The sequence below is a fragment of the Ascidiella aspersa genome, chromosome 6 (genome assembly GCF_963924565.1).
Source record: "Ascidiella aspersa chromosome 6, kaAscAspe10.2, whole genome shotgun sequence".
NCBI classification, from domain to species: Eukaryota; Metazoa; Chordata; class Ascidiacea; order Phlebobranchia; family Ascidiidae; genus Ascidiella; species Ascidiella aspersa.
Genome location: NC_139452.1, coordinates 27,656,889 through 27,717,836, shown reverse-complemented (window position 1 = coordinate 27,717,836; position 60,948 = coordinate 27,656,889). Strand labels below are relative to the sequence as shown.

At 36.2% G+C, this 60,948-nt stretch overlaps 6 protein-coding genes and 1 long non-coding RNA gene across 9 annotated transcripts; 3 read left to right on the top strand and 4 right to left on the bottom strand.

Moving 5' to 3' along the window:
• Positions 1-1,493: 1,493 nt before the first annotated feature.
• On the bottom strand, positions 1,494-5,782 carry LOC146141089 (uncharacterized). Of its 3 annotated transcripts, none has more exons than XR_014501289.1 (3): positions 5,231-5,782; positions 2,916-3,585; positions 1,494-1,903 (listed from the first exon to the last, which is right to left on the bottom strand). XR_014501289.1 is itself a non-coding variant. In XM_083391388.1 (3 exons), the coding sequence occupies exons 1-3, from the start codon at positions 5,450-5,452 to the stop codon at positions 1,815-1,817; spliced, it is 588 nt and encodes a 195-aa protein (XP_083247514.1). In that variant the 5' UTR covers positions 5,453-5,782; the 3' UTR covers positions 1,494-1,814. The 3 variants fall into 3 exon arrangements, 2 of the variants coding, with proteins under 2 accessions (XP_083247514.1, XP_083247513.1); XM_083391388.1 differs by having other exon boundaries at positions 3,309-3,585; XM_083391387.1 differs by having other exon boundaries at positions 1,494-3,585.
• A 3,946-nt stretch (positions 5,783-9,728) lies between these two features.
• LOC146141087 (uncharacterized) lies at positions 9,729-14,902 on the top strand (the record flags this gene model as incomplete). The annotated part of the gene is made up of 2 exons (XM_083392808.1): positions 9,729-10,280; positions 14,482-14,902. Coding segments are annotated over exons 1-2 (933 nt in total), but the record flags the coding sequence as incomplete, so codon positions are not given.
• LOC146141088 (uncharacterized) lies at positions 10,283-11,452 on the top strand. Its single transcript, XR_014501273.1, has 2 exons — positions 10,283-10,860; positions 11,137-11,452. It is a non-coding gene; the product is annotated as an uncharacterized LOC146141088 (long non-coding RNA).
• Positions 14,903-28,659: 13,757 nt separating the features above from the next.
• On the top strand, positions 28,660-37,784 carry LOC146141086 (uncharacterized). The gene is made up of 5 exons (XM_083392337.1): positions 28,660-28,788; positions 30,589-30,856; positions 32,360-32,484; positions 33,024-33,216; positions 36,844-37,784. Exons 1-5 carry the CDS (start codon positions 28,668-28,670, stop codon positions 37,091-37,093), a joined length of 957 nt encoding a protein of 318 aa, XP_083248463.1. The 5' UTR covers positions 28,660-28,667; the 3' UTR covers positions 37,094-37,784.
• Positions 37,785-39,166: 1,382 nt separating this feature from the next.
• LOC146141085 (protein Abitram-like) lies at positions 39,167-41,970 on the bottom strand (the record flags this gene model as incomplete). Its single annotated transcript, XM_083392807.1, has 3 exons — positions 39,167-39,707; positions 40,827-41,041; positions 41,746-41,970. Coding segments are annotated over 3 exons (981 nt in total), but the record flags the coding sequence as incomplete, so codon positions are not given.
• A 14-nt stretch (positions 41,971-41,984) lies between these two features.
• Positions 41,985-44,153, bottom strand: LOC146141084 (cytochrome c oxidase assembly protein COX19-like). Its single transcript, XM_083392043.1, has 3 exons — positions 44,055-44,153; positions 42,615-42,726; positions 41,985-42,104 (listed from the first exon to the last, which is right to left on the bottom strand). The coding sequence occupies exons 1-3, from the start codon at positions 44,128-44,130 to the stop codon at positions 42,014-42,016; spliced, it is 279 nt and encodes a 92-aa protein (XP_083248169.1). The 5' UTR covers positions 44,131-44,153; the 3' UTR covers positions 41,985-42,013.
• Positions 44,154-49,907: 5,754 nt separating this feature from the next.
• LOC146141083 (uncharacterized) lies at positions 49,908-50,603 on the bottom strand. Its single transcript, XM_083392806.1, has one exon. The coding sequence runs from the start codon at positions 50,601-50,603 to the stop codon at positions 49,908-49,910; it is 696 nt and encodes a 231-aa protein (XP_083248932.1).
• Between the last annotated feature and the right edge of the window lie 10,345 nt (positions 50,604-60,948).

Genomic DNA, 60,948 nt, shown 5'->3' with positions numbered 1-60,948 from the left:
GGTTTTCAAACACGTAAGCTCTGGCCAAAATGTAATAAAATGGCCATGTACATTATCTACGCAAATTCTATTTATCAATATGTTTCGATCATTCCCCAAATACTACGCCATATTTGAACCCCTTTCGCATCAAAGTGGGGAAGTTTTCGGCCCATATCTGTTTTTGCTTGCAGAAACAAGTTAAGGAAAATGAAAAACAAAATATGAAATATATAATATAAAATACACAATACAAAATACAAAATATTAAAAAATAAAAAGTGTAAAATAAAAAAAATATTAAATAAAAAAAAAAATAAAAAAATAAAAATAAAAAACACACAAAAAAAATAAAAAATAAAAATTAAAAAATGAATATGAAAAATAAAATTGAAAAAAAATAAATAAATAAATAAAATCAATTTCAAAAAAAAATTAAAACTAAATAAAAATAAACACTAAGCCATGACAATATACCCCCTGACAAAATATACAACAACCGCACCCCCGTCCAGTTCTTATTGTGATTACTAAAATAAATAACTATACAAAATATCCTGTTACCCCTATCTAGGGTTTCCACACAATTTTGCAAACAAAATTGAAGGATATTTAAAGACTTTTCATAGACGATCTATAGTTTTTCAAAAACCTAAAATGGGATCGCTTGGCGTTTTTTTGAATAGAATTTTGGTAAAAACAGTATAAATACTAGTTCAGCACAATAACAAATGATTAAAAATCAGTTTAGGCTGCACATAAAATATTTTGGGACTAGTATGAAATTTCAACATGAGAAAACACATAAAAAATAAACCAGATAGTCCATGGCCAGTTATAACGTAGGGTTTTTCAATGACTATTTAATACGCAATTCATAAACTTCAATGTTAAATAACTTAGTGGCGAACTTGTTATTAAATCACGCCTGTTTTCAGTTAGAAAAGCAGGCTGTCCTCCTGTTTAACATATTTTATTTTTTGTTTAGACTCGAGTAGAAGATAATGTATAAGAGCAGTTTACAAACTAGAGTTTTTTCTATGTGATACGGTGATTGAAGCACTCAAAATGGGTTTACCGTGAACATTTTTGTCTGGTTGCATGCTTCAAATGACAAAATAGTTTAACATTAATTATCATATTGCGAAACCAATTACTACTTTACTACGTCAGTGACTACTTAAATAACTATTTTGTATCGATTCATTTTTTAAAAATAAATTTCGAGAGTCTATCTTTGATAAGCACTTAAAAAGTTAGTTTAGATAACCATATAGAATATTGCAATGCTAGTAAATTATTACTGCAGGAAAAGGAAATATATGTTTTTCTTATATATATTCTGGTTTGCTAAAAAGCAAAGAATCACATGCCACATCTGTATTTAAGATGTGTGCTTTTTATACTATATGTAAGAAAAAACAATTTCCATGCTTGATTAAATTGCATGTTGTTTTAATTAGCAAATACAGCACCTAAAACTAAAAATGCTGAACAAACAGAAAACAAGAACATTAAAACAAAACACACAGGTTTATTTGATACATAAGCATGAAAAGTATTCACAACGGTAAAATCAAGCTGTTGGTTGGTTGTTAAATAAAAAGATGTTCAAAATTCCATTAGTAAAAAAAATATGTTGCGGTGCTTATATCTTGAAATCTGCAGAATTATCTTTGGTAAATTGGTGAACTATTTATAAGCGTCAAAACACACACGAACGCAAAACTTTTTTACAAACTGTTGCATGACAAAGCGTTCCCAAGTCCCAACAGCCAAGTATTACAGTATTGTTTGATGCATCTGATCGCAATGCATTCCCCTTGCATATGGAACTAATAGTAGCCACCGCCACCACCTCCGTAACCTCCGCCGCCGCCTCTTCCATAATCACTTGCACCTCCTCCACCATAGTTGTCATTCCCTGAAGAATAATACACTATACACTTGGTTTTACAGTCAACAACATTATAAGCATGCTCAGTGCTAAACGCATTGCACTTAAAACAGGAATGTCCAACCTTTTAGCATAATGGGCCGCATTGCCACTTTCAAAAAATTTATTGGTTCAAAAACCTATTCAACTAAAGCAGGGTTTCTTAAGCAGGGGTGCGAAAACTGTTCTAAAGGGGTGCAGGGATGTTGAATCAGACACAGAAAATGTATTAACTGTAAATTATTTATTTGCTCAATTAAATGGAAAACTAACACACATTTTGGTGTAGTGTTACTGTGTTATCAGTTATTTGTATAAAAATAAAATTACAATGGCTTTGTTATTTAAGCAATTCTCAAAGGGGGTGCGAGAATTGATTGGTGCTTTAAAAGGGATGTAGCAAGGAAAAATGGTTAAGAACCACTGAAAGGATGGTAAGTGGCTACTTCATAAGTTATGTCATTTTGTGACGTTTTAAAACAACCAAACTTATAAACACCCGCTCTTCGTTAATCAAAATCGTGCATGTGGACCACAGACTTGCGTTTACATGCTAAATCATGCCATGGCTTCTTTGGGTTGATATAGTTTCTTAAAACGGTCCGCAAAAAACACAGGTTTAAAACTCCCGCTGAACAATGGTAGGTGCGCAAGTGCTCGATGGCTATTGAGAGGTAGCCTTCTTAGGGTTTCAGAGAAACTATGAGATTACATTTGAATACTTCAACTTGTTATAAATGTAGTCAAAACAATTGAAGTTGTGGACCGCTCGTAAACATCATTCCGGCAACAATGCGGTGCAAGGGCTGGACATCCCTGATTTACAGTGTTGTTTGTTGTTATTCTTAGAAAAAAATATATAGCAGGTGGAGACTTACCGTGCTTCCAAGCTACTTAAACCGATTTACGTTAAAGTTTTTCAAAAAAATGATCAAGTTAAAGTGAGACTCTTAAATGAGATATTCAAGAGTTAACGCTAAGCTAGGCTCGGAGATCTTACCTGAAAATTCAAATACACAATAAACTCCGGGGATTGGTGTTTCTAGGTACTAACGGATGGATGTTCAAAGGAACAGAAATAAAGGCCAGCCCAAAAAGGCTTCATATACTAACTGGGGATGCAGAAGTCCTCTGCTAAAATAAACATGGGGGTTGATTGGCGCAACAACAATTAAAAAAACAAAATATATTTAGAGATTTACAATTGTTTTAGAAGTAGGCCAAAGATGCTTTTAAAAACTGTAAATTCACGGTGGTTTAAATTTAAAAATTTTTTAACTGAATTTGTTTCTGTAAATTTTACGATTTAAACAAGTTAGCCATTTAAAAAAAGTTGGCATCATGTAACATTTTTTAAAAAGAAAAATTTTATCAATGCATTTAAAGCACTTACTATATCCACCACCACCTCCGTACCCGCCGCCGCCGCCTCCATAGCTGCCGCCTCCATAGCCGCCGCCACCTCCTCTGTGATGATCATAATTGTCTCCACCCCTGTCATCGCGGTAGTCCCTTTGATGACCGTAGCCGCCACCACCACCTCTGTAGCCGCCACCACCACCTCTGTAGCCGCTGCCACCACCTCCGTAGCCGCCACCACCTCCGTAGCCGCCACCGCCACCTCTATAGCCACCACCTCCGCCAGGCTTCTTCTCATTTGCTGTATTTACCTGCCACAGTGCGAAAAAACAAAAATAAAAGTTAAAAAAGGTACTGGGTATTGAGTCCAGTGATTTAAAAAATGATGCTGTACGAGCGCGGGCTCTCAACCGTGGCTTTCAGAACCACCGGAGAAAATAAAGCATTGTTACGAAGGCAATTTTAGTTATTAGCCAGTGAAACCTAATTACATTCTTCAGAAAATAGATAAATTGTTGTTCAAATTAAAACAAAATAAGCTATAGTGCATTTAAAGCAAAAAACAAAATTGCAATTGTCTCCATAAATAAATTACTCGTAATAGTGTTGTATAACAACTTTTTATTATTACATTTAGCCAATGCAGTCTGCAACTACTAAATGCTAATATAAAATTAGTCTGTGTGCTTAAAAATGGATTTTAACTAACCTAAAATTCAATTAGATGTCAGCATATATCTTGTAGAAATGCCACCATTTTTTTGCAGCATTATTTGCCCAATTGTTTAGGCATATTCAATGAAACATGCACACATATGTTTGTTAACAACCGAGATCTAGCTCTTCTGAAGTTGCTTTTTGACTAATGATCCCGGTATGGCCGGAGGTCATAAGTTCGAACCTCACAACAGGCTAGTTGTTTTTCTAGTCTGCCCTGCTTGCATCATAGATCAACAGATTCAGGAGTCTACAATGGCTTTCGGTGTACTATTGTTTAGGCCAGCGCATCTCAACTGGTGCGCCATGGAAGGCTGCCAGGTGCGCCGCGAGCCAAATAAAAAATAATTAAATATATAAAACATGTATTTTTTAGCTTGATAATAAATTGCAAAGCAAAAAGGGTCGAGTAGATCGATATCATCTTGATTAAGACGTTTCGATACGAGCTTGTATCATCTTCAGTTAATGTGATTGAGAAGCAATTCAAGCATCACTTATAAGAGATGGAACGCAAAGAGTTAGTGATAGTTATAGGTGCGGTTTGGGTTAGATAAAAGGTTGTATAGGCCTTATTTTGGCCATTTCCGAAATCGGAATCAGACCTAAATATTATTGCGACTATTAGGTATTAGCCCTATTTGCGCCTTATTCCTAACTGTGTTTTGTTCCGAAGTTGATATTGTTTTTATTTTGGTCTAGAGGCTAAAGTCCCTTTAAAGAATGCAACTATAAAGCCTATATAACAAAAAATTGCAAGCTATTTAAGAGAAATAAGGGTAAACCTAAAAATTTCGCGCTCACTTCGCTCGCAAGTGTGGCGTAACTTTTTAAAATGTTTCTAGGTGCGCTGTCAAGTAAAAAAGGTTAAGAACACTGGTTTAGGCAAAATAATCAATAACAAGGGTTGGCAATTATTTTTGACAAGTGGCCACATGAGAACCAGAAAATGTCTTGGCGGGCCGGATCACATATCATACTAAGTGTGTTTCTTTTGTAAAGGTAGAAACTTAGTTTTGACAAGCAGGTAAGAGTAAAAATAGACAAGGATGCCAATTTAAACAATAAAATATTATAAAATTATTAAAAATAAGAAAAGGAAATTATTTACTTAAAAACATTTTAAAGAAAGTAAGCCGCAGGCTGGATTGAATCGGTTTGGGGGCCTGATTTGGCCGGCCGTAGTTTGCCCAGGTCTAATCAATAAGAACATTAATGTAATACAGAAATTTTAATCACCCTAATTGGGCGGCCTTTGACTTCTTTTCCATCCAATGTGTTCATTGCTTCATTAGCTTCTGCTTGATCTGCATATGTAACAAAACCAAATCCACGGGACTGTCCACTGTCCCTGTCACAGATAATCGTCAAGTCATCTATCGTACCGACTTCTGAGAACACGTCTCTCAGAGTGTTCTCATCTATGTCAAACGGTAAATTACCGATAAATAGCCTAGTCATGATCAACAATCACTTTAGGTCTGGAATAAAAACATAAATGTGCCAAACTTTCAGGCTTGGCGTTGGTGATTTAGGCCTGTAATTACACACCAGGGAATGACATGCATACTGCATATAGGCACCAAAGTTGGTGTACAGAACATTTTTAGACGCCATAAATTTATCGTAGAGCGTCAAGACGCCCTAATTTGACCAAGTTATCAATAAATATGCAAAATAATTGCTGTAGCATAGTCTTAGTTAACCAAAAGTGAATTTTCCTGAATTACCAGGTATAAGCCTGAGTTCATAAAATCCCAAACAATGTTTTTTAAGTTTTACGCACTTTTTTAAAATTCTTGTTAAGCTTATGTTTAGCCCATTTATTCGAAACTCTTTTAGCCTAAAGGAGCGAAAATCAAGTTTTGAAAGGTGAAATGGTTGACTCAATGATAACAGGCAACAGTTGTTATCTAAGAGCTCACATTTTTTTATCTAATTAATTAGCAATTTTGCACTGGCTAGAAAACACGCCCTGAACTTTTTAAAGTTGATGCCTATGTTAGCATTATAAACACTCGCTTGTTCGAAGTTAGCAAGCTCGGCATAGCGAGGGATTAACGAGCGCGAACTTCGCGAACTCATTTTGTATTACAAACAGTCATGCCAAAACCTTGATAAGACGGGATGTATATTTATCAAATAAAATAAAAAAAGATAACGGATTCAGTGAAATTTCGTGCTGAAAGTGACTCTCATTAAAAGATTATTGGAATCAGACTGGCAATCAACAGGCTGTGTTTTGCCGAATAAAATTGCTCTGCAATAATTTACTGCTTTTTTAAAAAATTCAACTTTATTTTTTTCACAGTAGAGAAAAAAATTGAAGGATATGATGAAGCTTTTACAATAGTGAAACAGCGCCAATCATTGCACTTTTATAGACTAATAGGTATATAATATAGATATCTTAAATACAGTTGTGGCCTATTTTTTTTACCAGCTGTTTTGGCGCTGGTCTAGAATCCCATTACATTTTCTTGGGGGTTTAACTTGCTAACATTAATTGGGTTTGATTGGGTCAAGTGCTATTATTAAATTTATTTTTTCCTTTGAAGTTCGTCTTTGCAACTAGTTTTGTTACTGTACAATAAAGTGGTAGGATTCTAGACCAGTGCCCGTTTTCTTTAAGCTTCAGTATTATGATTTAAAAATGAAATTGGATCAATGTTGCAAGGACTAATTCCGGGTTTAATTTTTTTGGGGCATTTTGAAAAGTTAGAAAAATTTGATTCCTATACTTACATAGTGGCATTTCAACAATCTCACAGTAACAACCTTTAAAACGCCCCTGTTTATCGAAATACGTAGAATAAAAGCATTTAACGTATGAATTAATAAAAAAGATTGATGGGCTTAAAATCCGTTGTACGGCTGTTTGCTCAGCAATATTTAAGGCCGAACGGCACCATTTCTATGTTTGTAACTCGGGCATACGAACATTTACACTCAGTTTTCGTAAAAATTTCAGGCAAACACAGATAAGCAACGTAACACGTTGTCAAAAATTAGGTAGTTCGATTGGATTCGGTGAGAAAAAATTCAATCTTGTTTGTTGAACGGAAAGTCGTGAGTAAAAGCACCTTCATGATTGGCTGGATTAAAAGAAACAAAGTTTTTTTTATGGGGAGTTGCTAACCGAAATTGTTGATTCCATTTCGATATTTCTGATAAAAGAACTGAATTAATCGAAGCGCTCTAAAACACGTTTTATTTTCAGAAATCGAACACGTTTTTTCAAAATGTCTCTAAATTAAAAGTTTTAAATGTATGGTAGTGTTGGCAAAAGTTTCGCGAAAAATAAATCACAAGGGGTATAAAGCCGCTCGAGCGTTGACTTAAAACCTAATAAAAAAAAACACGCACATCTACTGAAAGGGAAGTGTCCAAGCATTGGACTAGTCATCTAGAATATTGTTGATTGGGATTTTTAGAGATGCCGGAATAAATACTGTAAATCTTGGTGGTGATATGCGCAGAAAACATTTGCGCATCATCACGTGTTCTGATCGCACACTTCCTTGAAAGAAAAACGCGTTCAAGATGGCGCCCAAAGCGTTAAACAAAGAAACGTGGGTTTTGCCGCCAAATTTTGTTGGCACGTTTTGAGATTTCTTTTTTGTAATAGCATTGTGTTTTTGCCGCATTCGATGGAAGACGTGTGATAATTTTTTGCACGTTTATCAAGTCGAGGTAATTTTTTTATGTATAGCCAGTGTGTATATCAGCACGTGTCAGCCATTTGGTAAAGTTGGTTTTATTAGGATTTATGGCGCTGGTCTAGAATCCTACCACAACGAAACACCATTTGGGTTAAGGTGGGTCAAGTAATATTATTAAACAAAAAGAATATAATATTACTTGACCCACCCACACCCGAACGCTAACCCGCACCCTAACTCAAATTTTGTGCGTTGATTTTAGAACTGTGGTAGGATTCTAGACCAGCGCCGGATTTATTGCTGTCATTATCTTTAAATCTGATTTATTATAAAGTTTACTGTTATTTAACATGAAAATGTGAGTGGCATCTCACTGGATATTGACAATGCTTCTACTTTTTTATTTATTGTCGCATACTCTGCATCAAGAAGTTCCGTAAACAACTATACAATTCTAGTTTTATAATTAAATTAATAAGAGCAAAATATGGCGCTGGTCTAGAATCCTACATTTTTACTGTTTTTGCTATTAGCAATTTTTCTTGTTGGTCTAAAGATAATACGTTTTTGAATCATAATTGCTTACATTATTTTGGTTTAAAAAAGTCAAAGTATTTATTATTATTATATATTGGGCGCTCTTTCACTATTGTACGTGAGAAATTATGCAAAAAAAAAAAATAATAATACCGCATACCACAACGTATGTTGTTTGGGTTAGGGTGTGGGTTAGCGTTTGGGTGAGGGTGGGTCAAGTAATAGTATGTTTATTATTAATAATAACTTGACCCACCCTCAACCAAACGCTAACCCGCACCCTAAACCAAACAATATGTGTTGTGGTAAGCGGCATTTAAAGAAAATTTTTTTTTTATTAATTTTCACGTACAATAGTGAACGAGCACCATATATTTTTATCAATTTCATTTTTGACAACTAGTTTAGAAATTAAAAAAAAAGGAGATGGTCTATAATCCTACCACATTTTCCTTAGGTGTTTAAATTGCAAACAATATTTGGGTTACAGTAGGAGTTAGCATTTGGGTGGGTCAAGTAATGTATTTATATTTGTTTTTACATATTTATGCCTTCCTTGCAAAACTATGACAACTTGTTTCGTTAGAATAAATGGTTTTAGACCAGTGCCATTTTTTCGACTCAGTTGAAACAAAGTATAAGAGTTAACCACGATTTTTTGTCAACAGACTAGACATGCACCCTCAAACAATTAATGTATGGCTAGATTTTCCCATATGTAATAGTAGCAGGGTGTATTTGACCTAAGTTGCACCTGGTTGCCCCGATTTTTTCAAACATACTGCTTTCTTGCCGACTTGAGTGAAAAAGCACTTTGGCAACCAATCATTGTTAAATTTACAACTTTTCGTTTCTTGGCAAAATCCAAAGGAAAATATTGATCGAAAATTCTATATCTCATTTGGGGTCAAAATAACTCCTTAAACTTTAGGGATAGTGTATGTGACGAACGGGGGCGATGGGTATAATCAGCTGTTTTGGTGTTATAGCGCCGCTGTTTTGGCCCCTGGTTTTCTGGCCTGAGGTTATTGATGGGTAATAGGTGGGGTTAAAAAATATGTTGGGTGAAATTATTAGGGAAGTTAGTGATGTACTTAGGGGTGGGGTTAGGTAAAATGTTTTATAGGCCTGATTCTGGTCATATAGGTCTTATTCCGACGGGTTTATGACTTCGGTATTAGTCTGAAGTCCTTTAACTTTAACCCAAAACAAAGGACTGGAGAATAACTAACAATCACTATTATTTAACGTAGTAAGCAAGTAGTCATTATCATGTAAGGCCGGAAACTGTTTGCGGGCCGCTCAAAACCCGGGTTGTATGTTGCCCGCCACTGCTCTACACAGTGGCAGACGGGCCACTGTGCACAGTTTTTTTCAACAAACCCAACCGGCACCCCCCAAAAATTATTATGCACCCCGTGTTCCTATGTGTTACCCCAGATGGGAAACTTTGAATATATTGCGCTGGGGTTATTTTATGCAGCTTAAATATGAAGCTGAAGATGAAGTACTGTGTATACTGAAAAATAATAGCGCTTTTTGGGAGTTTTTTTGACAAGATATCGAGTTGCCAATTTTATGACCTTTTTTATTTTCAGGTTTAGAACAGAGTTTTCCAAAATGTCGAAACTCTATGTAGGTAATCTTTCCTATGATGCAGGTGAAGATGACGTTCGACAAGAGTTTGAAAAGTTTGGAAAGGTTGAAAATGTGGCCATTATCATGGACCGTGAAACTCATAGGCCCCGTGGATTCTGTTTTGTTACATTCGAAAATGAAGGCGACGCCAAGGATGCCATCCAGCAGTTAGACAAATCTGATTTTATGGGCCGGTGTATGGCTGTCAATGTGGCTGAAGAGCGTCGCGGTGGAGGTGGAGGCGGAGGCCGTTTCCGTGGAGAAGGCGGTGGCGGGTACGATCGAAGAGGTGGTGGCGGGTACGATCGAAGGAGTGGAGGCGGAGGCGGCGGCGGTGGCTATGGAGGAGGCTACGGCGGCGACGACCGTGGTAGTTATGGAAGCGGCGGTGGTGGTTACCGCGGGAACAGCGGCGGCGGTGGCGGCGGCTATGGAGGCTACAACAAAAGTCAGTTACCTTTTGTTAGAATGTTAATATTTTAGTCTAGGATTAACTTTTTTTTATTCATCTATAAATTTAAATTGAATGACGATAGAAGTTTTGTAGTTTTTGAACTCTTTTAAATGTTTTCTCAATTTAGTTATACCTATTTTGAGTAAACCAATCCGTTGTTTAACTATTTTTAAAATAAAAATTTTCTTAGTTTAAAATAAATTGTTGTTAAAAGAAAAGTTTTATAATTCAAACCATGCTTTGGTAATTAAATTGAATAAGTTTGTTCTAATGTATAATAAAAATGTGTAACAAAATGTATGTAAATAGATATATATCGTTTTAACTACTTTATTTTACAAGGCTAAAATAATTAGAAATAAAGCCCAACTTGACCCCAATATTTATTTTATCAGAGGTCCTTTCCATCTGGACAGTTAAAATATGAGGCCATTTTTTGGCTGCTGCCACCATAGGACTTTTTACCTTGTGCGTTCTTCCCAAGAGCTTAAAATGTGTAATGCTTGCTGATAAACCCGCACATAGAAAAGCCACGGGGTGAAAACGGCGGAGTTGTTTTGTTTGTGTTGAACCCTGAGGTAAGAGGCAAAGACCAGTTGAAAAGTGTTAAGTCTCTTACCGATGTTGTTCCGTAAGAAATTACACTTAAAAGGTTCGCTTAACACAATAAGCAAAATCACTGCCAATGGGAATTCACTTTTGAGAGCATAATTTACAATTTTTTGTAAATAATGTTTACGTTAAAACAAAAAATAGGTTATTAGTTACATTAAAAGTGGATAAAATCGTTGTGTTTTATGCCATAGGTTGAATATGTTTTTTTAGCAATTTGTTTTATTTTTGTAAACTTTTAGGAGATGGCGGCGAAGACAGAAGATATGGAAGCGGTGGCGGCGGTGGTGGCTATGACCGTTATTAGAGTTCGGCTCTTAATTTTTTGTGGAATTAAATTCCTTGTAAAGTAACAAGACAGTTTAGCGTCAAACCATTGGCCGATAATGGCTGATGTGTGATGCCCTTCGTGTTCTTTTGGATTCTTAGTTCTGGCAACTCGGACACTATTTGTGCTTTTCTTATCTCGCTCGCTAATCCCTGTATGTACATTTCGAGAAATGACTCTTTAAGTTGTGCTAAGCAAAATTGCTGCCAAATACAACAACTGGAAATATATGTGTTTGTAAATTTTTTTATTGATGATACTTGTAGGTCAAGCCTGGGCAAATTACAACCTGATCTGGCCCGACAAGCAATGTAATTCGGCCCGCGGCTCATTAACTTTTTAGACAAAAATAAGCATTAAACACCCTTTTTTTTCAGAATATTTTATTACGTAGCGACAACGTTACTCTTGTTACCATCTTGTCAAATCAAGGATATTTAGAGATGCTTTTAAAAGGAATCGATCCCCTTTTTTGTCACAGCCCGCAAAGTTATTTCTGTTTCTTCATGCGGCGCACTGTCTAAAATTGACCATCTCTGTTGTATGTAGTTTTCAGAACAGGGACACCACTTTAGTGTTCTCGCTAATCGCATTTTTCGCTAAATTTAGGGCACTTAACGCACTTTTTTCACTGAAGAAAAAAATATAATTAAGTTTTTTTTTTTGTCTAATTCGGTTTCCAGTCGTCTTCTGAAGTCCACATGATCACAATTTTGCAAGGATCATTAAATATAACCCTTACCCCATGGCCCATGTGCCCAAATTAGTTTAATGCGAGCTACAAAACCAAAAGTGCCTAAATTAGTTTAAAAAAGTGCCCAAATTAATTCTAATCGAGCTACGTAAAAACAGAAAAGTGCTCAAATTAGTTTTATTTTAGCTACGTACGGAACAAAAAAGTGCCCAAATTAGTTTTATTTGAGCTACGTACGGAACAAAAAAGTCCCAAATTAGTTTATCGAAAATACGTACGGTACGGAACAAAAAAGTGCCCAAATTAGTTTTATTTGAGCTACGTACGGAACAAAAAAGTGCCCAAATTAGTTGGCAAAATACGTACGGAACAAAAAGTGCCCAAATTAGTTTATCCGAGCCACGTACGGACAAAAAGTGCTCAAAAAATTATTTCGGGTAATACCATCGGACCTAAAAGTGCCAAAAGCTGTATATAAATAAACAAGAGAGTTTGTCCGCCGTACGGATGCCATTTTATGTTTGCCCGGTCACAATGAGGCAATATACCTATAAGTTATTTTATAGGGCGAAATAAAGTACATTGATAAATAGAAACTTTAAACATAGAAGTAAAAAATAGCTTTTACTTCAATTTGATTCGTAATTGGGATGTACGATTCATGTGTTTTAATTTGGTAACTCTATATTAAGAGGGGTCGCGACATGATACTAAATGAAGTCATCACCGTAGTCAAACAAGTAAAATTGTAATGCTTTTAGGATATTTGGTCGTGATTTGCCTTTGCATTAGTAAGCATACTAATCTTATTTTTTCGGATAATCAAGCCTGCTGAAGTTGTATTGGTAAAGTGACCAGCGATTACGGAAAACTTATAAAGTCATAATACCGGGTTCCTTTAGAAAGGCGATTACTAATCAGAATAGTAGTGCTATTCAAATAGGATTTTGCACAAATTTGTAGAACACCTCTAAAAAGCACAAATCCCTAGTATAGGCGAAATACAAAAAAAATTGGTAATTTTTATGCTACGTTTTCGAATTTGCGCAATTTTAAATTCGGGGTTTTCCTATTTAGCCATAAACAAAATTGTGACCAAATAAAAAAAAAACATTCCCGCTCACCACACAATACAATTGTGGCTGAAATGACATAACTTGTCTTCATGGCAAACACACCAGAGATCTTTGACGAAAACTGAACGGTAAGTCATCAGAAAAAAGAAAAAAAGAAGAGAAAAAATCGTGTGTGAGAAAACTGCCAACTTATCCGCATGGTGGCGGTCGTGAGCTTAGAACACTCGTATCTACAAAAACATCAAATATTCTGGAAACAACTGAATAACACCCTTAATTTCCCGTCTCTTTTAAGGCACCAGTATATTTCTTTTTTCTTCAAACAATTGCCTTTTATATTATGTGGGTGGTACAATTGCGACCACACCGAAAATGACAGGCGTTCCTGCGGGGATAATCCTTGATACTTTTTATTCCGATATTCGGGACAAAAAGTATCGGAATCCGATTCCAACTCACGTCATTCCTATACCTGAAAAGGCAAAATATATAACATTGAGACGTTCAAAAGTAGTTTATTTATTATGATCAAATTTGCTTTACCGCCAATTGTTTAAACCAGCAATTTGAGAATGGTCTAGTTATCAGTCAAGTCATTTAAAAAAGAAGGTTCAAAGGCAAGTTTTTACCAAGTTAAGCCCCAGTCTAAGTCATCAATTGCTCAAGTTAAGTCAAAGTCATAATTAGAGCAAGTCAAGTAGCCTAATTGAAATAAACTAAAAACGTAAAAATATTAAAATTGGTAACCTTGTCCGAATTTGAGCAATAACGCAGCTAAACTTAATAAAAGGCAACATATAACAAGCGAATTGTTTACCTACAAAAATTGAGACAAATAACCAACTTTTATTCGACAAAAGATTATTGAAAACACCTAATTAAATCAAAGTTATTTTGCACAACAGTTGAAAAAATAAATCAAGTCAAGTCATTTTACCCAAAAGACTTCAAGTTAAGTCATTTAAAAACAGTGACTTAAGTGCAATTAAGTCACGTCATTGAGTATAAAGCGATAACAACATGTAATGTAATATTCTATTCTAAAATCTAAATCAAGGGGATTTGATCTAACTGAACGAAACAGTCCTATGTTACCAGACCAATCCTTAATTACTCTCATCCAACCAATAAGAAGTGCGGTTGGATGTCGGTTGAAATATGCTGTTACTTAAAACTTTAAGGAAATTTGTGATAAAAATGATAAATGGAAATTCTTACTGCCCAATCACACAGTGGCAGACGGGCCACTGTGCACAGTTTTTTTCAACAAACCCAACCGGCATCCCCCAAAAATTAAAATATGCACCCCGTGTTCCTATATGTTACCCCAGATGGGAAACTTTGAATATATTGCGCTGGGGTTATTTTATGCAGCTTAAATATGAAGCTGAAGATGAACTACTGTGTATACTGAAAAATAATAGCGCTTTTTGGGAGTTTTTTTGACAAGATATCGAGTTGCCAATTTTATGACCTTTTTTATTTTCAGGTTTAGAACAGAGTTTTCCAAAATGTCGAAACTCTATGTAGGTAATCTTTCCTATGATGCAGGTAAAGATGACGTTCGACAAGAGTTTGAAAAGTTTGGAAAGGTTGACAAAGTGGACATTATCATGGACCGTGAAACTCATAGGCCCCGTGGATGCTGTTTTGTTACATTCGAAAATGAAGGCGACGCCAAGGATGCCATCCAGCAGTTAAAAAAATCTAAATCTGATTTTATGGGTCGGCGTATGGTTGTCAATATGGCTGAAGAGGGTCCCGGTGGAGGTGGAGGCGGAGGCGGCGGCGGTGGTTACGGAGGAGGCTACGGCGGTGGTTACGGAGGAGGCTACGGCGGCGACGACCGTGGTAGTTATGGAAGCGGCGGTGGTGGTTACCGCGGGAACAGCGGCGGCGGTGGAGGCGGCTATGGAGGCTACAACCAAAGTCAGTTACCTTTTGTTAGAATGTTAATATTTTAGTCTAGGATTAACTTTTTTTTATTCATCTATAAATTTAAATTGAATGACGATAGCAGTTTTGTAGTTTTTGAACTCTTTTAAACGTTTTCTCAATTTAGTTATACCTATTTTGAGTAAACCAATCCGTTGTTTAACTATTTCTAAGATAAAAATTTTCTTAGTTTAAAATAAATTGTTGTTAAAAGAAAAGTTTTATAATTCAAACCTTGCTTTGGTAATTAAATTGAATAAGTTTGTTCTAATGTATAATAAAAATGTGTAACAAAATGTATGTAAATAGATATATACTGTTTTAACTACTTTATTTTACAAGGCTAAAATAATTAGAAATAAAGCCCAACTTGACCCCAATATTTATTTTATCAGAGGTCCTTTCCATCTGGACAGTTAAAATATGAGGCCATTTTTTGGCTGCTGCCACCATAGGACTTTTTACCTTGTGCGTTTGCACTTCCCAAGAGCTTAAAATGTGTAATGCTTGCTGATAAACCCGCACATAGAAAAGCCACGGGGTGAAAACGGCGGAGTTGTTTTGTTTGTGTTGAACCCTGAGGTAAGAGGCAAAGACCAGTTGAAAAGTGTTAAGTCTCTTACCGATGTTGTTCCGTAAGAAATTACACTTAAAAGGTTCGCTTAACACAATAAGCAAAATCACTGCCAATGGGAATTCACTTTTGAGAGCATAATTTACAATTTTTTGTAAATAATGTTTACGTTAAAACAAAAAATAGGTTATTAGTTACATTAAAAGTGGATAAAATCGTTGTGTTTTATGCCATAGGTTGAAAATGTTTTTTTAGCAATTTGTTTTATTTTTGCAAACTTTTAGGAGATGGCGGCGAAGACAGAAGATATGGAAGCGGTGGCGGCGGTGGTGGCTATGACCGTTATTAGAGTTCGGCTCTTAATTTTTTGTGGAATTAAATTCCTTGTAAAGTAACAAGACAGTTTAGCGTCAAACCATTGGCCGATAATGGCTGATGTGTGATGCCCTTCGTGTTCTTTTGGATAAGTGTTCTTTTGGAGAGAAATGACTCTTTAAGTTGTGCTAAGCAAAATTGCTGCCAAATACAACAACTGGAAATATATGTGTTTGTAATTTTTTTTTATTGATGATACTTGTAGGTCAAGCCTGGGCAAATTACAACCTGATCTGGCCCGACAAGCAATGTAATTCGGCCCGCGGCTCATTAACTTTTTAGACAAAAATAAGCATTAAACACCCTTTTTTTTCAGAATATTTTATTACGTAGCGACAACGTTACTCTTGTTACCATCTTGTCAAATCAAGGATATTTAGAGATGCTTTTAAAAGGAATCGCACGGTGTATTATGTGTATTTCAGATCCCCTTTTTTGTCACAGCCCGCAAAGTTATTTCTGTTTCTTCATGCGGCGCACTGTCTAAAATTGACCATCTCTGTTGTATGTAGTTTTCAGAACAGGGACACCACTTTAGTGTTCTCGCTAATCGCATTTTTCGCTAAATTTAGGGCACTTAACGCAGTTTTTTCACTGAAGAAAAAAATATAATTTAAAATTTTTTTTTTGTCTAATTCGGTTTCCAGTCGTCTTCTGAAGTCCAGATGATCACAATTTTGCAAGGATCATTAAATATAACCCTTACCCCATGGCCCATGTGCCCAAATTAGTTTAATGCGAGCTACAAAACCAAAAGTGCCTAAATTAGTTTAATAAAGTGCCCAAATTAATTCTAATTGAGCTACGTAAAGACAGAAAAGTGCCCAAATTAGTTTTATTTTAGCTACGTACGGAACAAAAAAGTGCCCAAATTAGTTTTATTTGAGACCTAGAAGTGCCAAAAGCTGTATATAAATAAACAAGAGAGTTTGTCCGCCGTACGGATGCCATTTTATGTTTGCCCGGTCACAATGAAGCAATATACCTATAAGTTATTTTATAGGGCGAAATAAAGTACATTGATAAATAGAAACTTTAAACATAGAAGTAAAAAATAGCTTTTACTTCAATTTGATTCGTAATTGGGATGTACGATTCAGGTGTTTTAATTTGGTAACTCTATATTAAGAGGGGTCGCGACATGATACTAAATGAAGTCATCACCGTAGTCAAACAAGTAAAATTGTAATGCTTTTTAGGATATTTGGTCGTGATTTGCCTTTGCATTAGTAAGCATACTAATCTTATTTTTTCGGATAATCAAGCCTGCTGAAGTTGTATTGGTAACGATTACGGAAAACTTATAAAGTCATAATAATATACCGGGTTCCTTTAGAAAGGCGATTACTAATCAGAATAGTAGTGCTATTCAAATAGGATTTTGCACAAATTTGTAGAACACCTCTAAGAAGCACAAATCCCTAGTATAGGCGAAATACAAAAAAAATTGGTAATTTTTATGCTACGTTTTCGAATTTGCGCAATTTTAAATTCGGGCTTTTCCCATTTAGCCATAAACAAAATTGTGACCAAATAAAAAAAAAACATTCCCGCTCACCACACAATACAATTGTGGCCGAAATGACATAACTTGTCTTTATGGCAAACACACCAGAGATCTTTGACGAAAACTGAACGGTAAGTCATCAGAAAAAAGAAAAAAAGAAGAGAAAAAATCGTGTGTGAGAAAACTGCCAACTTATCCGCATGGTGGCGGTCGTGAGCTTAGAACACTCGTATCTACAAAAACATCAAATATTCTGGAAACAACTGAATAACACCCTTAATTTCCCGTCTCTTTTAAGGCACCAGTATATTTCTTTTTTCTTCAAACATTTGCCTTTTATATTATGTGGGTGGTACAATTGCGACCACACCGAAAATGACAGGCGTTCTTGCGGGGATAATCCTTGATACTTTTTATTCCGATATTCGGGACAAAAAGTATCGGAATCCGATTCCAACTCACGTCATTCCTATACCTGAAAAGGCAAAATATATAACATTGAGACGTTCAAAAGTAGTTTATTTATTATGATCAAATTTGCTTTACCGCCAATTGTTTAAACCAGCAATTTGAGAATGATCTAGTTATCAGTCAAGTCATTTAAAAAAGAAGGTTCAAAGGCAAGTTTTTACCAAGTTAAGCCCCAGTCTAAGTCATCAATTGCTCAAGTTAAGTCAAAGTCATAATTAGAGCAAGTCAAGTAGCCTAATTGAAATAAACTAAAAACGTAAAAATATTAAAATTGGTAACCTTGTCCGAATTTGAGCAATAACGCAGCTAAACTTAATAAAAGGCAACATATAACAAGCGAATTGTTTACCTACAAAAATTGAGACAAATAACCAACTTTTATTCGACAAAAGATTATTGAAAACACCTAATTAAACCAAAGTTATTTTGCACAACAACTGAAAAAATAAATCAAGTCAAGTCATTTTACCCAAAAGACTTCAAGTTAAGTCATTTAAAAACAGTGACTTAAGTGCAATTAAGTCACGTCATTGAGTATAAAGCGATAACAACATGTAATGTAATATTCTATTCTAAAATCTAAATCAAGGATCGGATTTGATCTAACTGAACGAAACAGTCCTATGTTACCAGACCAATCCTTAATTACCCTCATCCAACCAATAAGAAGTGCGGTTGGATGTCGGTTAAAATATGCTGTTACTTAAAACTTTAAGGAAATTTGTGATAAAAATGATAAATGTAAATTCTTACTGCCCAATCATGTTTAATTTTTTTAGGAGTTTAGCAAGGCTGTCTATTTGTTTTTAGCATTGCAACATTTTGTTTTCCATACACACATTACTGTTGGCTCTTTTTTAAACGGGGCAGCATTAGTTTGTGCACCGCAAAATATGCGACGGCTTCACTGTAGTGAAGTTGCAAATCATTCAGGAGGACAAACACCGTTAAAAACAAAATTTTGCACACCGCGTGTCCTACAGGCGTCGCGTCAAAGTCGCGAAAAACATGCGTCATAATTGCGTAAACAACGAGTCGCGAAAGTCCCCGCAATTAGGATTAGAAGCGGCCGACGTCGAACTGCCCTGACCCTTAAAACTTTGTGGCCCGAAAATAGTTTACCTGCAGTTTTCGCTACAATCGGAAGCTGAATCTTGTTGCCTATAAATGCCAGGCAAGAACCGCTTTTGGAGTTAATGGGATTTCACACCGTAGAAGCATTTTGAATCTGGCGGTAAAGCAAGACTGTTAAACGCAAGATGAATATACTGATTTTGGTGTTTGCTGCAATTGCGGCCTGTGCCTCTGGTAAGTGAGTCAAGGACTGGTTATTTCTAAAGTTTTTTTAGCTTTGATTTAATTAATTTTAAGTGTATGCTATTTCAATTTTGAACAGAATGTCATCCATATGTAATAAAGTAATTGAAATCAATGCCTAATCACTAATGGGTGTGTGCGTAAGCGACTAACAGAATAGTTTAAATGCATTAGGGATTAAATAATCCACTGGGAAAATTATTTATTTATTACTAACCCTGATACTACCCAACACTGAAATAAAAATGATGCAATGTTTTCGAAATGTATAAACGCTGGCGAAAACTTTCAATTGACAATAACTATTGCGTAATGTTTTAACATTTTCTGCGACATTACATGTTTTAAGTTCATTAACAATTTTTCGCGCCACCTTTATTAAAAAAAATTTAGTAAAATACTGTATCGCGATTATTTTAAATTTTCTTTGTCTGAAAATTATGTGAAGTGCAATGAGTCGCTAAAAACTTATAACTTGAATGAATTTTAACATGTAAAAAAGGCCCATAGTTTTTCGTTGGTAAGAAAGATTTGCAGAAAATAATCAAATGCCTTGAGTTCGATATTAGAGTTAAGGTACTCAAATGTTTTAAAGAAAAAAAATAACATAACTTGGTTCAGACTATCGGAGTTAAGTCGGAAAACTCGGTTAAAGGTAATTACATGGTTAAAGTAAATTACTTAAGTCAAACTACTCAGTTAAATAAAACTAATCAGTTGAATCAAATACTCGGTTAACCAAAGTTATACGGTTTAATGAAACTTTTACCAATTACCAGGTTAAGTTTTAGGTAACTTCCTAAATTTGATTCAAACCAAATTATAAAACTCTGAGTCAGACTACTCGGTTTACTTGGACTACTCGGTTAAGTTATGATGATAATTGGTCAAATAAAACTCTCATTTAAGCAAAGCTACTCGGTTTATTGAAATTAATGGACTAAGACCAATTACTCGGCTAAGTTTTGGGTAATTTCCTAAATTTGATTCAGACTAATTTATAAAACTCTTAGTTAGACTACTCACCCGGGTCGGTTTATTTGGACTAGGGCCTACTCGGTTAAGTTATAATCATTAGTTAAAGAAAACTCTCAGTTGAGCAAAGCAAATTTATGGATAATTTCCCAAAGTTAGTTCAAACAAATTATGAAACTTACTTAAAATACCGGATTGGTCAGATTACTCGATTACTTTAGATTACTCGATTACTTTAGATTACTCGGTTTATTTACACTACTCGGTAAAGTTATGATCATTGGTTAAAGAAAACTCTCAGTTATGCAAAGAAAATTTCTCGGTAATTTCCAAAAGCTGTTTCAGACAAATTATGAAACTCAGTTGAACTACCGTACCGGGTCAACTACTCGAATTTTTGTAGATTACTCGGTTTTAAGTTACTTCAAAAAATACCAAAAAAATAGAAAAAAAAATGTAGGTTGCCACGTGGTGGGGCACGAGGCCCGACGACGTCGACAAGCATTCCAGAATCCAGATGATGTCGTCATCGGTTTCTTTCCCGAGTGCATGACGTCACAAACAAATGACACGACCAAGCAGTATCCTGACGTGGTCAGCTTTTACGTCATCTACTCGGCCTGGTATCAGCGCTCCAACGAAGTTTGCAAGTGAGGATTAAGAACGCTGAGTTGGACTGGGCTTTTATTTTGTCTGAAATTGTTAAGCGATGGCGACCCATTTTTGTCTGGTTCTTCATTGATTGTGCGAGTTTTGCTTATAATTTAAACTCCTCAACACACGGATTGAATAAGTTTGAAAATTAACCTTTGATGAGATTCTAACAACCAAGTGATGAATAAAAATAAATTACCCGGATGGTGCCTTTATTGTGTCTGGTCGTAAAATCACTTGATGGCTGTTTCGTAAAAAATGAATTTGCTTTTGTAAATATTAAAGAAATACTATTGTATAATTAAAAAAAATATGAGTTCGCGGTATGGTAGGCTAGATCTCGCTTGATTTCAATCGATTTCGATATTGGTCTTTCTGAAGGCACACATATATATTCAATTTGGTTTTATGTTTCCTTTGTCGGCTTTTTACTAGTTTGGCAGGTGTCTTAGGCCTGTTACTTTACCGGCACTGATACCTCCCCGTGTCTTTAGTCACAAATCTAGGGTGTCTTCACACACGTTTTAGGATTCGCAAATGTTATTATATTTCTTAACAAAAATAAACCCTTTACAGTCGTTCAGTTTCTACCTCATGCCTAACCTTTTTGTACTAAGGCTATATTTAGGTCTGTCCTGCTGATAGGCCAAATTATAATTAATCTATTTCAGTGGTTTTCAGCAAAAGATTGACAGAACATATTTTTATGTAATGGTTCTTGAATTAATATTTTGTGTTTAAGCATTTAGCAATTTTGATATTACTGCAGTATTGCATTTCAACTTGCCCGCATATTCATAAATGCAGGCCTAAGCCTGAGGCCTGAGGCGGTTGATGCTTATCAGTTGATTATTGTTAAAATATTTGTTCAAGGCCTTTTTGTATCTCCTAGATGCAAAGGGTAACGTGTATCAACTTCAGTGTTGCAATGACTTAAGTGCACTTAATTCACTGTTTTCAAAAGACCTGACTCGACTTAAGGCTTTTGGACAAATGACTTGACTTGGACTTCATTTTCCTTGTGATTAAATGAAGTGTTTTACATAAAAAGTAAAAGTTTTGAACATTTAACAATTTAATTGCTGTATATTGCGTTTGTGTTATTTTTTAGTTCGATAATTCTTGTAATCGGGCGGGTTTGCCAATTTCCATAGTTTACATTTGTGTCAGTTACATGGCTTGAAATTGGCTTGCCTTTATAATGACTTGACTTGGACACCCGATGACTTTAACTGGGACTTGGATTTTGCAAAAAAACTTACTTGGGAATTAAGTCATTTTAAAAAGACATCTTTGCATCACTGATTAACTCGTAAGATAAGACTCGAGCAACCAGACTTAAACAAGTTTGTTTTTAGAGAGGATACAGTTAATTGCTGGAACAACCAACTTACGGAAATCTTGCTGGAGGGAAGCCTAGAGCTACTAGCAGCCCAGGAATGCACGAAACAGTTGTTTTTCTTCACTAATTATAAAATGAAAGGCAAGGACTTTTTAATGGTGGGATGTAAAATCTATTTTAATTCTAACTATGGGGGTTTGATATACTTTTTTCATTCAGATACTGATACCCGATATTATGTTAAAAAAATACCGCCATCAGATCTTAAACTAAAGGACCTAATCACCTAAGCTTCCTGATACAATATTTTGTGTATAACAAAAGTGACAAAAATTAAGAAGGTTTTTTCAACCTTTTTGCACAGTAAATGTGCTGCTTCAATCTTTTTTATTACAACGTTACAGTTACAACCACTCAGCAAAAATACGAGTAAGGGTGCCGCAAACTATTTATACAATTTTTTACGGTTACGCAATCAAAAAAAGGTTAGGAACCACTGTAGTAGCTCCTTTTCTCTAATTTTTTTACCGATACTACCCCAGGTACTGATACTAAACTTAAATAGGTATGGGTTCCGATCTGCAGTTCTCCAACAATTTAACCTTTGTATATTAACAAATGTTTTTTTTTTACCAGGGACTGCATTCAATCAAATTGTGGCGAGCCCGAATTATCAAGACAGCGTGGACAACTCGAAATGCCCCAAGAGAACTGAAGACAGGTATACCTTGTGTCTGCAGAGCTACGTCGCTCAAACCAAGTCTGCCGACTTTAGGGTTGCCAATTTCACCTCGGTCCTCAACTTTGTGAACAAAAAGTCAAAGTGCATGTAAGTTCTTTGAAACACACACACACACACACACACACACACACACATACATATGTGTTTTCACAACTGAGATCTAGCCCTTCTAAAGCTGCTTTTTTACCAACGATCACGGCTGCATGTAAGTTGTTCAGGTTGTTTTTTCGGGGAAAATCGAAACTCTTTATTTCTCACAAAATGATCTTGTATGCTATATATGGGTGCCGCTATCGTTGGCCCGTACGATTCGAGAAGGGCTTGATCACAGAATATGCATAGTGTATAATGTATAAAAGTATGAAAATTAATTGAAGAAAACAACCATCAAAATATGAATAGAAGTATAAGGTAACACACAATAAGATATCAACAATGCCATACATCGTCATCATATATAATACCATAGTATATTAAAACCAACAGTATAATGAAACCAGTACACCGAAAGCCATCGCAGACTAACCCAATCTGTCGATCAATGATGCAAGCAAAGCAGACTAGAAAAAAATACCCGAGTCCCGAGTCTGACGTGCGCATGCGTACTATTTCCAACTAATAAGACCGAAAACTGTAAATCGTAAATAGCACGTGGTAGAATATTTTTCAATAACTTATTGTGGGTGGGTGAATTATTATGACACCCTCAAAATGGATTGCTTAATATCCAACTTATTTTAGTGACGTAAATGGGTAAAACAAGGCTGTAGAGTCAGGGCCGACACCGGGCCTTGACAAAATCGCACATTTGACCGGAGTCGGACTCAGGTAATTTTTTTGGCAGGAGTCGGACTCAATACTCGGGATAATTTTTTTGTCTGGAGTCGGACTTGGAATTAAGAGTCGAACTCAAGCTCATTTTTGGTGTCAGAGTCGGGCTCGGGTAGTTTTTTTGGCCGCAGTCGGATTATGGGTCGATCTCGAGTCAATTTTTTGGGCAGGAGTCGGACTGAAAATTTAGGGTCAAACTCATGCTCAATTTTGGTGTCGGAGTCGGACTCAGGATCATTTTTTGGGCCAGAGTCGGATTCGGTGTCGAATTTGGTTTAATTTTTTGGGCCGGAGTCGGACTCAAAATTTAGGGTCAAACTCATGCTCAATTTTGGTGTCGGAGTCGGACTCAGGATCATTTTTTGGGCCAGAGTCGGATTCGGTGTCGAATTTGGTTTAATTTTTTGGGCCGGAGTCGGACTCAAAATTTAGGGTCAAACTCATGCTCAATTTTGGTGTCGGAGTCGGACTCAGGATCATTTTTTGGGCCGGAGTCGGACTCGGGTTAATTTCTTTAGTCGGAGTCGGACTCGCTTTTTTAACCGACTTCGCAGCCCTGGTTCAAATCGCACAGGAATTAACGCTGCCGTCCTCTCTTTGCAGCGGGTGCACATGCGCCGAGGCCAAAGCGGCAAACGCCGAATTCGCGCGTTATTACGAAGACAACGGGCTCTCTTGCGACAGCTGCTGGTCGACCCGTTTCGCGGCGCTGGTCGACGCAGATCAAACCAACCTGAAAGAAGCAAGCGCCGCCTGTTCCGCTACATTGACTGACACCGCTCACTACAGCAATGCACAGTTGTCTACCGTTTGATGGTGCTGTTTTGCCTTCGCTCAAAGGGCTGTGGCTGCTTAAACTGGCCGACACAGCAGGAAAAAGGTGGAATACACCGACAGGCATATTTACCTGTTGTCTTCTTCTCGTGAATGACGGGTGATAGTCAAGTTATTTTTCTCTTAATTATGAATCTCAAAGCCTAAAAGGTCGAGTAGATCGACGTCATCTTTCAAAGACGTTTCTATAGGTTCTTGTCTCATCATCAGTAAAACAGGGATGGGCCCGCGGGCCAGATCCGGCCGGCCTTCGCAAACCATCCGGCCCCCGACCTATGCTACAAACTGGGCTTGAGGCCATTCCTTATATTTGTTGTCTATTTCAACTACGTAAAAGCAAATTTTTTTCGCTTTGAGCACATCTTGTACCTTCATCGAGTGTAACATATATTAGGCCCTTTATCAATTGCAAAATACCCTATAGTTTTATCCCTGATTAACAGTCGTTGCGGTTCTTATAATAAGCATGCGTAAATGAACAAAGTTAAAACTTAACGGCCCACAGACTCCTTTCTGAGTTTAATTGTGGTCGGTGATTAGAAAAATGTTGCTCACTCCTGTCTCCTGCTTTAAAACCATAATCAGTTAATGCATTAAGATTCATTATTAAGCTACATTACATATGCGTGCGTAGCATACCAAATACTATTTCTCGTTATGTGTGCCACAAATTTATTTCATCTTTTTGACATGCACAAAACTGGAAACGTTTGTCTAAAGATGGTTATGAAATCTTTAAAATTAATTTAAACTCTAGCGAACCCAAACAAATAGACTTTTTTCTTGTTAGGACGTTTACAGTAATACGTTAAAATTATATTGTCTTCCTTAAAATCGTGGAGTAAAATTCGCCTTTTCGGGAATTGCAATTGTTTACCAAACATCTATTTATCCAATTAACATTAGCCTACACAATAAATAAATAAATAAATATGAATCGCTCTTCTGGTGTAAACGAAGTATAAACCGACGTTTCGGCAGCAGATACCAGCTGACCTCATCAGGGTTAATAATTAAAACGAGAGTGCGTTAGCCATCTTATATAGTGAGAAGTAAAAAATTGAAAAAACGTAGATTAAAATTAATAATTCTAGACATCGCTGAAGTATGCGATAAGCTGTGACGCGCCGGAGTCATCCGGTGCAGAACTGCGCCGTCGGCCAACGGCGTTCATCAGCTATTGCGTATAGCTACAACGACGAGTAGATTGCCGGATACCATGAATCCTTTTTATTCATGGTGTTAGGAGATTTGTCAATCCGGAATGATTCAATGAACCGTCTTTTGCAATAGTGTGGTTCCTAGTCTAGAATTTTACAGTTATCCCAATCAATTCCGTGTCGGAGTTCAACCGCATGCTCTGCCAGAGCTGACCGGGATTAGCCTACACAGTTGAGTATAGAGTCGCGCTAAAAGTTGGTAAACCGTTATTGCGTTTGTGGTTTAGAACATGCACGCCAGATTGCCGCAAGCTAGTGTGGATTTGCCGCAAGCTAATCTTTTGAACTTAAAAAAAGTCAAACCTGTTTGCTCAGCTCAACACAATGCATTATTTCTACCGCTTCATATGCAGCAAAACTCTGTTGATCTTCTGTCAAACTTGCAATACGAGTTCGCATAATAAAAATCAAATCAAATAGTTTTACTTGATGTAGCACATGCATTGTAATGCCAGCATTCGGAGTCATTTACCTTAATAAAGACGACTTGAATAGACCACTGAAACGTTGAAGAATGTGTTTGCAGAGAAGCTATTTTTGAATGATGATATACAACGTTTACTATTTACAAACTTGACTAAACCAAATAGTAGATAGCACGTGTCCCACAGTATAAACAAAAGCAAAATGCCGCCCAAACTATTTTAAAGTTAAGTTATGCCGAATTATCAAGGCAATTTAAAAAGGTAAAAGTGAACGATTAAAAGTTTCATCATGTGAAGCAGGGCTAAACTGGTCCGAATATGAGCTACAATTCAACTAAAAAATATCACAAAGGCAATATGCAGCAATGAAATGGTTAATGTGCAGAACTTGAGATAAATTTTTGATTTAATTCCAAGATACTTAATTTAGTCTCAATACATTTAAGTCAAAGTCAAGTCATTTGTCCAAGTCAAGTCATGTTGAAAACTGTGACTTAATTGTACTTAAGTCAAGTCGATGACTTTAGTCATTACTATACACTGATGAAAAGGCCATGCATCTCATGAGTGTTTGGTAAGTGAACCAAAGAAGTCGCCTAACTCATAAATGTATTTATGCTGCATTTCCATTGCATATTTGCGCACGATATTGTATAGCGCCATACTTTTACCGTTCCCCCTAAAGTAACATTACGGGATATATTAATGTTCAAACTATTTCCCTTATTTGTGAAAGCGAGTCAATTGACCTTGACACCGTGCTGTCGGTCCTTTATTTAAAAGACGCTCAATGAAGTCTGCGCAATGATGTTACATATTATGCAACATTTATAAGATATCTAACTGACCAAAGTTATATGTATAAGAAAGAAAGATACGGTGTGATATTAATTTAATTTTAATAATTTTAATTATTTGCTAGTTTTAAATTATTTGCTAGATGTGGCTCCTTGCAGCTGTAGCAGCTCAAGTCATTTCAAATGTTTGCATTATGTGTTGCGATTTCACGACTGTAAATCTCTAAACCTTTTGGCTCTTCCGTTTTCGCCTGTGAAATGAGCCACGGGCGGTTCCCTTAATGGATGTGCTGTTTTCGACAAATATTTCCGTCGTGACTCAGCTAATATCCTTGACAAGTGGTGAGACTACCCTTGCCTACGAATAGCGAAGAATTTAGAGCTTTAGTTTGCCTAAATATGGACAGAGTTTATTAGCGCGTTAAAGAAAATGTTGAAAAAAGGCGCACAGGCCAACGCCCGTGTCACGTGTTTTATAATAAAATATAGTAAGAATTATGACGTATTTTCCTTTTCTTTCTCGCAGAATTTTCCCTACTGATTTCGTTATAAAACAGAGCCGCAGAGCAATAAATGATGCCTTTTAGCCCAAATTCGAGTGGTCGTGGTTCAAAAATGAAAAAAAAATGAAAGATAACTATTATGCATTTTTAGCGCTATAAGAAATATTGGTTGAGAAACGGCCTAAAACTAATGGGAATCTATTTTATACACTAATTTTTAACAAAGCAAATTCGAGTGGTCATGGTTCAGAACTAAAGCTCTCAAGCCAACGAATTCGTGTCTAAACATATCATAAATAGGAAGCAGCCAAAGATGAACAATTTCTTTACGAATGCGGCAGTCTCTTACTTGAGGGAGTAAGGTTACTTCACGAGGCAAAAGACATTAATGATTCTCATAATTCAACCACTTGCTTCACAGTTAACTAAGTGGGAAATGTGGCTCTTTGGTTTGCTTGGCCTACCCTAAAGTTTAGCAACAACTAATGCGCCAGTAATTCCGTCTTATGGAAAACTAATTCATTGATAATTTAGTTGACCTATGGGCTACTCTTTAAGTTGTTTTCGATCTTGTGGATAGGTTTGGGTAGATATTAATTCATTACCATTTTAAAAAGCAACTATTCATAAAGCTACAGTGTCTGAAAAAGAACACAAAAACCCCTGAAAAGATCCGAGATCCGCCATTTGAACACCACCGCTATGACATAAAAGAGACAGCTGCATAAACACTTTCATTTTGGGCAGAGTATCGAAGTTAAGGACTGCAAAAACACACGAAAAAGCATAAATAAATATGATTACAGTATATGCCACGGTTAGAAGCGAGACAAAAAACGTTAACAATACAATATACATCAGTCAAATGAGACACTTAGTCCAACAACAATGGAACGTAAATGCATTGCTTTTAATCAGCTTGTGAAACAACGCAAGCCAAAATTTTGCTTGTAACCACGGCCTGACGTCACGAAAAGCGTCGTCACAAGCTTGTAAGGCAAACAGGCCGGCGCTAGCTAATTAGGGGGATTAACGGGTGCTTTATGCGGCCGAAACGCACCCCCAGGTTTGCCTTAAACCGCCTTGACCGCAGTCTGTGCGACTCACTTGCAACAAAAACAGCTCGCGGGTGAAACGACCTTATTTTTAGAAACTGCTACAAGGTGTTTTTAAATGCTTTGGCAGCCCGCGTATGTAGAGGTATTCAGAAGACGAAAGGTAAACGGTGTATGCAATATGGCAGGAAAATGGATTTCAATGCTGTGCTTTGTAGCAATGTTGTGGATTGTAGAGGGTAAGTTCGTTTGAAGATAGTTAAATTATCCCGAGTTGGACATTTCATTGTTGATAGCATTTTGCACACAGATTTGGACAACTATAGATTTATTTCAGCGTTTTAAAACTATATTAGAATCAACATTACACCATTTAGAATTAAAATTAGATTATTTCTTTTTTTGTTTTTGATAAAATGAGGATCTCAATTTGAAAAAGGTCGAGTCGACATTATCTTGAAAAAAACGTTTCGATAATGGCAGTCGCATTAACTAATGATGATGCAAGTACATATCAAAACCTCGGTTTTCTAGATGATGTCGATTTACTCGACCTTTTTGGTTTGCTGTTCATTATCAAGCTACATTACATTATCCGCGCGTAGCGTACCTAAGTACATTGGTGTACATTACGCTTGCTGTACTGTATTTAAGAAAGTTACTTTGTTACAAACTAATTAATTAGGTAATTAATTAGGGGGTAAATTTCTTTATTTTAGCGGGTAAATCCAAGAATATGAATTCAAGCTCTGACTATTCTGGTTCCATTTTTTTCAATTAACCTATTTTCTGCATATCAAATATAAAGCAAGAAACTACTTTACCCACCGTTATTTTAATAAATGAGCTCCACTTTAAGGGAAGCAAATATGATTTTCATCTTTGTTAAAAGGTTAAAACATACAAAAAAGGTTAAGAACTCTTGGTATAGATCAATCGGGTTAAATATAGCTGTTTTCGCTCCAATAACGATGGATTAGGTGTCGACTGTCGGTTGACTTTTTTCTTTTCCGGTTCAGGTTCGGTTCGGGTTCAAGTATTTTTTCGGAATCCGGTTCAGTTTCGATTTCGGTTCGGAACAATTCAAAAGTTCAGCTCCGGTTCGACTAAATTTATTTTCAAAACCGGTTTATAAAGTTTCGATTCGGATACAATTTTTTTACGTTGACAAATGTGGCGAAAAATTATAGAATTAACACTCTTATTTAATATTCTTTTTTTTTTATAAAATTTTCAACGTATATCATAACTTGACTAAGTAAGCAACTAATTATGACTTCATGCTGGAGTGAACCGTTTTTTTTAAAGGTTCGGGTTCGGTTAGAAGGTTTTTTCAAAATATTCGGTTCGGTTCCAGTTCGGCTCCTTAAAATAAAAAAACGGTTCCTTCGGTTACGGTTTCAAAAAAATTGTTCCAAAACCGGTTCATAAAGTCCCTGTTCACGTTCGGTTCTACTCCCTGATCTGCAACAAATAGATGTTTAGTTCTATTTTTAAGAGTTTATGGTGTTACCAGTTTATAGTTATCAAGTTCGATTGTATTCTGGTAACAGTTTAGTTTTGAAATTCTATTTGGTCAGTTTTAGGATTGTCAAATCGACCCGTGTTTCGTTAGTGATATCGGAAATTCAAAAGTCTAGATACAAAATTAGAGCGTTGACTTTGTTAATGAGAGGATCTATTTGCGTAAAGTCAGCAGCGCGACAAATTAATGACATTTTTGCCTTTTTGCCAAAATTTACATACTCAAATACCACATTATTTCAACAGGATAAAAATAGCTGTAGAGTGTAAACATGATAGCTGTCAAAATCTAACTGTACCGCTTTTTTGTGCCACAGTTATAGTGAAATGTTTCGGATTTTGCCATTATAGGAAAGCAGAAGTATAAAGTTGACGATTACTTTTGTTTGCAATGTTTTTAAATAACAAAACATTTTAAAGCAGTAACTTGACTAGAATTCAAGTATTTCCGATTGACTTTAAAGAGACTTTATTCATTTTAAAAAGACTTGATTCCAACACCTTTCTCTCTACAGCCTGTCACGTGGTTGGACACGAGGCCGAATCTCTTGCGTCACTAAGCGGGCTGACTGGCAGCGAGGGGCCAGCGGCGTCCCTGGGGGCCCGAAGGCGCCGGGCCTTGGCTGCGCAGGTGTCGGCCCTGGCCACGACCGAGAGCGTCATCGCGTTTTTTCCCAATTGCATGATGTCACTAACTGATGACGCAACGACCGATTACGATAGCGTGGTGAAGTTTTTTGTGGAGTACACCGCCTGGTTCGGCAAGTCGAACGATCAATGCACGTGAGTGAATAGGAGAATAACTTTTGTTTTATTCGTCTGGGACCGGCTTGTAAAGTGCCGCATAGCAGACTTGAAAAAGTAAATTTATTTTTGATTTAATTTATTTTTTATTTCAAATCATTTCGGTGTTTCCAAATTAATGTAGATTAGAATGAAAATCAGATCATTTCAGTTTTGACTAGTTGCCGTGAGAACACACTGAACATCAGAACATTTCAGTTTTGCCAAATCGCTGTAGATTAGAATTAGATCATTTTCATTTTTCCAATCAAACGCTCAATGCACGTGAGTGAATAGGAGAGTAACTTTGTTTTATTTGTTTCAGACCGGCTTATAAGGTAATGTAGAAAAGATTTGAAAAAGTAAATGTATTTTAATTTTTTTAAACTAAATTAGAGTTAAACCGGATCATTTATTTTTTCCTTAATTGCTGTAGATTAGAATTAAATTCAGATCATTTATTTTTTTATCGAATTCCTGTGGATATGAATTAGATCATTTAAATTCTTCCAAATTAAATCAGTATTAGACTGGCAAACTTCTTAAAAAATACATAATGAACAATTTATATTTGAAATCAATTTAGTTTAGTTAGCAAATTATTTTCATAAGAATGTGGATGGCAAATTGCACCTACTCCTCTAATAACACTGCTGGTACTTAATGCAGTTGCGTAGCCAGACAAAAAATTTGGGCCTTTTCATCACTTTTAAAATTTGTTACTGCGCATGCAGACGTGAGCCATGGCCCACTGGTTGAGAACCGCTGGTTTATTGTGACGAACTTGTTCTAAGCAAAAACAAGATATCTGGGTTGCTAGGCTCCAACAAATATTTGCAAACCGCAGAGTAGCTGGAGCCTCCATATAAGTATTTTATTTTGTAAATTTCGTCAATTACTTGACTTAAGTGAACTTAAGTCACTGTTTTAAAATGACTTGACTTGGCTTAAGTCTTTTGGACAAAAAGACTTGACTTGACTTAAGTCATATGGACAAATGACTTGGGTTAAAATAAATTGTTTTAATTAAGCAATTAATTATAAAATTGCGTTATTTAGCCAAGGGCTGGGCTTGAAGTTGACTTGCTCTAATTATGACTTGACTGGGACTTGACTTGGGCAACCGATGACTTGGACTGGGACTTGACTTGTTATTTATTCAAAAAGACTTGACTTGTACTTAGTTATTTTCCGACTGACTTGACTGGGACTTAAGTCATTTTCCGAATGACTTGACTGGGACTTAAGTCATTTAAGAATTACTTAAAAAAAATCATTTAAGAATTACTTACAAAATGACTTGTTTACAACACTGGCCATAAGTCAAGGATATTCACTTACGAGATTACAACACTCGAGTTACTTTACGCTAATCGTTTGTTGCGACGAACTTGTTTCTAAATAAAAGCAAGGGCTATGGTTTGTTAGGCTCCACAAATATTTGCAAACCCGGCGTCAGTGCCGCCATGTACAAGTATTTTTATTTCGTGATTTTTATGGCAGGGGCGACACTGTGGAGTGCTGGAACGTGCGACTCGAGGAGATTTTACGTGAGGGCAGTCTCCAGCTTTCGGCGGCTAAAGAATGCACAAAGAAGTACTTTTTCTACAACCTGTACAGCTTGTCCAGTGAGAACACACTATTTTTACTTGGAAAAATTCTAAAAAAGTTACGGAAAACAGAGCTGGTTAAATAATGCAAATTTACTCTGAAAACGATCTTCTAAAATTAATCAAATTTGAAGAAAAACAGCTGCCATAAATGAATTATCCTGCAAAATAATATATTTTACAGCTATACTGTACTTTCGGTTTTCCACGAAAACAGGGGAAAGATCAGGTTGTTTGTTTAGCTTAGGGGCATACACATTTTTAGACTTACGTCACAAAGTTAGGTCCTTCAAAAACATTTATCCTTGAAACTACCTAAAGTCTAAACTGTTGATACCAGGAATAGTAACAATATTCTCAAACAGCTCCTATGGTAATTGTATTGGTTGTAACCAACGTTTTGGTGACCTATTTAAATTGCCTTCATCAGAGTGAACAAGGCGATTTGAATAGGTCGCCGAAACGTTTGGTGACAATTACAATTACCAGACTAGAGGAGCTGTTTTTTATTATTATTAAAAATGCGTCTTGCTTAATATTTTACGCCCTATACTTAGATACGCGGTTTGAGGCGATAACGCAGGACAGCCAGTACACGGATGGAAGGGACAGCTCACAGTGTCCAACTCGCACCACCAGCAACTATGAGCAGTGCATTAAGGACTACATCGCGAAGACCAACTCGACCGCCTTCGATTTCACAAATTTCAACGCCGTGCTGAACTTTGTCGATCAAAAAGCAAAGTGCGAGTATGAAATCTGATTTGACCTTTCTGTTTTTTACAGTATAGGCCAGAAAGACGTTGTTTTAACCTTTTCTGGGTCGCGTACCTATATACTTTTGTAAACAAGACATTTTGCAAATGACTTAAGTCTCATTCAAGTCATTTCAACCAAAAAAATCATAAAAACACAACATAAGCTTTGTATGTGTATTCACAACAGAATCTGGCCCTCCAACAGAACACATAATGCCGACGATAAAAGTTCTAAAATCTATATATAAAAGCTTGAGAAGCGCACCGCTCCGAACAAAAATCAGTCAGCAAGGTCTAAAACTTTAATAGAAATATGCATTTCTCCATATAAATGGCATCATCAGTTTATCTGTACAAATAAATAGTAAAAAATATTTTAATTTTCCATTTGGTTTGAATAACGAATAACCAACATGAATAACCCCTACTTGGTTCTTTTTTTTGTTTATAGATTTAACCCCACCGGAGAAACGTTTTTTTAATAAAACATTGGTATAACTGATGATGCCATTTATATGGCGAAATACATATTTGTAATAAAGTTTTAGACCTTGCTGACTGATTTTTGTTCGGAGCGGTGCGCTTGTCAAGCTTTTATAAAAACGCAACATATAATAGCCCATTTTTAAGGAAAAATTCCCAATAAAATCACTTCATTTTAACTGAAGTTATTTGTCAAAAAGACATGAGTCAAGTCAAATTAAGTCATTTGCCAAAAAAAGCTAAATCAAGTCTAGTTATTTTGCCCCCCTCAAAAAAGTCAAGTCAAGTTATTTGAAAACAGTGACCTAAGTGCCCTGAAGTCAAATCACTGACTTGGGATATTTTACAAAACTGCGCGTAGGCCTACTACTCTACATTTGCTGACTCTGCCTAACTCCTGGATGAATAAACAGCGTTTTGCTCTTAGCGTAAACCGCAGATTTTAGATAACGTATCGATGTAGGAGCTGTTCGCGCAGCATTGTGGCCTTACTGGTTTTACAGGTCGGAAAAAAAATGCTAAATTTTTTCACTGAAGTTCTATAGAGGTGGCTTGCAAACTGTTGATTGAATATTTGAACTGAACTGTTAATGTGATGATATAATTCGTCTTGTCTAACGCCTACGATTAAATAATGCTTAATTTTTACCAAACGGTCTTCCCGCATTTATGAAATCCTTCACACTTTCAGCTATTTTGCTGCTTGCGCTAATTTGCAACACTTAACTAAAGAGAAGGTGACGTTGATAAACACTTGATATTAAGATAGACTGCTCATAAACTATCTAATGCGAAGTACTTTAATAAATACTATATAACCCACGGATGTCGAAAGCCATTAAATTAAAATTTAAGAAGAAATCAAAAACTCTGGCACTCCGGGTCGAATTAAATGTTCATTTCCGTACACTGACGCCCTGTTGGCGTTATATATATGTTTATTTATATGGTCTTGATTGCATTCCAGTGCCTTAATTCCCACTAAAGATCTTTTGTACGTTTGGCCAAGACCATGCTGTCGCTGTCATTTGGCGTGAATATTACCGTGTGACAATGAAAAAAATAGCTTTTTCAGCAAATTATGGCGTAGGGTTTTTGCAAACAATTTTTTAGCTAGAATCTTTGGAGACTACAAATTATGGAATGCAGCCTGGTTCATAGTCACGAACTCAACGAAAAAAAAAACGCCAAATTTCAACTAAAAAACGATTTTTATTACAAGAATTTGATTAAACCCAATACAAAGTCCTACCGCTGTAACGAAGCAAGTTGTTAAAGTAAAATTGCAAGAAAAAACTAAATATGAGAGAATAAATATAATAATCACACCTGACCTATCAAACCCAACCACTAACTCGCACCCCAACCTAATAGTTGTTTAGCAATGTAAACGCCCAGACGGGAATGTGGCAGGATTCTATAGACCAGCGCCCGAATTGGCCCTTCGCATACGGAACATGTAAATAGTATTTGCCAAAAAAGACGTTGTTTTAACCTTTTCTGGGTCGCGTACGTATATACTTTTGTAAACAAGACATTTTGCAAATGACTAAAGTCTCATTCAAGTCATTTGTAAAATAACTCAAGTCCAAATCAAGTCTTTTCGGATAAATAGCAAGTCAATATTACAGCAAGTCAACTTCAAGTCAAGCCATCAGAAGAAAATTAAACGTTAATTAAAACTGGTAAACCCGCCCGATTATGAGCAATCACTCAACCAAAAAAATCAAAAAAACGCAACAAAAAATAGCCCATTTAAAGAAAAATTCTCAATAAAATCACTTCATTTTAACCAAAGTCATTTGTCAAAAAGACTTGAGTCAAGTCAAATTAAGTCATTTGCCAAAAAAAACTAAATCAGGTCTAGTTATTTTGCCCCCCTCCCCTCAAAAACATCCAGGTCAAGTCATTTGAAAACAGTGACCTAAGTGCACTGAAGTCAAATCACTGACTTGGGCCATTTTACAAAACTGCGCGTAGGCCTACTACTCTACTTTTGCTGACTCTGCCTAACTCCTGGATGAATAAACAGCGTTTTGCTCTTAGCGTAAACCGCAGATTTTAGATAACGTATCGATGTAGGAGCTGTTCGCGTAGCATTATTGCCATACTGGTTTTACAGGTCGAAAAAAAAAACTGCTAATTTTTTTTAATGAAGTTACATAAAGTTGGCTTGCAAACTGTTGATTGAATATTTTAACTGAACTGTTAATGTGATGATATACTTCGTCTTGTCTGACGCCTACAATTAAATAATGCTTAATTTTTACCAAACGGTCTTCCTGCATTTATGAAACCCTTCTGTAGTTCAGCACACTTTTAGCAATTTTGCTGCTTACGCTAATTTGCATTACTTAACTAAAGAGAAGGTCACGTTGATGAACACTTGATATCAAGATAGACTGCTCACATACTACCTAACGTCGAAGTACTTTAATAAATTCTATACAACCCACGGATGTCAAAAGCCATTAAATTAAAATTCAAGAAGAAATCAAAAACTCTGGCACTCCGGGTCGAATTAAATGTTGATTTCCGTACACTGACGCCCTGTTGGCGTTATATATATGTTCATTTATATGGTCCTGATTGCATTCCAGTGCCTTAATTCCCACTAAAGATCTTTTGTACGTTTGGCCAAGACCATGCTGTCGCTGTCATTTGGCGTGAATATTACCGTGTGACAATGAAAAAATAGCTTTTTCTGCAAATTATAGCGTAGGGTTTTTGCAAACAATTTTTTAGCTAGAATCTTTGGAGACTACAAATTATGGAATGCAGCCTGGTTAACTAACTCAACGAAAAAAAAACGCCAAATTTCAACTAAAAAACGATTTTTATCACAAGAATTTGATGAAACCCAATACAGAGTCTTACCGCTGTAACGAAGCAAGTTGTTAAAGAAAAATTGCAAGAAAAAAATAAATATGAGAGAATAAATATAATAATCACACCTGACCTATCAAACCCAACCACTAACTCGCACCCCAACCCAATATTTGTTTAGCAATGTAAACGCCCAGACGGGAATGTGGCAGGATTCTATAGACCAACGCCCGAATTGGCCCTTCGAATACGAAACATGTAAAGAGTATTTGCCTACTGCTACCCATACCTTTATTCTTGTATTTTCCAGTTCTTGTAGCTGCACGGCGGCCATCGACGCCGACCAGGACTTTGGCGATTACTTCAGGAACAACAATCTGATGTGCAACAGCTGCTGGTCGACTCGCTTCGCCGGACTGGTCACCGATGACCAGGCGATGCTGAAAGAGGCAACGGCCGCTTGTTCGGCAACACTGACCGACACTGTTTTTTACGTGGCCACCGGGAATAATCTACGGTTCAACACAATCGACGTACTTACGGTTAATTTCAAGCGATGAGTTTTTGCGATTCAAGATTGAAACTTCTCGCTCCGTGAGCGCCCCCTATCGGCGGTGTGAGAAAATGTCACATGTTTTGCTTTTTTTGCCGATTTCACAGCATTTCGTTTTAGTCGGAAACCAATTACTGTTTAATATTGCAAATTGCAAAGTAGTTAAAAATTAAATGTGCCAATGGCGAGAAAAATGTTATTGTTTAGCCATGGTTTTGTTTCAGCGGTAATTTGTTTTTGTTTTAGTGACAAACTATCCAAAAAAACACAATGTTTCATAAACTGTGAGCGGATTTCCAACGTTCGACTTCATATCAAATAGGTGCCGATCTAGTATTGGTATTGTACGATATAAAATTGTTACATAATATCTAAAAAAGGGTAAGTAGGGCTGCTAACCTATTCCTAAACGCTGGTGGCTTTTTTACAAATTATTTTAATCGAATTAGAATAGCTTTGTTGTTTTTCTCTCTTTTTTGTGACGGTTGAATTTTATCTTGACGAAATTCTATTTTTCCCATAAAATCGGCGCTGATTTTTGCAACTTGTTTGAAATTGTTTGGGTTCAGTTGTTGCTCGTTGTTTAAAATAATGTATACGATGTAAAAAAAAACAGGCTATCGACCTATTAGAATATGCAATAAAGAATAGTGGCGGGTGGTTGTTTTTCTACTATAGCGCTGGAAAGATTTTTTCGATTAGCAGCCACTAAACTTTTGAAATTAACATTATCGTGAAATTGCGCCTTAGATTCCAATCAAAAATGGCAATCAGATTGTCTGTTTTAGTCATTATTTTGTAATTTTGTCTGTGTGGTGTGTATTCGTGCATTGCTTCGGTGAATAAACGTTGATGAAGCTTATTATTTAGGGTATTTTTAGTAAAAAATTGACAAACACTTCATAATCCACCCTGGATTAATGCTTAAGAAAACCAGTTGAAACTTGAACACGGTGCACAAAATTCCTCAATGCCGTGACGTCATAACATAAGAATTTCAACCTACTGTGTAATGTGTTTGTGTACTGTAGACGGTTGAATATTGGCGTGGATGTGTTACCTGGGCGAACTTGGCGCGCCGGATTGGTTTTGGGCAATAAGTTGTGACGATACAGAGTTGAAATTTCTACACAATCCTTATATTGTTTACATCTTTCCAAACACCTTTAGCGAAAAAATAATAATTTTTATGAATCCATATCAACACCTATTTTTCGAGTTTTCTTGCTAATTTTTTCACAGTATAAACTACAAGGCATACTTTTCAAAATGAGCCATCGCTTGTAGTCAATATCAATCGGGCCAGGCTTTAATATGCGATCAAAAATTCACAATTAGCCTAGTCAAGTTCGACATATGGCCTTTCGATTTCAAATGCCTCAAATGGCATCTAATATTCACGTTAGAGATCTAGGTACGTTCGAAATGTGAAAATTAAATTGCACAAAGTGCAGAAAATTTGTTAAAGATAGAATTGTTTTCGACTTAGGTGGCGAGTGAAGCGTTTATCATTTAAAAAAAGTTTGCATAGAGCTCAAGAACAGAATATTTCAGTTATTTTTTACTTTTGCGTTGTGAAGGTCATTGATTGTGCCAAACATTGAAGGTCAAACATTAAAACTGTGAATTTGATGAATAAACCATATTATAGTTAAAAAAACTAATTTAAACACCTAATATCAACCGAAGTTATTTGGCACAATGATATAAGTTCAAGTCATTTTACCAAAACGACTGAAGTCACGTCAAGTCATTAGATGGCAGTGGGTAATTTTTTTGTACATATTGGATTTAAAACTAGCAAATTTCGTTCAGTTAACACTTCTATAGGTTATTTCAATCGCAACCATAATACATTAAAACAAAAAAATAATTTGATTTTATAATGAAACTAATTTGTTGAAAATAGATTGATCACAAAGAAAATACGGAACCACCTTGTTTTGGTGTATGGCGTTCAAATATGTTAGTCAGTCCCTAAGACGTCTTAAGCATAGCACTTGTAATACTCTATGGCCAATGAGCATAACAGTAAAAGTGGATTTTATTGATGGATTCGCATTCAATAAAACTACAACAATTACGTTTCAATAGAGCTTTCTGTACTTGAAATAACAAGTTCAGATTGAGCGTCCAAAGAAATAACAGACTCAGATGCAGCATCCGGTGAAATAACAGGCTCAGATGCAGCTTTCGGTGAAATAACAGGCTCAGATCCACGATCCGGTGAAATAACAGACTCAGATGCACGATCCGAAGAAATAACAGGCTCAGATGCAGCAGCCGGAGAAATAACACGCTCAGACGCAGCAGCCGGCGAAATAACAGGCTCAGATGCAGCATCCGGAGAAATAACAGGCTTAGATGCAGAGGCCGGTGAAATAACAGGCTCAGATGCAGAGGCCGGCGAAATAACAGGCTCAGATGCACGACCCGGTGAAATAACAGGCTCAGATGCACGATCCTTTATCAGGGAATCTCCTTCAGTAGTTTCCTTGGCGGCGGTACGCTTCGCCAAAGCAGACTGGAGTTCTTTGTACTTTAGATATTCCTCTTCGCTTAGAAGTCCGTCCATCGTCGAATGAGCTTCCGCCAGTTTTGGCATCACGATGGCGATGTACCTTGAAAATATGGACTCGTATATTCGACTAAACTAAGAACACACAGCAGTTGGAAAGTATAAAATGCAGTGCAGCATAGAACAAAAATCATAACGAAAAATATTAACGTCGAGAATAACGAAGTGAGATTTTTGACATTTTCTTCCGTGTTTCGGACAAAAAGTATCGCGACGTTTACTGGTATTATTTAACGGTTTAAGGTAATTATTTACAGGTTTTTCGATCAAAATCGGCTTTAGAGTTATAAAGTTTTCGGTTTCAAGCAATTGTTGTCGAAAAAACTCAATTACAATCAAATATAAAATCCGTGTCTTACATTAAAACGTTGTTGCTTTTATTTTTCTGCTTGTAAAGTTTTATCCTAAATTTAGACCAGTGGTAGACTTTCTTAAATGGCATCCAAACACTTGCCTTGCACAAGTACTTATAAAAGCAAAATATAAAAGAGCTAAATATTTATCATAAACAATAAACTTGATCAAGATCTGTATATAAGACTAAATGACGAATTAGTATGACTTACCTATTATTGTTGATTAATTTACTATTTAAGGTAGAATTGCTATTGGGGTTGAAAATTGCTATAATAATGTGGTATCGGACAAACACTGATACCAACCTAGTTTTAAGAGTACTGGTACTAGCATTTGGTGTCAGGTACCGACTTTAAACCAATATTAAAGTTTCAAATATTAAAATCTAAGTAGCTTTTTTACACACAACTGTACACTCAGTTTCGAAGCTTTCAGAGCCTTGCCTAACAGAAATCAGATAACTGCCGATACCACCACTTGGCATCAGGTATGAGATCCAAACCTATTAGGCAACACAGATTTTGTATAACAGCACTACTTAATTATATATGGAGACATTAAGTAGAAATACCACTTTTGTTTTCTGTGCTTTATCAACTTTCAAGTCACATTTTTTTATTATTTTAGCACTCTCAAAATGGATTTTAAAAATCAAAATGTTCCTCACTTTTACTACTAAGTTTGGGTAGTGACTGGCATAAAATGCAGCGTTTCTCGGGGGGGCAGGATTTCTGTTGTTAAAAACATACTAAGCTCAATGTTCTTCTTGATCTTATTCAAACTTTCAAGTCACATCACCACTCACCCATTTGTCTCTGTAAGGTCGGTCAGCAGTTCCGGCTTCTCAAGTAGCAGGTCGTTCATTTCGACGAGGCTGCCTCTAATGCCACAGTGTACAGTGTAGGTTTTGCCGTCACTGCAAGTAACAATGCAGAGGGGAGCAGTGTCGTTCAACCACTGGGCTCCGCGCTTTCTTTTTCCCGAAACAGCGTTTTTAGAGCGATCCAGTTTTTCAGTTACCTAATAACAGATGCTTTTTGTGAACTGGGCTTTTCGGTCAAACACTTGGCACATTTTTTTTAATTTCACACACCCTGGATTATACGATAACAGTACTTTCAATAAAATCTTAGTAATTAGCTCAGAAAATGAAAATGGTAAAAAAATGTTTACTAATAGTAATTTATTGTCTGCCCTTGGGAGTAATGTTTTGATGTAGTGGGCCAGCTAATACACAAATATTGGTGTAATTTATAAACTAAGATGGGTAACGAATGAACTTTTAAAATAAATAAATAATTTATCACTATCAAAAAAATTCATATAGTGGATTGTTGAAAATATGCATATAGAAATATTAAATTGGTATAGATTGCTATGGTAGACTTTTTGTAAAAACATAACCGACTAGCGTTAACTGGTAAGTAATTAGAACAATGGTATATTTTTTTAAGTTTGGCGAGTTGAAATGAGTTTTACAAGACTAAAACAACTTTAATAAAGTGATTAAGTAGGCTAGCCTAGGGTATAATTAGCGCACGTTTTGGAAACAGTAAAGAGAGAAATTTTTCAACAAGCTGACTAGTAGAACAACAAATTTATTCTGCTATTCTTAAATTTTTTTTTTCACGTTGACCAGACCTGGAAATAAATATGAACTTTTGTAATGGACTTTCAAATATACTAATTAAGCCAAACAAGGTTAAAAAACTTGTGATACATACCTTGAAGCTGACTGAAGACACTTTCACTGTTTCTTTATTGGCGATGACTGGATGTGTAGGAGCAAGGGTGATGAGACAAATTCGATTGGAATGGCGCAGGACACAAACATCATTAAAGTTGGATTTCTGACTTTTAAAGTCGTCTAGTTTTCCACTTTTGGGCAAGTTCACCTTGTAACCCTTGGCAAAGTATCTGTCGACAAAAGACGGACACAGTCGCTCCAAAGTTTTTTTACCCGTATCGTCTGCTTTTACCCGGGAAAGGCTTTCAGGACTGTTGGACATGCTTTGTGTCTTTTTCCTTGTTTTCAAACTCTTTGAAACCAAGTTGTGACAAAGTTTCTTGTTGCATAAGATTTCTAAAATAACAGGAGATAAATATTTTATACTTTTTTTATTAAATCATATCACCTTATTTGTATTGTGTGCATTCTAGCTGAGACTTTGGTAGTTCCACTTACATACAGTTGATGCTAAGCGAAATCTTATTCAAATATGTGGCAAGTTTACGATAAAGAACATATTTTTAACCTAAAGGCGTCATGTCCATTCCCAGGACTAAATAATAAAAGATACTTCCAACTTTTTTATATTGTGCTTCACACAAATGTATTGTGTCTTTTTAATATGTACAGAACACCAAGAGTTTAACGACCCTACTTAAATCCCAACGGGAATTTGCTGTAAAAACTAAAATTTCAAACCGAAAAAATACCCTTTTTTAGCTAATCCTTTACTGACTTTTTCATAAATGTAGACCTATTTTCAAATAGAAAAAATAGGTCAATGCCTGATTGAAAGTTGCTATAATAAACCTCTAGGAAAAGGTTACCCACTCCTTATTTAAAGCATAAAAGTGAAATGTTTACTTTTCCATGCGGCAGAGAAGGTAGTCCTTTGAGATTTCTCGACACGAATCGCTTTTCGAGTTGTTTGCTTTTAGACAGGTCATCAACAACTCTTTCAAGTGCTTACATTCACCTGAGAAAAAAATCTATATAAATCCAAACAGAAAACAAAGCATAAATAGCTTACAAGTAACTCAATAGTAAAACTAATTTGTTTAAAGTTATTAATTTGCAGATACTCATATTAGTTAGCAGTACAAATATTTGCTGCAAGATTTTACGAAACAACAATCACATTATTTCCGTAAAGTGTTACTAATCATATATAAATTTAGATTTTGGCCCTACACTTATTTTATGTAGCAGCAATTCGGTGTCTGATGTATCTTATTACAATAATACGGTACATGTCTGCAAAATATCTTTGACTCAAACATATGTGTGGTATTGGTTGTTAGCTCCGATCCAATATTTTACAACTTTCTGACTAATGAACATGTTTTAGTGAGAAATTTGCGGTGTTCTCATGTTTTCTATATACGTAAAAATATGGTCACTATTTGCTTTGTTTTGGGGTTTGCTATGCAAAATATTGGGTGGAAGAGAAAAAAATTACTATTTTTGTTTAATTTACTTTTATTAACCATGGTTTTACTATGGAATTGACTTTGTTATTAATATAAAATTACTCAACTTGGGGAGTTATTTTGACCAAAGGGAAAGATGCTGCTCAAAATTTCGGTGCTCCTTTATTTCTGCACGTAGAAAGTTATGCAAAAAAACAAAACAAATACTGCATACCATAACGCACATTATTTGGGTTAAGTGTTATTATATTTATTGACCCACCCTAACCCAAATGCTAACCAGCACCCTAACCCAAACAATGTCCGTAGTGGCCAGATTGGAAACTTTGGATTTTGCGCGGGGGAGACGATTTTGTTGCTTAAAATTGTGCGGCTGAAATAACGTTATTTGCAAAATTTGCACAGCTGAAAATGGGAGTACTATACTGAAAACTGTTAGCGTGACCGAAAGTTTTGCGCGTTTGAGCGATTTTTCGCGGCTGATCGGCGATCGCATTTAACGTCTGATTTTATGTGAAATGCGCGGCTATGACGCGGCTGAGTGAAAAACTGATAAATCCCCCGCGCAGGCCTTACTTTCCAACCTGGCGTAGTATGCGGTATTTGTAGACCGTTTTTTTTACATAACTTTCTACGTGCAGAAGTGAAGGAGCGCCGAAATTCCATTGTGTAATATTTTCGGAAGTAAACAAGATATCGATCTGAATTTTTTACACATAAATCAACTTAGCTTCCGGAAATATTACACGATGAAATTTTGAGCTGCATGCTTCTCTTTGGTGTCATTTGAAAATTACTTCTTTACAACATGACACTCTACTGATCCTCGGTGAATTACAAACGAAGGTAATAAAACAAATTAATATGAAAATACCGTCGTGGTCCAACGGGAACGATCCTTTAGCAGGTGGAACGGGTTTAAAATGTCCCTGGAACTGTCCGGTAGCCATTTGATCAAAATCGAGCAATGCTTTGAGTTTCTGTTCAGCTGCTACGGTCTTTAAAACGGAGTTTATGGTTGTAGTGCAGGTGGCGGTTGACAAACAAATTAAAAGTGAGCCAAAATATTGAAGAATATATTATCACTTAAAAATTTTTATTTTTAAATAAAATATTATTAATAAAAAACATTTTTTTAATGTTTTAAATTGAAAAATTGACACAAAAACGTTAAACATAGATTAAAAACATGTAAAGAAAACATGGGCACTTACTGTAATTTTACGTTATTTTGAAACAATCGCGTGCCTGTATTTACTTAATTCGGTACTTTCCCAAATGTAAATCTAAAACTTATAAATTCGTATGGGTTAGAAAAGACCAAAATTTTGTTACCCCAAAATATGTAGGTGAACTTCAATCATTTGACTTGTTCAGGAAGAAGGTACAAAGCCAACTCTCTACTTTTACATATAGGGTATTTTCAACATGTGTGACATGCGTATTCGCACTAATCCAGGCTTTCTTGTACTGTGGTCCTTGAACCCTTTGGGGGTACGTGAACTCGTTTTAGGGGGTCCTTTAAGGACTAATTCGAATATTAGTTTAAATTTGAAAAGTAATTATTTCTTTCTAAGAAAAGAGTGTAATTAAACATGAAACGTTTTTGTACTAAATTTATTTAGACCTCGTTTCACTTTTACATATTTTTGACCGGAAACAGCCGGTTTTCATAGTTTATTTGTATTGTGACGTCAATTCATTACGTTATCTCTAAAATGCCTTGCCTACCTTGGCCCACGCGGAGTAAAAACAAAGTTTAGGGGTCCGCAGTAAAAAAAGTTTAAGAACCCCTGCACTAACCTTTGCAGCCACCTTTTTAATGTCAAGGAGCCAACGGTCAAAAAACGACTGCTTGCATAGCGTATGTTTCTTGGGGCTGTGATGAGAAGCGGTGTATGTTAAAAAACTAACCTGTTTGGTTTAAAGTTGCCCATTTTGTTTCTTATGCTATTTAGAAAAATAATCGCATTGTTCTAACTCGGTTGAGTGCTTATAAAGCCATTGGTTAAAGTATTTTATTTCACTTTCTTTGCCAACGCTATGTGACAAAAAGCCTATTATTAGAATTTAGCAAATATTTGCATTGTCGCGCCGGTTCGGCCCTAAAGCACTTTGCCGCAGAGGAGATTGCTGCACCGTCAGGCATTTTTTGTTTGGGACAGATTAGGCTTGGCTAGAGGTTAAAGTTGTATTGAAGGACATAAAGCGAAATTGTGTTCAATTGCAAAGAGAAGATAATCCAAAAAAAAACGTATCCAAGGCTATGTTATAAACCCCTTTTGCTGAGTTAATTCTAGCCCGATTGAATTGTAGCCTAATGCGAAAATAGTTGAATGTTGGTTTTGTCTTTGCACAAAGTAATTTGTGCAATATGGAAATATAACATAGCCTATTTTCGCGCGTTAATAAGCTAGGGCAGTTCTTGGCAGTTTTATCGCAGGTTTGACAACTCTATTTTTTACCGGGGTGTCTTATGTTGAACCAGGGCAAACATGTGGAACAATACACCCAGGTTGCATATGTTGCCAATATTAGTGAGCGAAGGGTGAGCCTCGGGCCGTGGAAAAGGCAACACTTGTTCGCTTCTTTCTCGTGTTATGCCATACCCCATAAGATGGCTGAACTATGCCTACACTGTTGCCAGCAATAAATATTTACCTAACTGTGGCTGGCACTTGTTTCCACGCAAACGTTAGACTAGTATTTCTCTATGCTGCAACAAGCGAGTGACCGTAAAGAAAAGTTAAAGAACCATACTGCTCAGCACAAGTACGCGAGTGAAAATGCATGGTTTAACTACTCCATGTTTGCAACCAATGAAACCGTGCTGTTATTATTACCTTAGCAATCAGTTTCAAATCAAAAGTAAAATGTAGGACTCTTAGAATATCCAAAACTGTAAGGCGTGGTCGTCTGCCAAGGTGACTGTTGATTACTAATACATAGATGCTTCCGCTTTCATTTTAGGCCAGGTTTTCACAAAAGTGGCCTTGGGTCACAAGGATATATTGTTCTAATCATTATCCAGTTAAACTAGAACTTCTGGCACAAAGGGTTTCACAAACGTTGAGATTTTATGGGAGTGGGCCACCACGCACGTAAGATAACGAGCCTTTGGATTTAGGCCATACGGACTGTTTTACTATGTAGGCTATAAGAGTTTGCGCGCCTTTTGTTCGGTATTAATATTCAAATTGTGACTTTAGTTGAATTTTACCGTGTGGCTAAAATGAGAACATTTACCGAAAATAATTAAATCGATCAGCTTCGTCAACAAATGACCATTCTATGCGGCTATGGGTTCGGCGGGTGGGCCTACACAAAGCTAATGAAAAATAATACAGCAGTCGACTAATTGTATTCCTAAAATGCTTAAATTTCGTTAATTATATAACCAACGAAATTGAATGCAGCCTGCTTAAATAACTTCAGAGAAGGTTAACGCCAGCAAATTGTCGTTATATACTTACCACATTTGTTAAAATTTAACTTTCCTGCTGGACTGCTTTCAAAAACCTAAGGATAATTGTTTAATATACAACATTTTATCAGCAGCCTAAATGAAATTAAAAAAAATGGAAGAACTAAAGATTGGTGTAGAAATCTTACCAGGATTAATATGTCGGCTTCTAGACGAAACGGATTTGCCCAAAGTAAACGAACTAATCGCAAGCAGCTACAGTTACCAGCATCCTATGAGGCAAATATTTCAGCTTACAAAAGAAGACATCGGAGATTACGACGTCGTAGCAGCTAGGGAGAACCTGAAATGCAACGCTTCGATAGGGACTTTTGTGAAAGAATCTGGCGAACTCATTGCAGTTGAAATGCACTCAATACACGATGTAACAGAAGGAGATAATCATCACAGGCACCCAGCAAGCGAACGTTTTTCTCTTTTTCGACGATTTGTGAATCACGTCTTAGGTGAAGTGTTTTCCGATTTGCAGACAAACCGCTACATTTACGGTTGTATGGCGTGCGTAAGAACCGACCACCGTTCGCACGGTTTGTTTACCGCCTTTGAAGAACTCAGAATGAGTCTCGGGAAAGCAAGGGGGTGTGAGTATTTTGTTGGCGTAGCCGGATCGCGTTACTCACAGTTGACTGCGAAAAGTGAAGGCTACGCTGTGTTAAGGGAGGTGTCCTACGTCGACTACATTGACCCTGAAACTGGTTTAAAACCGGATTTAAACATTTCACCAATTCACAGTTCATGTCAGCTGGTTTATAAACGGATGCCATCTATATGAGAAACCAAACTAACTTCCTAAAACTATAACCTTGTTTTATCATATTTCGTAATTTGTCTCATTTCCATTGAAACGTGTATATTAACTTTTCTTTGTGTATTTAATTTTGTTCTGTCAACATACATGCGTGCAATGCATATATCCTAAACATTTCGTTTATATAACTTGTAGTGTAAGTAAGTTACGCGTTTAGGTTTATTTCGTAAGGGCTTGACCTGGCTGATGTGCGTTATAACATTTTCACTGCGATATAGATGATGTCGATCGTCATAAAGTATTTTGATTATTTCATTCAACATTGCCGACTTAAAAATTAAAAAAACTTGCTATATGAAAGGTTTATTGTTGCCATCAACACAAATTAGAATAGTTTATCTGAGTTCCAGAAGTGAAATTTAGGTCATTAAGAGTTATTTATGTGGTTTAACTCAAGCCATTAAATCAGGAGAGATGTTGAAATATAGGTCCAACTTTTATCTTAGAAGGCACATTGACGCATTGGGCACATAACGAAAACTGCATATTCTCCATATTAATGGGGGTCGTTAATTTTTTTTCACTTATACGGCCTTTTAAATAGGCACTTTCTACGAGGTTATTTGCAAATACTTTACCTTCATTGTGTTGCGATTTCGCGCCGAACTAAACCTTATGAGGATAAATCCATAAACTGAAAAAAACTTTGTTCTGAGACATATATCGCGTAACATTGGAAAATAAAATAGTTACAGATGCAACAACTAAAAGGTGGGGTGTAACCCTTATGATGGCTGAAGTGCAAATTTTTGGACGAAAAAGATTTGCCAGATGTTAACTAACTTTAACGAACTAAGTTTTAATGCTGGTAAGTATAAGGCGATTATTTTTTGACCTAAAAAAGAAAAATTTTGACATATACGATTAAAATTTTAACAAAATTTTGACCTAAAGATGTTTTATTTTGACAAAATTTTGACCTATTTAGAATACATAGATTTAATCGAATTAGTTTCTTGGCGTCACCAGTCACTTGTTTTTAATATTTTACTGAATGCAGGTCGAACTCAAATCAATTATTGTTTCAGGTTTATGCGAATCTTTTGAAAATGCTGAATTGATTTAGCATATCAAACAATAACTTAACAATTGCTTAAAAATCAAGTTGCTGGCTTTGTAGAAACTTGATGAGTAAACAGTTGCTTATTAGCAGCCATATTGAAATACAACGTGAAAAGAATTGCGAAAAATTAGCACGACCCAGAAAATTATAGGAATTGTAAATGGGATAATTGCAAACTTCCGCTGAAAAAAAAAATACACACATTACCTACTAATTGATATGTTTGTCTAAACCAGGGGTTCTTAAAAAAAATTTTTGGCTTCGCGTAGACCACTAAAAAATTTTGACCCAACGTAAAAATTTTGACAAAGTTTTGACTTCTTAGACAAGTCAAAAAATAATTGCCCTACTGATAAGAGAAAATGGTTTATACTAGGGTTAGATTATCCGGATAACGGTTAGCCGGTTAACCGCAGTTTTTTTTTTATCTGATATACGGATATAATTCTGCCGGTTAACCGGCTAAAAGAGTATCGTTGCTAATGCGTTTTACACTTTTTAGTAAGTTTGAACATCTTTGTTACGTAGAGGCTGACTCCGGCTGAGCGCAATTAAGCCTTTGTTTACACTTCTATTGTCTTATACTTTCAACTACGGTACTCGTAAAATGCACGAGTGAAATTTACTATCACGTCACAAAGAAAGCATAATGAATGATTATTTTAATAGAAGACTGCATTCTCATGGAAAGGTAAAGTCTGGTAGTGTCAGTTGAAAAGCTTTTTGCGTGATTTTTTTTGTCGTATTCGCTCGTACTGCGCGTGTACGTGGATCTACAATAAAACTGTGTAATGATTTTACAATCCATTTTTTCATGCAAACCTCGTGAAATCGATTGTCTCACTTCAGTTATTATCCGGGTAACCGGTTAGATAAATTCCAAATATACGGATATATCCGTTATCCGGATAGTAAAAATTATTGATATCCGAACTAACCCTAGTTTATACAACGGAAAATCGCTCACTAGTTTAATCTATTATAACACTTCACATTTCACTCACCAGTTTATTATCTATTATTACACTTACTAATTTTAAGTGACATAACACTTTGCAGAGACTTTTCAATAAACAAAACATGAGGAAGTTTAGCTGATAATGTTAAAAAAATTACATTTTTGTACACAACCGTTCAACAGAATGCATCACTTTCTGGTTTGGTAATCATTATAATTTTTATACAATTTGTAAAATAGGTTGTACCTACTAACAAGTTAATTTGAAGAGATACTTTTACACACTCTTGTAAAGCTATCTATACCTGATAAGTTTAGTTTATCATATTTTTGTATACAAATGTCAAAGAAAAATACATCATATCTTTGTACACCATCATGGAAGAGATAGATATATGACTGATAAGTTTACGACTATGTGCTTTTATACAACATTTTCGTCGAGGTATGAATCGTTGAAAGGCTCAAGTCTGGTTTCTTCCCAGTCAAAGGGTCTACGTAATCGGCATACTTTACTTCTCTCAGCACCTTGAATCCAGCGTTCAGCAACCCTCTCTGAGAATAACTGGACACCGCCTCCGCTACCACATAATCGCATCCTAGCGACTTTGCAAGTTTAAATTCTTCCTCGTACAGCGTTGAAACCAGTCGAATTCCTCTGTATTCATGGTTCAGACAAGTCATACTTATCATCATAAATTTACTCGTGTTCAAATCGTCAAAAATATTTCCCTCTGTAAAGCTGGAAAAGCGATGAAAGGCCGCGACTCTTTCGTTGTCCGAAGTCAGTTCTCCGTCGGCAGGAGGGTTTTCAGTGGAGTTTCGGTCGTGAACTGAGTTGACCAGCACTGCTACTAGCTCCTCTGTAGCCTTGATGAAGATTCCAAACGAATAGTTACACCTTATTCTTGCTCTAAGCCGCTCTTCATCCAAATCCCGAATGTCGTCAGGAGTAAGTCGAAATATAACTCGGTCTGGGACTTCGTACGAGTAATATTTAAAGAGGAGCTCTTCTATTTTTGGAATATCGATCTCTGTAACCCTTCTGGCGTAAAAAGATTCCAAGATACTTTCGCTTTTCTGGTTATTAAAGTCCATCTCAACATTCATATTTAACCTTGAATTGTTGATCATGCAGTTTTTACCAGTTAAACTAGCGTATAACTGACGAAATTTTGTTCGCCATTCGCACTTTATTAATAATTATACTTTTGGATGTTTGACAAATATATTTGGACTTTTTTGGGGGAATTACAAAATATGCACGAAACGTTCACGAACTTGCAGCAATTATAGGCGGGCGTGCAGCGAACGCACACACACGCAAGGCGCACGCTGGACGAATGTGTGCGTGTGTGTTTAATACTCTGAGCGTGCATTTTTAGGCATCTAAGAAAGTTAATTAAATATGTCCGACCGTTTCATTAATTGCTTCGTTTACATTTAAAAAATAATGTAGGAATTTTGCTACATTTTATTCAAAACAAGTCTCAGATTACATCCAACATTTTCCAGAACGTACCAATTTCAGTCACGGGTAACATTAATTCATTAAATGCGGTGAAACTGATGCATGTTTTTAATTTTAAGAGTTATAATTATAGTATAAAGGTTATTGATAACACTGTAACATCAGTTGACCAGCAAAACTGCACTTACAGCTAATTTTCTGGTAAAAACAGGTAGGCCTACTCGTTGTAATATTCTTTGAAAGTCAACTTTTAGTGATTCCACCCTTCTATTAAACATACATCGATATTCTGTATTTTTTTGCTGTCGAGTTTCATGTTTATGGTACGCGAAACAGTTGCAATTGTAACACTTCAATGATAATTAATTAAAGCCTCAATTTGATCATATTTGATATTCCATATCTAAATACTAAATGACGATTATTAGGTAAAAATGGTCATATCAGTGGTAAAAATCTGGTCTCGTATTGACTCTGTACCTCCGTCTTGCGGTAACTTATCTGTCAAACAATATTCCCGTGTATCCTACTAATCCAGTGGTTCTCAAACTGGGGTCCGCGAGACAATTTTCTGGGACCGCGAGGCAGCTAACAAAAAATCAACACAACGCTTCTGAAGAAGAAAACATTTTGAGCAATAAAATTTTCAGGCAACTTACTTTTTTACTAAGCTGATTAGTAATTAATTGTTCATTCACGTTATACCAGGGGTTCTTAAACTGGGGTCCATGGACCCCTTGGGGGTCCGTGAACTAAATTCAGGGGGTCCTTAAAGGCCAAATTGAAATATTAGTGTATATTTAAAAAGTAATCAAATTAAAAAAAAGAGTTTAATTAAAAATAAGACGTTTTACCACTGAATGTTAGACTCCATTTTACTTAAATCATCATCACATTTCTGACAGGCTATTTGATTGTGACGTCAATTTATGACACCATTTTTGAAAATTTCTTGCCTACCGGGGTCCATGCGAAGCAAAAAAAGTTTTTAAGGGTCCGCGGTGAAAAAAGTTTAAGAACCCCTGCATTATACGCTTTGAGTTGAATTGCCCATTGTGACGTCATAGTGTTGCGTTTTGCTAATGAGAATTACGTTTTTACAGTTTGCTGCTCTGACACTGTGCGGGCTGTACGGTCATGGTTTTAAAACTGTTTCTAACGGCTTCACTCAAATTAAAGTGATTCGTTAGAGGTTAACATAGCTGAGCTGATAGCAAAGAAGCAAGTGCAATCATCCCCTTGATACCATTAAAAACAAATGCTAGTTTGTGTTTATTTGTGTATATTGTTAAGGGACCGCGGGCAATTTAAAAAATTGCTGGGGGACCGTTGCGTAACTCTTTTAAAAAAGTTTGAGAACCACTGCACTAATCTGTAATTTGTTGCGACTGGCTTAGCCGCGCACTGGGCGGCAAGAAAAACAAACCTCGCGTAAGTGGTTTTTGTTTAATTCAGCGATCAGATCGCAGAAATGAGTGAACATCGGTGACGTATTTATCTGACGTCACATTAGGGATGATCGTGAAATAAAAGAAAGATTTATATGCAAATGCCACAACGTATATATCTATATTTACACGGTCATTGAAGGAACAATACATTTTCTTAAAATAAAACCATTCAATGAATGACAATGTAATTCAAACCAAATAACTATCAAAATAAAATACAAAAACAAATAGAAGAATATAACCTTCGCCTAAAGTTTGCCTTCAAGAACTGATGATTTTTCTGAAGCATGTGGGACCCTTTTATACACCATTTGTCCCGAAGTGTGGATTGGAGACAAGTTTAAATCTGGTTTTAACCCAGTTTTAGGGTCAACGTAATCGTTATAGGGCATCTCCCTTAAGATAGTGTATCCAGCTCTTTTTGTAGACATTTGTGAATAGAGGGAAGTTACAGCCGCCACAAAGTACTCACATCCCCTTGCTTTTCCAAGACTTACTCGAAATTCTTCAAAGCCGGAGAATATTCTTTGGGAACGGTAGTCGGATCTTACACAACCCATACAACCGTAAATGTAGCGGTTCGTGGTTAAATCGTGAAACACGTCACCTAAGACATGTTTTACAAACTTTTGAAAAGCAGAAAGCCGCTCGCTAGCAGGTAGATTGAAATGAGTGTATTCTGTAGTGACATCATGTATTGTATGCATTTCAACAGCAATTAGCTCGCCGGTTCCTTTCACGAAAATACCCAACGAAGCATTATGTTTTACGATTTCCTTGGCTGCCCTGATATCACAGTCACCAATGTCTTCCTTTGTTACTTTATTGCCTTCCAGGATGCTGGAAACTGTAGTTGGCTGCTAACAGTTCGTTTACTTTAGGCAAATCATTTTCGTTCAAAAGTCTGCATATAAATCCAGGTAACACCTCTATACCTTGCTTTATTTCGGCCATTTTTTACTATGTAGTTTTAAACAGGCAGCTTCAATGGAAAATAAGGTCAAATAACTTAGTTTTACTTCAATAAAATTCAATAAGGTGGTTTTAATGTTCACCAAACGTGCCAGATAAGCAACCTTGAAAATCTCTTAACTAACTTTTTAAGAATTTTGCAACTTGTAAAACGAAACGTTACTTAATAAAGACCGATATAAAACAAAGTAAATCAAAATAAAATTAACTGATATATGCGTGTTTTGTGATGGCTATTGCTTCGTTTTATTTACTTATTTTTGTTATATGATTTGGGACAAAAAGCTTTTCATTTTCAGACCAATAATTCTGCTTTACGGACCCTAATACGATTTTACAAACCAATGTAATAACGAACATAAAAAAGCCTTTTAGTTGGTCGTTCTCAAATAATTATTTTCTATAAACTCCTATTGTCGCAAATACAGAGGATACGCTCGATTAAAGTTTACTAAGATTTAACATTAAACAAAATTCAGCAATAAAGTGTTTTCCACTAAAGTGCCAACTGCAATAAATCATATATTTAATTTACGCTGAAGACTAAATTAACTTTAAACCCTTAATAAAAAATCAGCAAACTGGTTTCGAACTACATAAAGCTTGCTGCCCAAATTGTTCAAAAGCAACACGATGCCAAATTCGTGTCTGAAATTTAACTGCTCGATTAACGACTAAAATCGAAAATTTGACTCCATGTCATAGTCGTGATCGTGTTTTAAATAAAGTGCAAACGGTGCACGACTTTTTCGACTCAATAAATTAGGTTTAGGTTATTTGCTGTTATAAATTACTTTATTTTGAGTACATAGTACTTTTACTAAAAAGTTGTCTTATGGCAATATAAATAATAAAGTCATTTCACCATCAGAAGGGGAATCGTCTATTTACTTGTTAACATGAATTGTGTTGACGTACAATTCAACGGGCTATTCTGTCGATTTGACAAAATATCAAAACGAAATTACTCTTAAATCTTTCGCCTGACTCTATTATCATAAACTAGGTTCCGGTTAATAATACTATATAGGCCTGGTACTTTGTCGCTTTTGGTTATTTTGGTCGCTTTTTGATTACTTTTTGGTATCGCAATGCCGCTTTTGGTTACTCTTCTGAGATACAAGGTTTTCCAGTTTCTTTTATCTGATTTGGCAAGTCGTTCAGTACTTTCATCGTTTTGTCTTGCCCGCGTTATCCAGCGTGGACCGTGCGTGTGCGTGCATTCGGGGTTTATATGAATTGTAGTGATTTTCAAGTTATTTATTTTTTTGTCAAGTTGTTTGTAATAATTCGTTAATTTAAGTTATTCATTCAGTAAAGTTGTTGACTTCAGCCGCTTAAAGTTTAATTGTAAAAACCACGATCGCGACTAAGTTATATATAGGAAAGTCTTTACTGGTTTTAAGTTTTGCGCTTCATTCATGAATTTAAACGGAAACTCAAGGTACCACTTATTGCATTGCAGGGTCTGTTAGGAAAACAACTAAAGGAGGGTGTAGAAAATTCACCGGGGCTGATATGCAGAATTTTGAAGGAAAAAGATTTGCCCAAAGTTAACAAACTGATCGCAGTCAACTACAGTTACCAGCACCCTGGAAGGCAAATATTTAAAGTCACTAAACAAGACGTTGGAGATTTTAACGTTAGGATGGCAAAGAAAAGCATGAAAAGCACGGTCACGACTAAGTTATATATAGGAAGGCCTTTACTGGTTTTAAGTTTTGCGTTTCACTCATGAATTTAAACGGAAACTCAGGGCACGACTCTGTATTGTGATGTCTGTTAGCAAGCTGTAATACGAAGCTTTGTTGTTTAAAACTGGCTTTCCAAACTGATTTGCTGATACTTCTTGGTTGAGGATAATAAAAGCTAATTTTTAGCCAATAACGTTAATTACTTTTTTTATGTGTTAGTCCAGGCTTGAGGATAGTGTGTAGTTTCAATATTTGTAGTGGTAAAGAAATAAACAGCTGAAAACGACGTAACTGGCGTAATGCTAGACGAAACGGAAACAACTGGTAAACTATATACGTACGCAGGGATGGCGAACATTTTCATCGCGCGGGTAACAAACACAACTTTAATCCTTACAAAATGCACAAGTGGGTCATATATATTTCATTATTTGCTAATTTTATGCAAAACTCTGCTGCGTCGTTTCAAGTGTTATTGTCTGGGTTGGTAATTTAAAGTTTTTAAATGATTTCCAAATCCGGATTCCCACAAATATTAAGAAGCTAAATAGTTAACAAATGCTGCAGCATTTTTTATGGAAATACAGGAGTTCAGCAGAATGTTTTTTAGCATGGTTTATTGATTTAACCAGGGTTTTTAGAACTTTTATTCTGCGAACTCTGATTTTTCTTAAACGATCGCCAGCTTTTACGTTTTACAGCGATAAAAATGCGTAAAGTTGTCTGCTTTTCTGCACCGATTTGTTAAGGTGCAGTTAATGTAGGCCTACTCGTCAGCCCCAAACACTTTTGCACGACCCACAGATTTGCCAGCCCTGATTTAAACAGTATAGTATTATCTAACGAAGAACTTCTTTTTTACATTTTGTTCTTTCATGAAAAAGATTGATAACATTTCGATATTTTTGAGAGACAAATGGGTCATTAAAAATCTGTGATGGGTCACTTCGAGACCCGCGGGGCAGTGGTTCGCCATCCCTGCTATAACGTAACCCAATTGGGATCATAACCTATAGCTTAATTATAGACTTACAAAGGATATTTGACTCACTTGCTTATAGTCTTTATGTTTTTAATATTTGTATAATTGTAAAATTTTGCTAAAGGCCAGGACTGGCATCGACTGTTTTGGTTTCACGTTGGGCGCTCTAGTTTTATTCGCGCTGTTAGGGCGCCGCTGTTTTTGCAACGGATGTTTTCGCCCTGTTTGGGGTTATTGGTGGGTAATGTGCTGGGTTAGAAAATAGCCTGGGGTTGAAGTTGTTAGGGAGGTTAGTGATGTAGTTGGGGGTAGGGTTTGGATTAGGTAGAAGGTTGTATAGGCCTGATTTTGACCATTTACAGGGGCGGGGAACTTCTCCAGTCGGCGGGCCTGATATGGGATAATGAAGTACTTGGCGGGCCGGATTCCTAATCGATATATTAATTGTACTGCTATGGCCTACATGTTTTGTCGCATGATGGCGGCTAATGTTCTGCTCTTTAAACACGGCAACACTTCCATTGCCCTGTAAACAAACTGATTTTTTTCTTGTCGACTTGAAAAAGCACTTCGGCATCCAACCTTTGTTAAACTTCGCGTTTCTCGGCAAAACAAGGAATATATTGATGTAAATTTTAACTCTCAATTTGGAACACACAATAAGACCTAAAAGCAACAATACCTTAAGCAGAAAAATCAATAATACCATAGTATTAACACCAACGACATAATAAAGCCAAACACGTAGTAATATCTACGACAAAATAATAAATACATCGTCTGAATAAGACACAAATATGTCGGAATAAGTCCCAAATTCTTCGGAATAAGGGCTATATGACCAAAACACGCCTGAAACAACTGTATAGGGAGAAGGTATGGGACAATCGGGGGCCATGGCATTGGCCGTTTTGGTGTTGCATTTTGGGCGCCCTGGTTTAAAGCCGCTGTTTTGACACCTGATTTTCTGGCCCTGTTTGGGGTTATTGGTGGCCGGTGGGTAATGGGCGGGGTTAGAAAATGGGTTAAGGTTTAAATTATTAGTGAAGTTAGTGATGTACTTATGGGTGAGGTTTGGGGTTAGGTCAAATGTTTTATAGGCCTGATTCTGGTCATTAGTTTTTATTTCCGAACTGTGTGACGTTGATGTAGTTCTTATTTCGATCTTATGGCTGGAGTCCTCTAATTTTAACCCAAAACAAAGAACTAAAGAATAACTAACAATCACTATTATTTGACGTAGTAAGAAAGTAATTAGGAATTGCGGCAGACTGTTGCCGCAGGCCACATTATCATGTAAAACCGGAAACTGTCTGCGGGCCGCTGAAAATCGTATCGCGGGCCATATGTTGCCCGCCTCTGATTTAGGTCTTATTCCGGCAGATTTAGGACTTATTCTGATTTAAACGTTATTACGACCCTTGCATATTAGTCCTATTTTGGTCTTATTCCAAAATGCGTTTTATTCCGACGTTGATGTTGATGTTTGGCTGCAGTCAGTTATTTTCTTGGAGAGGAGTGTTCAAAAGTATATCAATTTGTTTGATTTACAAATCAAGCTGTATTTAAAACTTGGCTCGATTTTTTAACCTTAATCATTCTTTAACAGTTCAAATCCACTTTGAATATTAACATAGTGAATGAAAATGAACACGACGATTGTTTTCGGGGCGGTCAAACCAAAATAAATTGATAGTTAGCGACTAAAATCAACACAGTGGTGTAATATTTGCATCATGAACTTGCCTAAATATTTGTTAACCTCTGTTTATTTAGGCCCCTGCGACAAAGCCAGCCTTTTAGAAATTGACTCTGCTGTGATTTGGTGCTGAACTTAACCCTTTTGGACGATAAGGCATTAAACTGAAGACAAAGCTTAACAGTTGCGATTTTTACGGAAGAATATCTTTCAAAATGAAATTAGAAATTAAACAACTAAAGAAGGGTGCAGAAATTTTACCAGAGCTGATATGCAGACTTTTGAACGAAAAAGATTTGCCCGAAGTTAACGAACTGATCGCAGGCAACTACAGTTACCAGCACCCTGGAAGGCAAATATTTAAAGTGACTAAAGAAGACGTTGGAGATTTTGATGTTAGGATGGCTAAGGAAAACATAAAAAGCAATGCCTCGTTGGGCACATTTGTAAAAGAAACTGGTGAACTTATTCATGTTGAGATGAACACAATACATGCCGTAAGTAGAGGTTACACTCATTACGATCAACCTTCCAGCGGGCGACTTTCATCTTCAAGAAGATTTCTAAAGAATCTGAATGGTAACGTATTTTCGGATTTAAACACAAATCGCTATCTCTACGGTTCAATGGCTTGCGTAAGATCCGACTACCGTTCTATAGGAATAGTATCAGCCATTGAAGATTTGAGAATAAACATTGCAAAGGAAAGAGGATGCGAATATTTTGTGACTGTTACTGAGTCTCGTTATGCACAGATGGCTTTGAAACGTTGTGGTTACACGGTATTAAGGAAAGTATCATATGCTGACTATATTGACCCTAAAACTGGGTTAAAACCGGATTTGGACTTGTCTCCTATCCACACTTCAGGTCAATTGGTGTATAAAAAGATACTTTATGCTCCCGAATGTACATATTCTGCTCCAAGTAAACTGTAGACTCTACGATATTTTTAGATTATTGTATTTTCTGTATAATATCTTTTATGGTATATCTAGTATATTCAATCGTTATTATTTAAATGTTTGAATTTCTCAAAAATGTAGTGTTTTGTCAAAACCTGTGTGCATTCTGCATTCTGTAAACATTTTACTGCAATGCATTCCAACATTGCTTTGCAGTGTTGTAATGACTTAAGTCATTGACCTGCACTTAAGTGTTTAATTTTAAATGAAATTTAATACATTGCCGAAAAAAAAAACTCAAAAATTGTTAAGAAATATATGTCTAATATTTTTTAATACGTTTGCCGTTTGTCCGCGACACACTTGGCAGCCTTCCGCGGCGCAACAGTAAAGAACCGCTTATCTAGATCTAGTCTAAAGACAGCATCAAAACGTAAACAAGTTGCAAAAATAAAAAACCTTTCGCGCGAAGCGCAAAAAATTTTGGCCTGTACTAAGTTAAAATAGTGAAAATTTGAAATGGACTCGTGTCTAGTTGTCAAAGAGTCGGCGGACCGAAATCCGGAAACGCAACAGCAACCAACAACTTTACATAAGAAAGCCAATTATTACGTAACAATGGTCGGGAAACTATACAAGTTCGCAGTACGGAAGTTGCCATTTAAGGTTAAAAGTTACCTACAGTGCTGTTTGTTACTATTTTATGTGAACTTTTTATAATTTTTTTTTTATAAAAAGTACATTCATGTAACGCCCCCTTATGTGCGTTCAGCGCCCCCCAAATGAGAAAAAGACCCAAAACGCCCCCTTGTAACTCGCCAACGGCCACAAGGAGGCGGTACCGCCCACGTTGGGAACCTCTGTTTAGTATAAGCGGAGAGATTTTTTAAAATAAACTTTTAATCTAAAGTTGAAGTCATAAATAAAGGCAGACCTGTTCCAGATTTAAAAGTTTTGCATCAGACGACTGGACAAAAAAAAAATAACGCCCAACTTTCAAAGAGATTGGTAAAAAAGGAGTGGATTTGTGACTGTCATAGGCGTAGCCAGGGGGACACAGGGGCCACCTTAAAATTTAGAAAAATTTTACTCCTAATAATAATTTGTTTTGTAGCATTTATGAGCAGTGTCACAAAAGTCGATCACAGGCATGCCACACCTTGAATTGCCATGCACTGTTACGTCGTAAACGATTTAGTTATTATAACGTTTTCTATTTTTATTCATGTAGCTTTAATAGTTTTTAATCTTTTTATTTTTGCTCTCTGAATATCTTTTGAGTATTGCGCTAAAAGTCAGTTGCTGCTCGAAACGGTTTGCTAGCATATTTATTTGTGTTCGATACGGCAGTTCATACCAATGTCAAAGCTAATCAAAAAAAGTTTAAACTTTTTGCCCCCTCAAAAAAAAAAAGATTTCGGATAGCTACGCTACTGGTTACTGTGCTTTGAAAACTCGCCTTTTCTACTTTACCTGTTTTTTAGCTTTAATTTTCTAACAAGCGTGAAAGCATGTTGCATTTTTTTAGTTTTATTTGTACGAAACCGTTTTTGTGGTTGTTAAAGAAAATTGATCGGAAACGTGACTTTGAAAAAATTAGTGCCTCACCATCTAGGAACCTCAGCGCACGTCACTGCCTAAATCACGGTCACGACTGTAATGTTTGTAGCCAAGCCCTTATAATAGTTTGGATTGTTAGTCATGAACCTAAATGTCAACTGCCATTCTTGGTTTTCACTGGTTGCAAGCTGTTTTGGAAAGCTCTGCTGTTTCATTAAACAATTTTTTTAAACAGGTGTGCTTAATCACTTGTGTAGGGATAAATGTAGGCTTTAAAAAAGATTAGACGTCCAACCTAATTACTCTAAGTCTGACGTACTGTACAAGAAGAAGCTTTAGACGACGTTCTTGCTAACAAATTGATTTACTAACAAATTGAGACTTTAATTTTTTCGTTTCAGTGACAAAATAGATAAAGGTGAAAAAGTACAAAGGTACATTCTATATTTTACATTAAAAGCAGATAAAAAATACAGAAAGCAGATAAAAATACAGTAGCTGCCTACACAGCGTAATGTTAGACAAACATTCGTACAACTTATTTCAAGGCAGTAGATTTTTGTTTGGGGTGGTGGGGATGACAAACTGTATAAGATATAACGTCACAATGCTATCTTAAAACGTGACGTAATAAAGAAGCAAACTTCAAAAACACTAGACAGTTATTTCAATGTGTAAATGTTTTTGGTTGGAGAGATGTTACTTTAATTAAGCCAAAGCT

What these genes read in the sequence shown, in the direction of transcription:
- LOC146141089 (XM_083391387.1), bottom strand. Translation starts at nt 5,452, where the DNA reads ATGACTAGGCTATTTATCGGTAATTTACCGTTTGACATAGATGAGAAC. An exon ending in TCAAAGGCCGCCCAATTAGG is followed by an intron (nt 3,586 to 5,230) that starts GTGATTAAAATT and finishes GCACTGTGGCAG; the next exon opens with GTAAATACAGCAAATGAGAA.
- LOC146141086 (XM_083392337.1), top strand. Translation starts at nt 28,668, where the DNA reads ATGCTTTGGCAGCCCGCGTATGTAGAGGTATTCAGAAGACGAAAGGTA. An exon ending in AAGTCGAACGATCAATGCAC is followed by an intron (nt 30,857 to 32,359) that starts GTGAGTGAATAG and finishes TTTTTATGGCAG; the next exon opens with GGGCGACACTGTGGAGTGCT. An exon ending in GATCAAAAAGCAAAGTGCGA is followed by an intron (nt 33,217 to 36,843) that starts GTATGAAATCTG and finishes TGTATTTTCCAG; the next exon opens with TTCTTGTAGCTGCACGGCGG.
- LOC146141084 (XM_083392043.1), bottom strand. Translation starts at nt 44,130, where the DNA reads ATGGCTACCGGACAGTTCCAGGGACATTTTAAACCCGTTCCACCTGCT. An exon ending in GTTCCCGTTGGACCACGACG is followed by an intron (nt 42,727 to 44,054) that starts GTATTTTCATAT and finishes TTTTTTTCTCAG; the next exon opens with GTGAATGTAAGCACTTGAAA. An exon ending in CTTCTCTGCCGCATGGAAAA is followed by an intron (nt 42,105 to 42,614) that starts GTAAACATTTCA and finishes CTGTTATTTTAG; the next exon opens with AAATCTTATGCAACAAGAAA.
- LOC146141083 (XM_083392806.1), bottom strand. Translation starts at nt 50,603, where the DNA reads ATGAATGTTGAGATGGACTTTAATAACCAGAAAAGCGAAAGTATCTTG.